A 72,089-nucleotide genomic window follows, 5' to 3' on the forward strand; every position below is an offset into this window, starting at 1 on the left:
AGGGGATATTTTCACAAAAAAGTGAAATTTTCAAAAATCGAAAATATTGGCTCATAGCGACTAAATATCAAGGACTCATTGGGCGAATCGCTCTGGAACTGAAATCGGAATGCTCACTGACATTTGCCCTATCTGAAAGTCTGATAAACGCCGGAAAAATGACTAAGTCCAAAAAAAAATTTTTTTTCCACTTTTTTCAATTTTACCCCCGTGGGATATATATTCTACCCACACACATTTGGAACTCTCCTGGGGTACCCTCACTCATATTATTCCCTCATTTAGTGGATATTTTCACAAAAAAGTGAAATTTTCAAAAATCCAAAATATTGTCTGAAAACGACTAAATATCAAGGACTCATTGGGCGTATCGCTCTGGAACTGAAATCGGAACGCTCACTAACATTTGCCCTATCTGAAAGTCTGATAAACGCCGGAAAAATGACTAAGTCCAAGAAAAAAAATTTGTTCATTTTTTTTCAATTTTACCCCCGTGGGATATATATTCTACCCACACACATTTGGAACTCTCCTGTTGTACCCTCACACATATTATTCCCTCATTTAGTGGATTTTTTCAGAAAAAAAGTGAAATTTTCAAAAAACCAGAAAATTGGCTGAAAACGACTAAATATCAAGGACTCATTGGGGGAATCGCTCTGGAACTGAAATCGGAACGCTCACTAACATTTGCCCTATCTGAAAGTCTGATAAACGCCGAAAAAGTGACTAATTCCAAGAAAAAAATTTTTTCAACTTTTTTCAATTTTACCCCCGTGGGATATATATTCTACCCACACAGATTTGGAACTGTCCTGGGGTACCCTCACACATATTATTCCTTCATTTAGTGGATATTTTCACAAAAAATTGACATTTTCAAAAATCCAGAAACTTGGCTGAAAACGAATAAATATCAAGGACTCATTGGGCGAATCGCTCTGGAACTGAAATCGGAATGCTCACTGACATTTGCCCAATCTGAAAGGCTGATAAACGGCAGAAAAATGACTAAGTCCAAAAAAAATTTTTTTCAACTTTTTTCAATTTTACCCCCGTGAGATATATATTCTACCAACACACATTTGGAACTCTCCTGTTGTACCCTCACACATATTATTCCCTCATTTAGTGGATATTTTCACAAAAAAGTGAAATTTTCAAACATCGAAAATATTGGCCGAAAACGACTAAATATCAAGAACTCATTGGGCGAATCGCTCTTGAACTGAAATCGGAACGCTCACTGACATTTCCCGTATCTGAAAGTCTGATAAACGACGGAAAAATGACTAAGTCCAAAAAAAATATTAGTTCAACTTTTTTCAATTTTACCCCCGTGGGATATATATTCTACCCACACACATTTGGAACTCTCCTGGGGTACCCTCACTCATATTATTCCCTCATTTAGTGGATATTTTCACAAAAAAGTGAAATTTTCAAAAATCCAGAAGATTGGCTGAAAACGACAAAATATTAAGGACTCTTTGGGCGAATCGCTCTGGAACTGAAATCGGAACGCTCACTGACATTTGCCCTATCTGAAAGTCTGATAAACGCCGGAAAAATGACTAAGTTCAAAAAAATTATTTTTTCAACTTTTTTCAATTTTACCCCCGTGAGATATATATTCTACCCAAGCACATTTGGAACTCTCCTGGGGTACCCTCACACATATTATTCCCTCATTTAGTGGATATTTTCACAAAAAAGTGAAATTTTCAAAAATCAAGAAAATTGGCTGAAAACGACTAAATATCAAGAACTCATTGGGCGAATCGCTCTGGAACTGAAATCGGAACGCTCACTGACATTTGCCCTATATGAATGTCTGATAAACAACGGAAAAATGACTAATTCCAAAAAAAAAATTATTTCAACTTTTTTCAATTTTACCCCCGTGGTATATATATTCTATCCAAACACATTTGGAACTCTCCTGGGGTACCCTCACACATATTATTCCCTCATTTAGTGGATATTTTCACAAAAAAGTGAAATTTTCAAAAATCCAGAAATTTGGCTGAAAACGCATAAATATCAAGGACTCATTGGGCTAATCGCTCTGGAACTGAAATCGGAACGCTCACTGACATTTGCCCTATCTGAAAGTTTGATAAACGCCGGAAAAATTACTAAGTCCAAAAAAAAAAATTTTCAACTTTTTTCAATTTTACCCCCGTGGGATATATATTCTACCCACACACATTTGGAACTCTACTGGGGTACCCTCACACATATTATTCCCTCATTTAGTGGATATTTTCACAAAAAAGTAAAATTTTCAAAAACCCAGAAAATTGGCTGAAAACGACTAAATATCAAGAACTCATTGGGCGAATCGCTCTGGAACTGAAATCGGAACGCTCACTGATATTTGCCCTATCTGAATGTCTGATAAACGACGGAAAAATGACTAAGTCCAAAAAAAAAATTTGTTCAACTTTTTTTCATTTTTACCCCCGTGGGAGTTATATTCTACCCACACACATTTGGAACTCTACTGTTGTACCCTCACACATTATTCCCTCATTTAGTGGATATTTTCACAAAAAATTGAAATTTTCAAAAATCCAGAAGATTGGCTGAAAACGACTAAATATCAAGGACTCATTGGGAGAATCGCTCTGGAACTGAAATCGGAACTCTAACTGACATTTGCCCAATCTGAAAGACTGAGAAACGATGGAAAAATGACTAAGTTCAAAAAAAGTTTTTTGTAACTTTTTTCAATTTTACCCCCGTGGGACATATATTCTACCCACACACATTTGGAACTCTCCTGGGGTACCCTCACACTTATTATTCCCTCATTTAGTGGATATTTTCACAAAAAAGTAAAATTTTCAAAAATCCAGAAAATTGGCTGAAAACGACTAAATATAAAGGACTCATTGGGAGAATCGCTCTGGAACTGAAATCGGAACGCTCACTGACATTTGCCCAATCTGAAAGACTGAGAAACGACGGAAAAATGACTGAGTCCAAAAAAAGTTTTTTGTAACTTTTTTCAATTTTTCCCCCGTGGGATATATATTCTACTCACACACATTTGGAACTCTCCTGCGGTACCCTCACACATATTATTCCCTCATTTAGTGGATATTTTCACAAAAAAGTGAAATTTTCAAAAATCCAAAATATTGGCTGAAAACGACTAAATATAAAGGACTAATTGGGCGAATCGCTCTGGAAATGAAATCGGAACGCTCACTAACATTTGCCCTATCTGAAAGTCTGATAAACGCCGGAAATATGACTAAGTCCAAGAAAAAAAATGTTTCAACTTTTTTCAATTTTACCCCCGTGGGATATATATTCTACCCACACACATTTGGAACTCTCCTGTTGTACCCTCACACAGATTATTCCCTCATTTAGTGGCTATTTTCACAAAAAAGTGAAATTTTCGAAAAAACAGAAAATTGGCTGAAAACGACTAAATATCAAGGACTCATTGGGCGAATCGCTCTGGAACTGAGAACGGAACGCTCACTGACATTTCCCCTATCTGAAAGTCTGATAAACGCCGGAAAAGTGACTAAGTCCAAGAAAAAAAATTTTTCAACTTTTTTCAATTTTACCCCCATGGGATATATATTCTACCCACACACATTTGGAACTCTCTTGTTGTACCCTCACACATATTATTCCCTCATTTAGTGGATATTTTCACAAAAAAGTGAAATTTTCAAAAATCCAAAATATTGGCTGAAAACGACTAAATATAAAGGACTCATTGGGAGAATCGCTCTGGAACTGAAATCGGAAAGCTCACTAACCTTTTGCCCTATCTGAAAGTCTGATAAACGCCGGAAAAATGACTAAGTCCAAGAAAAAAAATGTTTCAACTTTTTTCAATTTTACCCCCGTGGGATATATATTCTACCCACACACATTTGGAACTCTCCTGCGGTACCCTCACACAGATTATTCCCTCATTTAGTGGATATGTTCACAAAAAAGTGAAATTTTCAAAAATACAAAACATTGGCTGAAAACGACTAAATATCAAGGACTCATTGGGCAAATCGCTCTGGAACTGAAATCGGAATGCTCACTGACATTTCCCGTATCTGAAAGTCTGATAAACGACGGAAAAATGACTAAGTCCAAAAAAAATATTAGTTCAACTTTTTTCAATTTTACCCCCGTGGGATATATATTCTACCCACACACATTTGGAACTCTCCTGGGGTACCCTCACTCATATTATTCCCTCATTTAGTGGATATTTTCACAAAAAAGTGAAATTTTCAGAAATCCAAAATATTGGCTGAAAACGACTAAATATCAAGGACTCATTGGGCGTATCGCTCTGGAACTGAAATCGGAACGCTCACTAACATTTGCCCTATCTGAAAGTCTGATAAACGCCGGAAAAATGACTAAGTCCAAGAAAAAAAATTTGTTCATTTTTTTTCAATTTTACCCCCGTGGGATATATATTCTACCCACACACATTTGGAACTCTCCTGGGGTACCCTCACACATATTATTCCCTCATTTAGTGGATATTTTCACAAAAAAGTGAAATTTTCAAAAATCCAAAATATTGGCTGAAAACAACTAAATATCAAGGACTCATTGGGCGTATCGCTCTGGAACTGAAATCGGAACGCTCACTAACATTTGCCCTATCTGAAAGTCTGATAAACGCAGGAAAAATGACTAAGTCCAAGAAAAAATTTTTTTCAACTTTTTTCAATTTTACCCCCATGGGATATATATTCTTCCCACACACAATTGGAACTCTCCTGGGGTACCCTCACACATATTATTCCCTCTTTAGTGGATATTTTCACAAAAAAGTGAAATTTTCAAAAATCCAAAATATTGGCTGAAAACAACTAAATATCAAGGACTCATTGGGCGTATCGCTCTGGAACTGAAATCGGAACGCTCACTAACATTTGCCCTATCTGAAAGTCTGATAAACGCAGGAAAAATGACTAAGTACAAGAAAAAAAAATTTTCAATTTTTTTCAATTTTACCCCCGTGGTATATATATTCTACCCACACACATTTGGAACTCTCCTGCGGTACCCTCACACAGATTATTCCCTCATTTAGTGGATATGTTCACAAAAAAGAGAAATTTTCAAAAATACAAAACATTGGCTGAAAACGACTAAATATCAAGGACTCATTGGGCAAATCGCTCTGGAACTGAAATCGGAACGCTCACTGACATTTCCCCTATCTGAAAGTCTGATAAACGCCGGAAAAATGACTAAGTCCAAGAAAATTTTTTTTTCAATTTTACCCCCATGGGATATATATTCTACCCACACACATTTGGAACTCTCCTCTTGTACCCTCACACATATTATTCCCTCATTTAGTGGATATTTTCACAAAAAAGTGAAATTTTCAAAAATCCAAAATATTGGCTGAAAACGACTAAATATAGAGGACTCATTGGGCGAATCGCTCTGGAAATGAAATCGGAACGCTCACTAACATTTGCCCTATCTGAAAGTCTGATAAACGCCGGAAATATGACTAAGTCCAAGAAAAAAATGTTTCAACTTTTTTCAATTTTACCCCCGTGGGATATATATTCTACCCACACACATTTGGAACTCTCCTGGGGTACCCTCACACAGATTATTCCCTCATTTAGTGGATATTTTCACAAAAAAGTGAAATTTTCGAAAAACCAGAAAATTGGCTGAAAACGACTAAATATCAAGGACTCATTGGGCGAATCGCTCTGGAACTGAGAACGGAACGCTCACTGACATTTCCCCTATCTGAAAGTCTGATAAACGCCGAAAAAATGACTAAGTCCAAGAAAAAAAATGTTTCAACTTTTTTCACTTTTACCCCCGTGGGATATATATTCTACCCACACACATTTGGAACTCTCCTGGGGTACCCTCACACATATTATTCCCTCATTTAGGGGATATTTTCACAAAAAAGTGAAATTTTCAAAAATCGAAAATATTGGCTGATAACGACTAAATATCAAGGACTCATTGGGCGAATCGCTCTGGAACTGAAATCGGAACGCTCACTGACATTTGCCCTATCTGAAAGTCTGATAAACGCCGGAAAAATGACTAAGTCCAAAAAAAAAATTTTTTTCCACTTTTTTCAATTTTACCCCCGTGGGATATATATTCTACCCACACACATTTGGAACTCTCCTGGGGTACCCTCACTCATATTATTCCCTCATTTAGTGGATATTTTCACAAAAAAGTGAAATTTTCAAAAATCCAAATTATTGTCTGAAAACGACTAAATATCAAGGACTCATTGGGCGTATCGCTCTGGAACTGAAATCGGAACGCTCACTAACATTTGCCCTATCTGAAAGTCTGATAAACGCCGGAAAAATGACTAAGTCCAAGAAAAAAAATTTGTCAACTTTTTTCAATTTTACCCCCGTGGGATATATATTCTACCCACACAGATTTGGAACTGTCCTGGGGTACCCTCACACATATTATTCCTTCATTTAGTGGATATTTTCACAAAAAAGTGAAATTTTCAAAAATCCAGAAACTTGGCTGAAAACGAATAAATATCAAGGACTCATTGGGCGAATCGCTCTGGAACTGAGAACGGAACGCTCACTGACATTTCCCCTATCTGAAAGTCTGATAAACGCCGGAAAAGTGACTAAGTCCAAGAAAAATTTTTTTTCAACTTTTTTCAATTTTACCCCCATGGGATATATGTTCTTCCCACACACATTTGGAACTCTCCTGGGGTACCCTCACACATATTATTCCCTCATTTAGTGGATATTTTCACAAAAAAGTGAAATTTTCAAAAATCCAAAATATTGGCTGAAAACAACTAAATATCAAGGACTCATTGGGCGTATCGCTCTGGAACTGAAATCGGAACGCTCACTAACATTTGCCCTATCTGAAAGTCTGATAAACGCAGGAAAAATGACTAAGTCCAAGAAAAATTTTTTTTCAACTTTTTTCAATTTTACCCCCATGGGATATATATTCTTCCCACACACATTTGGAACTCTCCTGGGGTACCCTCACACATATTATTCCCTCATTTAGTGGATATTTTCACAAAAAAAGTGAAATTTTCAAAAATCCAAAATATTGGCTGAAAACAACTAAATATCAAGGACTCATTGGGCGTATCGCTCTGGAACTGAAATCGGAACGCTCACTAACATTTGCCATATCTGAAAGTCTGATAAACGCAGGAAAAATGACTAAGTCCAAGAAAAAAAATTTTTCAACTTTTTTCAATTTTACCCCCGTGGGATATATATTCTACCCACACACATTTGGAACTCTCCTGCGGTACCCTCACACAGATTATTCCCTCATTTAGTGGATATGTTCACAAAAAAGAGAAATTTTCAAAAATACAAAACATTGGCTGAAAACGACTAAATATCAAGGACTCATTGGGCAAATCGCTCTGGAACTGAAATCGGAACGCTCACTGACATTTCCCCTATCTGAAAGTCTGATAAACGCCGGAAAAATGACTAAGTCCAAGAAAAATTTTTTTTCAATTTTACCCCCATGGGATATATATTCTACCCACACACATTTGGAACTCTCCTCTTGTACCCTCACACATATTATTCCCTCATTTAGTGGATATTTTCACAAAAAAGTGAAATTTTCAAAAATCCAAAATATTGGCTGAAAACGACTAAATATAGAGGACTCATTGGGCGAATCGCTCTGGAAATGAAATCGGAACGCTCGCTAACATTTGCCCTATCTGAAAGTCTGATAAACGCCGGAAATATGACTAAGTCCAAGAAAAAAATGTTTCAACTTTTTTCAATTTTACCCCCGTGGGATATATATTCTACCCACACACATTTGGAACTCTCCTGGGGTACCCTCACACAGATTATTCCCTCATTTAGTGGATATTTTCACAAAAAAGTGAAATTTTCGAAAAACCAGAAAATTGGCTGAAAACGACTAAATATCAAGGACTCATTGGGCGAATCGCTCTGGAACTGAGAACGGAACGCTCACTGACATTTCCCCTATCTGAAAGTCTGATAAACGCCGAAAAAATGACTAAGTCCAAGAAAAAAAATGTTTCAACTTTTTTCAATTTTACCCCCGTGGGATATATATTCTACCCACACACATTTGGAACTCTCCTGGGGTACCCTCACACATATTATTCCCTCATTTAGGGGATATTTTCACAAAAAAGTGAAATTTTCAAAAATCGAAAATATTGGCTGATAACGACTAAATATCAAGGACTCATTGGGCGAATCGCTCTGGAACTGAAATCGGAACGCTCACTGACATTTGCCCTATCTGAAAGTCTGATAAACGCCGGAAAAATGACTAAGTCCAAAAAAAAAATTTTTTTCCACTTTTTTCAATTTTACCCCCGTGGGATATATATTCTACCCACACACATTTGGAACTCTCCTGGGGTACCCTCACTCATATTATTCCCTCATTTAGTGGATATTTTCACAAAAAAGTGAAATTTTCAAAAATCCAAAATATTGTCTGAAAACGACTAAATATCAAGGACTCATTGGGCGTATCGCTCTGGAACTGAAATCGGAACGCTCACTAACATTTGCCCTATCTGAAAGTCTGATAAACGCCGGAAAAATGACTAAGTCCAAGAAAAAAAATTTGTCAACTTTTTTCAATTTTACCCCCGTGGGATATATATTCTACCCACACAGACTTGGAACTGTCCTGGGGTACCCTCACACATATTATTCCTTCATTTAGTGGATATTTTCACAAAAAAGTGAAATTTTCAAAAATCCAGAAACTTGGCTGAAAACGAATAAATATCAAGGACTCATTGGGCGAATCGCTCTGGAACTGAGAACGGAATGCTCACTGACATTTCCCCTATCTGAAAGTCTGATAAACGCCGGAAAAGTGACTAAGTCCAAGAAAAATTTTTTTTCAACTTTTTTCAATTTTACCCCCATGGGATATATATTCTTCCCACACACATTTGGAACTCTCCTGGGGTACCCTCACACATATTATTCCCTCATTTAGTGGATATTTTCACAAAAAAGTGAAATTTTCAAAAATCCAAAATATTGGCTGAAAACAACTAAATATCAAGGACTCATTGGGCGTATCGCTCTGGAACTGAAATCGGAACGCTCACTAACATTTGCCCTATCTGAAAGTCTGATAAACGCAGGAAAAATGACTAAGTCCAAGAAAAATTTTTTTTCAACTTTTTTCAATTTTACCCCCATGGGATATATATTCTTCCCACACACATTTGGAACTCTCCTGGGGTACCCTCACACATATTATTCCCTCATTTAGTGGATATTTTCACAAAAAAGTGAAATTTTCAAAAATCCAAAATATTGGCTGAAAACAACTAAATATCAAGGACTCATTGGGCGTATCGCTCTGGAACTGAAATCGGAACGCTCACTAACATTTGCCATATCTGAAAGTCTGATAAACGCAGGAAAAATGACTAAGTCCAAGAAAAAAAATTTTTCAACTTTTTTCAATTTTACCCCCGTGGGATATATATTCTACCCACACACATTTGGAACTCTCCTGCGGTACCCTCACACAGATTATTCCCTCATTTAGTGGATATGTTCACAAAAAAGAGAAATTTTCAAAAATACAAAACATTGGCTGAAAACGACTAAATATCAAGGACTCATTGGGCAAATCGCTCTGGAACTGAAATCGGAACGCTCACTGACATTTCCCCTATCTGAAAGTCTGATAAACGCCGGAAAAATGACTAAGTCCAAGAAAAAATTTTTTTCAATTTTACCCCCATGGGATATATATTCTACCCACACACATTTGGAACTCTCCTCTTGTACCCTCACACATATTATTCCCTCATTTAGTGGATATTTTCACAAAAAAGTGAAATTTTCAAAAATCCAAAATATTGGCTGAAAACGACTAAATATAGAGGACTCATTGGGCGAATCGCTCTGGAAATGAAATCGGAACGCTCGCTAACATTTGCCCTATCTGAAAGTCTGATAAACGCCGGAAATATGACTAAGTCCAAGAAAAAAATGTTTCAACTTTTTTCAATTTTATCCCCGTGGGATATATATTCTACCCACACACATTTGGAACTCTCCTGGGGTACCCTCACACAGATTATTCCCTCATTTAGTGGATATTTTCACAAAAAAGTGAAATTTTCGAAAAACCAGAAAATTGGCTGAAAACGACTAAATATCAAGGACTCATTGGGCGAATCGCTCTGGAACTGAGAACGGAACGCTCACTGACATTTCCCCTATCTGAAAGTCTGATAAACGCCGAAAAAATGACTAAGTCCAAGAAAAAAAATGTTTCAACTTTTTTCAATTTTACCCCCGTGGGATATATATTCTACCCACACACATTTGGAACTCTCCTGGGGTACCCTCACACATATTATTCCCTCATTTAGGGGATATTTTCACAAAAAAGTGAAATTTTCAAAAATCGAAAATATTGGCTGATAACGACTAAATATCAAGGACTCAATGGGCGAATCGCTCTGGAACTGAAATCGGAACGCTCACTGACATTTGCCCTATCTGAAAGTCTGATAAACGCCGGAAAAATGACTAAGTCCAAAAAAAAAATTTTTTTCCACTTTTTTCAATTTTACCCCCGTGGGATATATATTCTACCCACACACATTTGGAACTCTCCTGGGGTACCCTCACTCATATTATTCCCTCATTTAGTGGATATTTTCACAAAAAAGTGAAATTTTCAAAAATCCAAAATATTGTCTGAAAACGACTAAATATCAAGGACTCATTGGGCGTATCGCTCTGGAACTGAAATCGGAACGCTCACTAACATTTGCCCTATCTGAAAGTCTGATAAACGCCGGAAAAATGACTAAGTCCAAGAAAAAAAATTTGTCAACTTTTTTCAATTTTACCCCCGTGGGATATATATTCTACCCACACAGATTTGGAACTGTCCTGGGGTACCCTCACACATATTATTCCTTCATTTAGTGGATATTTTCACAAAAAAGTGAAATTTTCAAAAATCCAGAAACTTGGCTGAAAACGAATAAATATCAAGGACTCATTGGGCGAATCGCTCTGGAACTGAGAACGGAACGCTCACTGACATTTCCCCTATCTGAAAGTCTGATAAACGCCGGAAAAGTGACTAAGTCCAAGAAAAATTTTTTTTCAACTTTTTTCAATTTTACCCCCATGGGATATATATTCTTCCCACACACATTTGGAACTCTCCTGGGGTACCCTCACACATATTATTCCCTCATTTAGTGGATATTTTCACAAAAAAGTGAAATTTTCAAAAATCCAAAATATTGGCTGAAAACAACTAAATATCAAGGACTCATTGGGCGTATCGCTCTGGAACTGAAATCGGAACGCTCACTAACATTTGCCCTATCTGAAAGTCTGATAAACGCAGGAAAAATGACTAAGTCCAAGAAAAATTTTTTTCAACTTTTTTCAATTTTACCCCCATGGGATATATATTCTTCCCACACACATTTGGAACTCTCCTGGGGTACCCTCACACATATTATTCCCTCATTTAGTGGATATTTTCACAAAAAAGTGAAATTTTCAAAAATCCAAAATATTGGCTGAAAACAACTAAATATCAAGGACTCATTGGGCGTATCGCTCTGGAACTGAAATCGGAATGCTCACTAACATTTGCCATATCTGAAAGTCTGATAAACGCAGGAAAAATGACTAAGTCCAAGAAAAAAAATTTTTCAAATTTTTTCAATTTTACCCCCGTGGGATATATATTCTACCCACACAGGTTTGGAACTGTCCTGGGGTACCCTCACACATATTATTCCTTCATTTAGTGGATATTTTCACAAAAAAGTGAAATTTTCAAAAATCCAAAATATTGGCTGAAAACGACTAAATATAAAGGACTCATTGGGCGAATCGCTCTGGAACTGAAATCGGAAAGCTTACTAACCTTTTGCCCTATCTGAAAGTCTGATAAACGCCGGAAAAATGACTAAGTCCAAGAAAAAAAATGTTTCAACTTTTTTCAATTTTACCCCCGTGGGATATATATTCTACCCACACACATTTGGAACTCTCCTGCGGTACCCTCACACAGATTATTCCCTCATTTAGTGGATATGTTCACAAAAAAGAGAAATTTTCAAAAATACAAAACATTGGCTGAAAACGACTAAATATCAAGGACTCATTGGGCAAATCGCTCTGGAACTGAAATCGGAACGCTCACTGACATTTCCCCTATCTGAAAGTCTGATAAACGCCGGAAAAATGACTAAGTCCAAGAAATTTTTTTTTTCAATTTTACCCTCATGGGATATATATTCTACCCACACACATTTGGAACTCTCCTCTTGTACCCTCACACATATTATTCCCTCATTTAGTGGATATTTTCACAAAAAAGTGAAATTTTCAAAAATCCAAAATATTGGCTGAAAACGACTAAATATAGAGGACTCATTGGGCGAATCGCTCTGGAAATGAAATCGGAACGCTCGCTAACATTTGCCCTATCTGAAAGTATGATAAACGCCGGAAATATGACTAAGTCCAAGAAAAAAATGTTTCAACTTTTTTCAATTTTACCCCCGTGGGATATATATTCTACCCACACACATTTGGAACTCTCCTGGGGTACCCTCACACAGATTATTCCCTCATTTAGTGGATATTTTCACAAAAAAGTGAAATTTTCAAAAATCGAAAATATTGGCTGATAACGACTAAATATCAAGGACTCATTGGGCGAATCGCTCTGGAACTGAAATCGAAACGCTCACTGACATTTGCCCTATCTGAAAGTCTGATAAACGCCGGAAAAATGACTAAGTCCAAAAAAAAAATTTTTTTCCACTTTTTTCAATTTTACCCCCGTGGGATATATATTCTACCCACACACATTTGGAACTCTCCTGGGGTACCCTCACTCATATTATTCCCTCATTTAGTGGATATTTTCACAAAAAAGTGAAATTTTCAAAAATCCAAAATATTGTCTGAAAACGACTAAATATCAAGGACTCATTGGGCGTATCGCTCTGGAACTGAAATCGGAACGCTCACTAACATTTGCCCTATCTGAAAGTCTGATAAACGCCGGAAAAATGACTAAGTCCAAGAAAAAAAAATTGTCATCTTTTTTCAATTTTACCCCCGTGGGATATATATTCTACCCACACAGATTTGGAACTGTCCTGGGGTACCCTCACACATATTATTCCTTCATTTAGTGGATATTTTCACAAAAAAGTGAAATTTTCAAAAATCCAAAATATTGGCTGAAAACGACTAAATATAAAGGACTCATTGGGCGAATCGCTCTGGAACTGAAATCGGAAAGCTTACTAATCTTTTGCCCTATCTGAAAGTCTGATAAACGCCGGAAAAATGACTAAGTCCAAGAAAAAAAATGTTTCAACTTTTTTCAATTTTACCCCCGTGGGATATATATTCTACCCACACACATTTGGAACTCTCCTGCGGTACCCTCACACAGATTATTCCCTCATTTAGTGGATATGTTCACAAAAAAGAGAAATTTTCGAAAATACAAAACATTGGCTGAAAACGACTAAATATCAAGGACTCATTGGGCAAATCGCTCTGGAACTGAAATCGGAACGCTCACTGACATTTCCCCTATCTGAAAGTCTGATAAACGCCGGAAAAATGACTAAGTCCAAGAAAAATTTTTTTTCAATTTTACCCCCATGGGATATATATTCTACCCACACACATTTGGAACTCTCCTCTTGTACCCTCACACATATTATTCCCTCATTTAGTGGATATTTTCACAAAAAAGTGAAATTTTCGAAAAACCAGAAAATTGGCTGAAAACGACTAAATATCAAGGACTCATTGGGCGAATCGCTCTGGAACTGAGAACGGAACGCTCACTGACATTTCCCCTATCTGAAAGTCTGATAAACGCCGAAAAAATGACTAAGTCCAAGAAAAAAAATGTTTCAACTTTTTTCAATTTTACCCCCGTGGGATATATATTCTACCCACACACATTTGGAACTCTCCTGGGGTACCCTCACACATATTATTCCCTCATTTAGGGGATATTTTCACAAAAAAGTGAAATTTTCAAAAATCGAAAATATTGGCTGATAACGACTAAATATCAAGGACTCATTGGGCGAATCGCTCTGGAACTGAAATCGGAACGCTCACTGACATTTGCCCTATCTGAAAGTCTGATAAACGCCGGAAAAATGACTAAGTCCAAAAAAAAAATTTTTTTCCACTTTTTTCAATTTTACCCCCGTGGGATATATATTCTACCCACACACATTTGGAACTCTCCTGGGGTACCCTCACTCATATTATTCCCTCATTTAGTGGATATTTTCACAAAAAAGTGAAATTTTCAAAAATCCAAAATATTGTCTGAAAACGACTAAATATCAAGGACTCATTGGGCGTATCGCTCTGGAACTGAAATCGGAATGCTCACTAACATTTGCCCTATCTGAAAGTCTGATAAACGCCGGAAAAATGACTAAGTCCAAGAAAAAAAATTTGTCAACTTTTTTCAATTTTACCCCCGTGGGATATATATTCTACCCACACAGATTTGGAACTGTCCTGGGGTACCCTCACACATATTATTCCTTCATTTAGTGGATATTTTCACAAAAAAGTGAAATTTTCAAAAATCCAGAAACTTGGCTGAAAACGAATAAATATCAAGGACTCATTGGGCGAATCGCTCTGGAACTGAGAACGGAACGCTCACTGACATTTCCCCTATCTGAAAGTCTGATAAACGCCGGAAAAATGACTAAGTCCCAAAAAAAAATTGTTTCCACTTTTTTCAATTTTTACCCCCGTGGGATATATATTCTACCCACACACATTTGGAACTCTCCTGGGGTACCCTCACACATATTATTCCCTCATTTAGTGGATATTTTCACAAAAAAGTGAAATTTTCAAAAATCCAGAAGATTGGCTGAAAACGACAAAATATCAAGGACTCATTGGGAGAATCGCTCTGGAACTGAAATCGGAACGCTCACTGACATTTGCCCAATCTGAAAGACTGAGAAACGATGGAAAAATGACTAAGTCCAAAAAAAGTTTTTTGTAACTTTTTTCAATTTTACCCCCGTGGGACATATATTCTACCCACACACATTTGGAACTCTCCTGGGGTACCCTCACACATATTATTCCCTCATTTAGTGGACATTTTCACCAAAAAGTAAAATATTCAAAAATCCAGAAAATTGGCTGAAAATGACTAAATATCAAGGACTCATTGGGCGAATCGCTCTGGAACTGAAATCGGAACGCTCACTGACATTTCCCGTATCTGAAAGTCTGATAAACGACGGAAAAATGACTAAGTCCAAAAAAAATATTAGTTCAACTTTTTTCAATTTTACCCCCTTGGGATATATATTCTACCCACACACATTTGGAACTCTCCTGGGGTACCCTCACTCATATTATTCCCTCATTTAGTGGATATTTTCACAAAAAAGGGAAATTTTCAAAAATCCAAAGTATTGTCTGAAAACGACTAAATATCAAGGACTCATTGGGCTTATCGCTCTGGAACTGAAATCGGAACGCTCACTAACATTTGCCCTATCTGAAAGTCTGATAAACGCCGGAAAAATGACTAAGTCCAAGAAAAAAAATTTGTCCATTTTTTTTCAATTTTACCCCCGTGGGATATATATTCTACCCACACACATTTGGAACTCTCCTGTTGTACCCTCACACATATTATTCCCTCATTTAGTGGATTTTTTCAGAAAAAAGTGAAATTTTCAAAAAACCAGAAAATTGGCTGAAAACGACTAAATATCAAGGACTCATTGGGGGAATCGCTCTGGAACTGAAATTGGAACGCTCACTAACATTTGCCCTATCTGAAAGTCTGATAAACGCCGGAAAAGTGACTAAGTCCAAGAAAATTTTTTTTTCAACTTTTTTCAATTTTACACCCATGGGATATATATTCTTCCCACACACATTTGGAACTCTCCTGGGGTACCCTCTCACATATTATTCCCTCATTTAGTGGATATTTTCACAAAAAAGTGAAATTTTCAAAAATCCAAAATATTGGCTGAAAACAACTAAATATCAAGGACTCATTGGGCGTATCGCTCTGGAACTGAAATCGAAACGCTCACTAACATTTGCCCTATCTGAAAGTCTGATAAACGCCGGAAAAATGACTAAGTCCAAGAAAAAAAATTTGTCAACTTTTTTCAATTTTACCCCCGTCGGATATATATTCTACCCACACAGATTTGGAACTGTCCTGGGGTACCCTCACACATATTATTCCTTCATTTAGTGGATATTTTCACAAAAAAGTGAAATTTTCAAAAATCCAGAAACTTGGCTGAAAACGAATAAATATCAAGGACTCATTTTGCGAATCGCTCTGGAACTGAGAACGGAACGCTCACTGACATTTCCCCTATCTGAAAGTCAGATAAACGCCGGAAAAGTGACTAAGTCCAAGAAAAAAATTTTTTCAACTTTTTTCAATTTTACCCCCATGGGATATATATTCTACCCACACACATTTGGAACTCTCCTGGGGTACCCTCACACATATTATTCCCTCATTTAGTGGACATTTTCACCAAAAAGTAAAATATTCAAAAATCCAGAAAATTGGCTGAAAATGACTAAATATCAAGGACTCATTGGGCGAATCGCTCTGGAACTGAAATCGGAACGCTCACTGACATTTGCCCTATCTGAAAGTCTGATAAACGCCGGAAAATTGACTAAGTCCAAGAAAAAAATTTTTTCAACTTTTTTCAATTTTACCCCCGTGGGATATATATTCTACCCACACACATTTGGAACTCTCCTGTTGTACCCTCACACATATTATTCCCTCATTTAGGGGATATTTTCACAAAAAAGTGAAATTTTCAAAAATCGAAAATATTGGCCGAAAGAGACTAAATATCAAGAACTCATTGGGCGAATCGCTCTTGAACTGAAATTGGAACGCTCACTGACATTTCCCGTATCTGAAAGTCTGATAAACGACGGAAAAATGACTAAGTCCAAAAAAAATATTAGTTCAACTGTTTTCAATTTTACCCCCTTGGGATATATATTCTACCCACACACATTTGGAACTCTCCTCTTGTACCCTCACACATATTATTCCCTCATTTAGTGGATATTTTCACAAAAAAGTGAAATTTTCAAAAATCCAAAATATTGGCTGAAAACGACTAAATATAAAGGACTCATTGGGCGAATCGCTCTGGAACTGAAATCGGAATGCTCACTTTCATTTGCCCTATCTGAAAGTCTGATAAACGCCGGAAATATGACTAAGTCCAAGAAAAAAAATGTTTCAACTTTCTTCAATTTTACCCCCGTGGGATATATATTCTACCCACACACATTTGGAACTCTCCTGTTGTACCCTCACACAGATTATTCCCTCATTTAGTGGATATTTTCACAAAAAAGTGAAATTTTCAAAAAACCAGAAAATTGGCTGAAAACGACTAAATATCAAGGACTCATTGGGCGAATCGCTCTGGAACTGAGAACGGAACGCTCACTGACATTTGCCCTATCTGAAAGTCTGATAAACGCCGGAAAAATGACTAAGTCCCAAAAAAATTTTTTTTAAACTTTTTTCAATTTTACCCCCATGGGATATATATTCTACCCACACACATTTGGAACTCTCCTGGGGTACCCTCACACATATTATTCCCTCATTTAGTGGATATTTTCACAAAAAAGTTAAATTTTCAAAAATCCAGAAAATTGGCTGCAAACGACTAAATATCAAGGACTCATTGGGCGAATCGCTCTGGAACTGAAATCGGAACGCTCACTGACATTTCCCCTATCTGAAAGTCTGATAAACGCCGGAAAAATGAATAAGTCCAAAAAAAAAAATTTTCAACTTTTTTCAATTTTACCCCCGTGGGATATATGTTCTACCCACACACATTTGGAACTCTCCTGGGTTACCCTCACACATATTATTGCCTCATTTAGTGGATATTTTCACAAAAAAAGTGAAATTTTCAAAAATCTAGAAAATTGGCTGAAAACGACTAAATATCAAGGACTCATTGGGTGAATAGCTCTGGAACTGAAATAGGAACACTCACTGACATTTCCCCTAACTGAAAGTCTGATAAACGCCGGAAAAATGACTAAGTCCAAAAAAAAAATTTTTCAACTTTTTTCAATTTTACCCTCGTGGGATATATATTCTACCCACACACATTTGGAACTCTCCTGTTGTACCCTCACACATATTATTCCCTCATTTAGTGGATATTTTCACAAAAAAGTGAAATTTTCAAAAATCCAGAAAATTGGCTGAAAACGACTAAATATCAAGGACTCATTGGGCGAATCGCTCTGGAACTGAAATCGGAACGCTCACTAACATTTGCCCTATCTGAAAGTCTGATAAATGCCGGAAAAATGACTAAGTCCAAGAAAAAAAATTTTTCAACTTTTTTCAATTTTACCCCCGTGGGATATATATTCTACCCACACACATTTGGAACTCTCCTGGAGTACCCTCACACATATTATTCCCTCATTTAGTGGATATTTTCACAAAAAAGTGACATTTTCAAAACTCCAGAAAATTGGCTGAAAACGACTAAATATCAAGGACTCATTGGGCGAATCGCTCTGGAACTGAAATCGGAACGCTCACTGACATTTCCCCTATCTGAAAGTCTGATAAACGCCGGAAAAATGACTAAGTCCAAGAAAAAAAAATGTTCAACTTTTTCAAATTTTACCCCCGTGGGATATATATTCTACCCACACACATTTGGAACTCTCCTGGGGTACCCTCACACATATTATTCCTTCATTTAGTGGATATTTTCACAAAAAAGTGAAATTTTCAAAAATCCAGAAATTTGGCTGAAAACGAATAAATATCAAGGACTCATTGGTCGAATCGCTCTGGAACTGAGAACGGAACGCTCACTGATATTTCCCCTATCTGAAAGTCTGATAAACGCCGGAAAAATGACTAAGTCCAAGAAAAAAATTTTTTCAACTTTTTTCAATTTTACCCCCGTGGGATATATATTCTACCCACACACATTTGGAACTCTACTGGGGTACCCTCACACATATTATTCCCTCATTTAGTGGATATTTTCACAAAAAAGTTAAATTTTCAAAACTCCAGAAAATTAGCTGAAAACGACTATATATCAAGGAATCATTGGGCGAATCGCTCTGGAACTGAAATCGGAACGCTCACTGACATTTCCCCTATCTGAAAGTCTGATAAACGCCGGAAAAATGACTAAGTCCAAAAAAAAATTTTTTTCAACTTTTTTAAATTTTACCCCCGTGGGATATATATTCTACCCACACACATTTGGAGCTCTCCTGGGGTACCCTCACACATATTATTCCCTCATTTAGTGGATATTTTCACAAAAAAGTGACATTTTCAAAAATCCAGAAAATTGGCTGCAAACGACTAAATATCAAGGACTCATTGGGCGAATCGCTCTGGAACTGAAATCGGAACGCTCACTGACATTTCCCCTATCTGAAAGTCTGATAAATGCCGGAAAAATGAATAAGTCCAAAAAAAAAAAATTTCAACTTTTTTCAATTTTACCCCCGTGGGATATATGTTCTACCCACACACATTTGGAACTCTCCTGGGGTACCCTCACACATATTATTCCCTCATTTAGTGGATATTTTCACAAAAAAAGTGAAATTTTCAAAAATCTAGAAAATTGGCTGAAAACGACTAAATATCAAGGACTCATTGGGTGAATCGCTCTGGAACTGAAATAGGAACACTCACTGACATTTCCCCTAACTGAAAGTCTGATAAACGCCGGAAAAATGACTAAGTCCAAAAAAAATTTTTTTTAAACTTTTTTCAATTTTACCCCCGTGGGATATATATTCTACCCACACACATTTGGAACTCTCCTGTTGTACCCTCACACATATTATTCCCTCATTTAGTGGATATTTTCACAAAAAAGTGAAATTTTCAAATATCCAGAAAATTGGCTGAAAACGACTAAATATCAAGGACTCATTGGGCGAATCACTCTGGAACAGAAATCGGAACGCTCACTGACATTTCCCCTATCTGAAAGTCTGATAAACGCCGGAAAAATGACTAAGTCCAAGAAAAAATTTTTTTCAACTTTTTTCAATTTTACCCCCGTGGGATATATATTCTACCCACACACATTTGGAACTCTCCTGGAGTACCCTCACACATATTATTCCCTCATTTAGTGGATATTTTCGCAAAAAAGTGACATTTTCAAAACTCCAGAAAATTGGCTGAAAACGACTAAATATCAAGGACTCATTGGGCGAATCGCTCTGGAACTGAAATCGGAACGCTCACTGACATTTCCCCTATCTGAAAGTCTGATAAACGCCGGAAAAATGACTAAGTCCAAGAAAAAAAAATGTTCAACTTTTTTAAATTTTACCCCCGTGGGATATATATTCTACCCACACACATTTGGAACTCTCCTGGGGTACCCTCACACATATTATTCCTTCATTTAGTGGATATTTTCACAAAAAAGTGAAATTTTCAAAAATCCAGAAATTTGGCTGAAAACGAATAAATATCAAGGACTCATTGGTCGAATCGCTCTGGAACTGAGAACGGAACGCTCACTGATATTTCCCCTATCTGAAAGTCTGATAAACGCCGGAAAAATGACTAAGTCCAAGAAAAAATTTTTTTCAACTTTTTTCAATTTTACCCCCGTGGGATATATATTCTACCCACACACATTTGGAACTCTACTGGGGTACCCTCACACATATTATTCCCTCATTTAGTGGATATTTTCACAAAAAAGTTAAATTTTCAAAACTCCAGAAAATTAGCTGAAAACGACTATATATCAAGGAATCATTGGGCGAATCGCTCTGGAACTGAAATCGGAACGCTCACTGACATTTCCCCTATCTGAAAGTCTGATAAACGCCGGAAAAATGACTAAGTCCAAAAAAAAATTTTTTTCAACTTTTTTAAATTTTACCCCCGTGGGATATATGTTCTACCCACACACATTTGGAACTCTCCTGGGTTACCCTCACACATATTATTGCCTCATTTAGTGGATATTTTCACAAAAAAAGTGAAATTTTCAAAAATCTAGAAAATTGGCTGAAAACGACTAAATATCAAGGACTCATTGGGTGAATAGCTCTGGAACTGAAATAGGAACACTCACTGACATTTCCCCTAACTGAAAGTCTGATAAACGCCGGAAAAATGACTAAGTCCAAAAAAAAAATTTTTCAACTTTTTTCAATTTTACCCTCGTGGGATATATATTCTACCCACACACATTTGGAACTCTCCTGTTGTACCCTCACACATATTATTCCCTCATTTAGTGGATATTTTCACAAAAAAGTGAAATTTTCAAAAATCCAGAAAATTGGCTGAAAACGACTAAATATCAAGGACTCATTGGGCGAATCGCTCTGGAACTGAAATCGGAAGGCTCACTAACATTTGCCCTATCTGAAAGTCTGATAAATGCCGGAAAAATGACTAAGTCCAAGAAAAAAAATTTTTCAACTTTTTTCAATTTTACCCCCGTGGGATATATATTCTACCCACACACATTTGGAACTCTCCTGGAGTACCCTCACACATATTATTCCCTCATTTAGTGGATATTTTCGCAAAAAAGTGACATTTTCAAAACTCCAGAAAATTGGCTGAAAACGACTAAATATCAAGGACTCATTGGGCGAATCACTCTGGAACTGAAATCGGAACGCTCACTGACATTTCCCCTATCTGAAAGTCTGATAAACGCCGGAAAAATGACTAAGTCCAAGAAAAAAAAATGTTCAACTTTTTCAAATTTTACCCCCGTGGGATATATATTCTACCCACACACATTTGGAACTCTCCTGGGGTACCCTCACACATATTATTCCTTCATTTAGTGGATATTTTCACAAAAAAGTGAAATTTTCAAAAATCCAGAAATTTGGCTGAAAACGAATAAATATCAAGGACTCATTGGTCGAATCGCTCTGGAACTGAGAACGGAACGCTCACTGATATTTCCCCTATCTGAAAGTCTGATAAACGCCGGAAAAATGACTAAGTCCAAGAAAAAATTTTTTTCAACTTTTTTCAATTTTACCCCCGTGGGATATATATTCTACCCACACACATTTGGAACTCTACTGGGGTACCCTCACACATATTATTCCCTCATTTAGTGGATATTTTCACAAAAAAGTTAAATTTTCAAAACTCCAGAAAATTAGCTGAAAACGACTATATATCAAGGAATCATTGGGCGAATCGCTCTGGAACTGAAATCGGAACGCTCACTGACATTTCCCCTATCTGAAAGTCTGATAAACGCCGGAAAAATGACTAAGTCCAAAAAAAAATTTTTTTCAACTTTTTTAAATTTTACCCCCGTGGGATATATATTCTACCCACACACATTTGGAGCTCTCCTGGGGTACCCTCACACATATTATTCCCTCATTTAGTGGATATTTTCACAAAAAAGTGAAATTTTCAAAAATCCAGAAAATTGGCTGCAAACGACTAAATATCAAGGACTCATTGGGCGAATCGCTCTGGAACTGAAATCGGAACGCTCACTGACATTTCCCCTATCTGAAAGTCTGATAAATGCCGGAAAAATGAATAAGTCCAAAAAAAAAAATTTTCAACTTTTTTCAATTTTACCCCCGTGGGATATATGTTCTACCCACACACATTTGGAACTCTCCTGGGGTACCCTCACACATATTATTCCCTCATTTAGTGGATATTTTCACAAAAAAAGTGAAATTTTCAAAAATCTAGAAAATTGGCTGAAAACGACTAAATATCAAGGACTCATTGGGCGAATCGCTCTGGAACTGAAATCGGAACGCTCACTGACATTTCCCCTAACTGAAAGTCTGATAAACGCCGGAAAAATGACTAAGTCCAAAAAAAATTTTTTTTAAACTTTTTTCAATTTTACCCCCGTGGGATATATATTCTACCCACACACATTTGGAACTCTCCTGTTGTACCCTCACACATATTATTCCCTCATTTAGTGGATATTTTCATAAAAAAGTGAAATTTTCAAATATCCAGAAAATTGGCTGAAAACGACTAAATATCAAGGACTCATTGGGCGAATCACTCTGGAACAGAAATCGGAACGCTCACTGACATTTCCCCTATCTGAAAGTCTGATAAACGCCGGAAAAATGACTAAGTCCAAGAAAAAATTTTTTTCAACTTTTTTCAATTTTACCCCCGTGGGATATATATTCTACCCACACACATTTGGAACTCTCCTGGGGTACCCTCACACATATTATTCCCTCATTTAGTGGATATTTTCACAAAAAAGTTTAAGTTTCAAAACTCCAGAAAATTGGCTGAAAACGACTAAATATCAAGGACTCATTGGGCGAATCACTCTGGAACTGAAATCGGAACGCTCACTGACATTTCCCCTATCTGAAAGTCTGATAAACGCCGGAAAAATGACTAAGTCCAAAAAAAAAATTTTTTCAACTTTTTTCAATTTTACCCTCGTGGGATATATATTCTACCCACACACATTTGGAACTCTCCTGTTGTACCCTCACACATATTATTCCCTCATTTAGTGGATATTTTCACAAAAAAGTGAAATTTTCAAAAATCCAGAAAATTGGCTGAAAACGACTAAATATCAAGGACTCATTGGGCGAATCGCTCTGGAACTGAAATCGGAACGCTCACTAACACTTGCCCTATCTGAAAGTCTGATAAATGCCGGAAAAATGAATAAGTCCAAGAAAAAAAATTTTTCAACTTTTTTCAATTTTACCCCCGTGGGATATATATTCTACCCACACACATTTGGAACTCTCCTGGAGTACCCTCACACATATTATTCCCTCATTTAGTGGATATTTTCGCAAAAAAGTGACATTTTCAAAACTCCAGAAAATTGGCTGAAAACGACTAAATATCAAGGACTCATTGGGCGAATCGCTCTGGAACTGAAATCGGAACGCTCACTGACATTTCCCCTATCTGAAAGTCTGATAAACGCCGGAAAAATGACTAAGTCCAAGAAAAAAAAATGTTCAACTTTTTTCAATTTTACCCCCGTGGGATATATATTCTACCCACACACATTTGGAACTCTCCTGGGGTACCCTCACACATATTATTCCCTCATTTAGTGGATATTTTCACAAAAAAGTGAAATTTTCAAAACTCCAGAAAATTAGCTGAAAACGACTATATATCAAGGAGTCATTGGGCGAATCGCTCTAGAACTGAAATAGGAACGCTCACTGACATTTGCCCTATCTGAAAGTCTGATAAACGCCGGAAAAATGACTAAGTCCAAGAAAAAAAATTTTTCAACTTTTTTCAATTTTAACCCCGCGGGATATATATTCTACCCACACACATTTGGAACTCTCCTGGGGTACCCTCACACATATTATTCCTTCATTTAGTGGATATTTTCACAAAAAAGTTAAATTTTCAAAAATCCAGAAATTTGGCTGAAAACGAATAAATATCAAGGACTCATTGGGCGAATCGCTCTGGAACTGAAATCGGAACGCTCACTGACATTTCCCCTATCTGAAAGTCTGATAAACGCCGGAAAAATGACTAAGTCCAAGAAAAAAAAATTGTTCAACTTTTTTCAATTTTACCCCCGTGGGATATATATTCTACCCACACACATTTGGAACTCTCCTGTTGTACCCTCACACATATTATTCCCTCATTTAGTGGATATTTTCACAAAAAAGTGAAATTTTCAAAAATCCAGAAAATTGGCTGAAAACGACTAAATATCAAGGACTCATTGGGCGAATCACTCTGGAACTGAAATCGGAACGCTCACTGACATTTCCCCTATCTGAAAGTCTGATAAACGCCGGAAAAATGACTAAGTCCAAAAAAAAAATTTTTTCAACTTTTTTCAATTTTACCCTCGTGGGATATATATTCTACCCACACACATTTGGAACTCTCCTGTTGTACCCTCACACATATTATTCCCTCATTTAGTGGATATTTTCACAAAAAAAGTGAAATTTTCAAAAATCCAGAAAATTGGCTGAAAACGACTAAATATAAAGGACTCATTGGGCGAATCGCTCTGGAACTGAAATCGGAACGCTCACTAACATTTGCCCTATCTGAAAGTCTGATAAATGCCGGAAAAATGACTAAGTCCAAGAAAAAAAATTTTTCAACTTTTTTCAATTTTACCCCCGTGGGATATATATTCTACCCACACACATTTGGAACTCTCCTGGAGTACCCTCACACATATTATTCCCTCATTTAGTGGATATTTTCGCAAAAAAGTGACATTTTCAAAACTCCAGAAAATTGGCTGAAAACGACTAAATATCAAGGACTCATTGGGCGAATCGCTCTGGAACTGAAATCGGAACGCTCACTGACATTTCCCCTATCTGAAAGTCTGATAAACGCCGGAAAAATGACTAAGTCCAAGAAAAAAAAATGTTCAACTTTTTTAAATTTTACCCCCGTGGGATATATATTCTACCCACACACATTTGGAACTCTCCTGGGGTACCCTCACACATATTATTCCTTCATTTAGTGGATATTTTCACAAAAAAGTGAAATTTTCAAAAATCCAGAAATTTGGCTGAAAACGAATAAATATCAAGGACTCATTGGTCGAATCGCTCTGGAACTGAGAACGGAACGCTCACTGATATTTCCCCTATCTGAAAGTCTGATAAACGCCGGAAAAATGACTAAGTCCAAGAAAAAATTTTTTTCAACTTTTTTCAATTTTACCCCCGTGGGATATATATTCTACCCACACACATTTGGAACTCTACTGGGGTACCCTCACACATATTATTCCCTCATTTAGTGGATATTTTCACAAAAAAGTTAAATTTTCAAAACTCCAGAAAATTAGCTGAAAACGACTATATATCAAGGAATCATTGGGCGAATCGCTCTGGAACTGAAATCGGAACGCTCACTGACATTTCCCCTATCTGAAAGTCTGATAAACGCCGGAAAAATGACTAAGTCCAAAAAAAAATTTTTTTCAACTTTTTTAAATTTTACCCCCGTGGGATATATGTTCTACCCACACACATTTGGAACTCTCCTGGGTTACCCTCACACATATTATTGCCTCATTTAGTGGATATTTTCACAAAAAAAGTGAAATTTTCAAAAATCTAGAAAATTGGCTGAAAACGACTAAATATCAAGGACTCATTGGGTGAATAGCTCTGGAACTGAAATAGGAACACTCACTGACATTTCCCCTAACTGAAAGTCTGATAAACGCCGGAAAAATGACTAAGTCCAAAAAAAAAATTTTTCAACTTTTTTCAATTTTACCCTCGTGGGATATATATTCTACCCACACACATTTGGAACTCTCCTGTTGTACCCTCACACATATTATTCCCTCATTTAGTGGATATTTTCACAAAAAAGTGAAATTTTCAAAAATCCAGAAAATTGGCTGAAAACGACTAAATATCAAGGACTCATTGGGCGAATCGCTCTGGAACTGAAATCGGAAGGCTCACTAACATTTGCCCTATCTGAAAGTCTGATAAATGCCGGAAAAATGACTAAGTCCAAGAAAAAAAATTTTTCAACTTTTTTCAATTTTACCCCCGTGGGATATATATTCTACCCACACACATTTGGAACTCTCCTGGAGTACCCTCACACATATTATTCCCTCATTTAGTGGATATTTTCGCAAAAAAGTGACATTTTCAAAACTCCAGAAAATTGGCTGAAAACGACTAAATATCAAGGACTCATTGGGCGAATCGCTCTGGAACTGAAATCGGAACGCTCACTGACATTTCCCCTATCTGAAAGTCTGATAAACGCCGGAAAAATGACTAAGTCCAAGAAAAAAAAATGTTCAACTTTTTCAAATTTTACCCCCGTGGGATATATATTCTACCCACACACATTTGGAACTCTCCTGGGGTACCCTCACACATATTATTCCTTCATTTAGTGGATATTTTCACAAAAAAGTGAAATTTTCAAAAATCCAGAAATTTGGCTGAAAACGAATAAATATCAAGGACTCATTGGTCGAATCGCTCTGGAACTGAGAACGGAACGCTCACTGATATTTCCCCTATCTGAAAGTCTGATAAACGCCGGAAAAATGACTAAGTCCAAGAAAAAATTTTTTTCAACTTTTTTCAATTTTACCCCCGTGGGATATATATTCTACCCACACACATTTGGAACTCTACTGGGGTACCCTCACACATATTATTCCCTCATTTAGTGGATATTTTCACAAAAAAGTTAAATTTTCAAAACTCCAGAAAATTAGCTGAAAACGACTATATATCAAGGAATCATTGGGCGAATCGCTCTGGAACTGAAATCGGAACGCTCACTGACATTTCCCCTATCTGAAAGTCTGATAAACGCCGGAAAAATGACTAAGTCCAAAAAAAAATTTTTTTCAACTTTTTTAAATTTTACCCCCGTGGGATATATATTCTACCCACACACATTTGGAGCTCTCCTGGGGTACCCTCACACATATTATTCCCTCATTTAGTGGATATTTTCACAAAAAAGTGAAATTTTCAAAAATCCAGAAAATTGGCTGCAAACGACTAAATATCAAGGACTCATTGGGCGAATCGCTCTGGAACTGAAATCGGAACGCTCACTGACATTTCCCCTATCTGAAAGTCTGATAAATGCCGGAAAAATGAATAAGTCCAAAAAAAAAAATTTTCAACTTTTTTCAATTTTACCCCCGTGGGATATATGTTCTACCCACACACATTTGGAACTCTCCTGGGGTACCCTCACACATATTATTCCCTCATTTAGTGGATATTTTCACAAAAAAAGTGAAATTTTCAAAAATCTAGAAAATTGGCTGAAAACGACTAAATATCAAGGACTCATTGGGCGAATCGCTCTGGAACTGAAATCGGAACGCTCACTGACATTTCCCCTAACTGAAAGTCTGATAAACGCCGGAAAAATGACTAAGTCCAAAAAAAATTTTTTTTAAACTTTTTTCAATTTTACCCCCGTGGGATATATATTCTACCCACACACATTTGGAACTCTCCTGTTGTACCCTCACACATATTATTCCCTCATTTAGTGGATATTTTCATAAAAAAGTGAAATTTTCAAATATCCAGAAAATTGGCTGAAAACGACTAAATATCAAGGACTCATTGGGCGAATCACTCTGGAACAGAAATCGGAACGCTCACTGACATTTCCCCTATCTGAAAGTCTGATAAACGCCGGAAAAATGACTAAGTCCAAGAAAAAATTTTTTTCAACTTTTTTCAATTTTACCCCCGTGGGATATATATTCTACCCACACACATTTGGAACTCTCCTGGGGTACCCTCACTCATATTATTCCCTCATTTAGTGGATATTTTCACAAAAAAGTTTAAGTTTCAAAAATCCAGAAATTTGGCTGAAAACGAATAAATATCAAGGACTCATTGGGCGAATCGCTCTGGAACTGAAATCGGAACGCTCACTGACATTTCCCCTATCTGAAAGTCTGATAAACGCCGGAAAAATGACTAAGTCCAAGAAAAAAAAATTGTTCAACTTTTTTCAATTTTACCCCCGTGGGATATATATTCTACCCACACACATTTGGAACTCTCCTGTTGTACCCTCACACATATTATTCCCTCATTTAGTGGATATTTTCACAAAAAAGTGAAATTTTCAAAAATCCAGAAAATTGGCTGAAAACGACTAAATATCAAGGACTCATTGGGCGAATCACTCTGGAACTGAAATCGGAACGCTCACTGACATTTCCCCTATCTGAAAGTCTGATAAACGCCGGAAAAATGACTAAGTCCAAAAAAAAAATTTTTTCAACTTTTTTCAATTTTACCCTCGTGGGATATATATTCTACCCACACACATTTGGAACTCTCCTGTTGTACCCTCACACATATTATTCCCTCATTTAGTGGATATTTTCACAAAAAAAGTGAAATTTTCAAAAATCCAGAAAATTGGCTGAAAACGACTAAATATAAAGGACTCATTGGGCGAATCGCTCTGGAACTGAAATCGGAACGCTCACTAACATTTGCCCTATCTGAAAGTCTGATAAATGCCGGAAAAATGACTAAGTCCAAGAAAAAAAATTTTTCAACTTTTTTCAATTTTACCCCCGTGGGATATATATTCTACCCACACACATTTGGAACTCTCCTGGAGTACCCTCACACATATTATTCCCTCATTTAGTGGATATTTTCGCAAAAAAGTGACATTTTCAAAACTCCAGAAAATTGGCTGAAAACGACTAAATATCAAGGACTCATTGGGCGAATCGCTCTGGAACTGAAATCGGAACGCTCACTGACATTTCCCCTATCTGAAAGTCTGATAAACGCCGGAAAAATGACTAAGTCCAAGAAAAAAAAATGTTCAACTTTTTTCAATTTTACCCCCGTGGGATATATATTCTACCCACACACATTTGGAACTCTCCTGGGGTACCCTCACACATATTATTCCTTCATTTAGTGGATATTTTCACAAAAAAGTGAAATTTTCAAAAATCCAGAAATTTGGCTGAAAACGAATAAATATCAAGGACTCATTGGTCGAATCGCTCTGGAACTGAGAACAGAACGCTCACTGATATTTCCCCTATCTGAAAGTCTGATAAACGCCGGAAAAATGACTAAGTCCAAGAAAATTTTTTTTTCAACTTTTTTCAATTTTACCCCCGTGGGATATATATTCTACCCACACACATTTGGAACTCTACTGGGGTACCCTCACACATATTATTCCCTCATTTAGTGGAAATTTTCACAAAAAAGTTAAATTTTCAAAACTCCAGAAAATTAGCTGAAAACGACTATATATCAAGGAATCATTGGGCGAATCGCTCTGGAACTGAAATGGGAACGCTCACTGACATTTCCCCTATCTGAAAGTCTGATAAACGCCGGAAAAATGACTAAGTCCAAAAAAAAATTTTTTTCAACTTTTTTAAATTTTACCCCCGTTGGATATATATTCTACCCACACACATTTGGAGCTCTCCTGGGGTACCCTCACACATATTATTCCCTCATTTAGTGGATATTTTCACAAAAAAGTGACATTTTCAAAAATCCAGAAAATTGGCTGAAAACGACTAAATATCAAGAACTCATTGGGCGAATCGCTCTGGAACTGAAATCGGAACACTCACTGACATTTCCCCTATCTGAAAGTCTGATAAACGCCGGAAAAATGACTAAGTCCAAGAAAAAAAAATTGTTCAACTTTTTTCAATTTTACCCCCGTGGGATATAAATTCTACCCACACACATTTGGAACTCTCCTGTTGTACCCTCACACATATTATTCCCTCATTTAGTGGATATTTTCACAAAAAAGTGAAATTTTCAAAAATCCAGAAATTTGGCTGAAAACGACTAAATATCAAGGACTCATTGGGCGAATCACTCTGGAACTGAAATCGGAACGCTCACTGACATTTCCCCTATCTGAAAGTCTGATAAACGCCGGAAAAATGACTAAGTCCAAGAAAAATTTTTTTTCAACTTTTTTCAATTTTACCCCCGTGGGATATATATTCTACCCACACACATTTGGAACTCTCCTGGGGTACCCTCACACATATTATTCCCTCATTTAGTGGATATTTTCACAAAAAAGTGAAATTTTCAAAACTCCAGAAAATTAGCTGAAAACGACTAAATATCAAGGAATCATTGGGCGAATCGCTCTGGAACTGAAATCGGAACGCTCACTGACATTTCCCCTATCTGAAAGTCTGATAAACGCCGGAAAAATGACTAAGTCCAAGAAAAAAAAATTGTTCAACTTTTTTCAATTTTACCCCCGTGGGATATAAATTCTACCCACACACATTTGGAACTCTCCTGTTGTACCCTCACACATATTATTCCCTCATTTAGTGGATATTTTCACAAAAAAGTGAAATTTTCAAAAATCCAGAAATTTGGCTGAAAACGACTAAATATCAAGGACTCATTGGGCGAATCACTCTGGAACTGAAATCGGAACGCTCACTGACATTTCCCCTATCTGAAAGTCTGATAAACGCCGGAAAAATGACTAAGTCCAAGAAAAATTTTTTTTCAACTTTTTTCAATTTTACCCCCGTGGGATATATATTCTACCCACACACATTTGGAACTCTCCTGGGGTACCCTCACACATATTATTCCCTCATTTAGTGGATATTTTCACAAAAAAGTTAAATTTTCAAAACTCCAGAAAATTAGCTGAAAACGACTAAATATCAAGGAATCATTGGGCGAATCGCTCTGGAACTGAAATCGGAACGCTCACTGACATTTCCCCTATCTGAAAGTCTGATAAACGCTGGAAAAATGACTAAGTCCAAAAAAAAATTTTTTTCAACTTTTTTCAATTTTACCCCCGTGGGATATATATTCTACCCACACACATTTGGAACTCTCCTGGGGTACCCTCACACATATTATTCCCTCATTTAGTGGATATTTTCACAAAAAAGTGAAATTTTCAAAAATCCAGAATATTGGCTGAAAACGACTAAATATCTAGGATTCATTGGGCAAATCGCTCTGGAGCTGAAATCGGAATGCTCACTAACATTTGACCTATCTGAAAGTCTGATAAACGCCGGAAAAATGACTAAGTCCAAGAAAAAAATTTTTTCAACTTTTTTCAATTTTACCCCCGTGGGATATATATTCTACCCACACACATTTGGAACTCTTCTGGGGTACCCTCACACATATTATTCCCTCATTTAATGGATATTTTCGCAAAAAAGTGACATTTTCAAAACTCCAGAAAATTGGCTGAAAACGACTAAATATCAAGGACTCATTGGGCGAATCGCTCTGGAACTGAAATCGGAACGCTCACTGACATTTCCCCTATCAGAAAGTCTGATAAACACCGGAAAAATGACTAAGTCCAAGAAAAAAATTTTTCAACTTTTTCAATTTTACCCCCGTGGGATATATATTCTACCCACACACATTTGGAACTCTCCTGGGGTACCCTCACACATATTATTCCCTCATTTAGTGGATATTTTCACAAAAAAGTGAAATTTTCAAAAAACTAGAAAATTGGCTGAAAACGACTAAATATCAAGGACTCATTGAGCGAATAGCTCTGGAACTGAAATAGGAACGCTCACTGACACTTCCCCTATCTGAAAGTCTGATAAACGCCGGAAAAATGACTAAGTCCAAGAAAATTTTTTTTTCAACTTTTTTCAATTTTACCCCCGTGGGATATATATTCTACCCACACACATTTGGAACTCTCCTGGGGTACCCTCACACATATTATTCCCTCATTTAGTGGATATTTTCACAAAAAAGTGAAATTTTCAAAACTCCAGAAAATTAGCTGAAAACGACTAAATATCAAGGAATCATTGGGCGAATCGCTCTGGAACTGAAATCGGAACGCTCACTGACATTTCCCCTATCTGAAAGTCTGATAAACGCCGGAAAAATGACTAAGTCCAAGAAAAAAAAATTGTTCAACTTTTTTCAATTTTACCCCCGTGGGATATAAATTCTACCCACACACATTTGGAACTCTCCTGTTGTACCCTCACACATATTATTCCCTCATTTAGTGGATATTTTCACAAAAAAGTGAAATTTTCAAAAATCCAGAAATTTGGCTGAAAACGACTAAATATCAAGGACTCATTGGGCGAATCACTCTGGAACTGAAATCGGAACGCTCACTGACATTTCCCCTATCTGAAAGTCTGATAAACGCCGGAAAAATGACTAAGTCCAAGAAAAAAATTTTTTCAACTTTTTTCAATTTTACCCCCGTGGGATATATATTCTACCCACACACATTTGGAACTCTCCTGGGGTACCCTCACACATATTATTCCCTCATTTAGTGGATATTTTCACAAAAAAGTTAAATTTTCAAAACTCCAGAAAATTAGCTGAAAACGACTAAATATCAAGGAATCATTGGGCGAATCGCTCTGGAACTGAAATCGGAACGCTCACTGACATTTCCCCTATCTGAAAGTCTGATAAACGCTGGAAAAATGACTAAGTCCAAAAAAAAATTTTTTTCAACTTTTTTCAATTTTACCCCCGTGGGATATATATTCTACCCACACACATTTGGAACTCTCCTGGGGTACCCTCACACATATTATTCCCTCATTTAGTGGATATTTTCACAAAAAAGTGAAATTTTCAAAAATCCAGAATATTGGCTGAAAACGACTAAATATCTAGGATTCATTGGGCAAATCGCTCTGGAGCTGAAATCGGAACGCTCACTAACATTTGACCTATCTGAAAGTCTGATAAACGCCGGAAAAATGACTAAGTCCAAGAAAAAAATTTTTTCAACTTTTTTCAATTTTACCCCCGTGGGATATATATTCTACCCACACACATTTGGAACTCTTCTGGGGTACCCTCACACATATTATTCCCTCATTTAATGGATATTTTCGCAAAAAAGTGACATTTTCAAAACTCCAGAAAATTGGCTGAAAACGACTAAATATCAAGGACTCATTGGGCGAATCGCTCTGGAACTGAAATCGGAACGCTCACTGACATTTCCCCTATCAGAAAGTCTGATAAACGCCGGAAAAATTACTAAGTCCAAGAAAAAATTTTTTCAACTTTTTCAATTTTACCCCCGTGGGATATATATTCTACCCACACACATTTGGAACTCTCCTGGGGTACCCTCACACATATTATTCCCTCAATTAGTGGATATTTTCACAAAAAAGTGAAATTTTCAAAAAACTAGAAAATTGGCTGAAAACGACTAAATATCAAGGACTCATTGAGCGAATAGCTCTGGAACTGAAATAGGAATGCTCACTGACACTTCCCCTATCTGAAAGTCTGATAAACGCCGGAAAAATGACTAAGTCCAAGAAAATTTTTTTTTCAACTTTTTTCAATTTTACCCCCGTGGGATATATATTCTACCCACACACATTTGGAACTCTCCTGGGGTACCCTCACACATATTATTCCCTCATTTAGTGGATATTTTCACAAAAAAGTGAAATTTTCAAAACTCCAGAAAATTAGCTGAAAACGACTAAATATCAAGGAATCATTGGGCGAATCGCTCTGGAACTGAAATCGGAACGCTCACTGACATTTCCCCTATCTGAAAGTCTGATAAACGCCGGAAAAATGACTAAGTCCAAGAAAAAAAAATTGTTCAACTTTTTTCAATTTTACCCCCGTGGGATATAAATTCTACCCACACACATTTGGAACTCTCCTGTTGTACCCTCACACATATTATTCCCTCATTTAGTGGATATTTTCACAAAAAAGTGAAATTTTCAAAAATCCAGAAATTTGGCTGAAAACGACTAAATATCAAGGACTCATTGGGCGAATCACTCTGGAACTGAAATCGGAACGCTCACTGACATTTCCCCTATCTGAAAGTCTGATAAACGCCGGAAAAATGACTAAGTCCAAGAAAAAATTTTTTTCAACTTTTTTCAATTTTACCCCCGTGGGATATATATTCTACCCACACACATTTGGAACTCTCCTGGGGTACCCTCACACATATTATTCCCTCATTTAGTGGATATTTTCACAAAAAAGTTAAATTTTCAAAACTCCAGAAAATTAGCTGAAAACGACTAAATATCAAGGAATCATTGGGCGAATCGCTCTGGAACTGAAATCGGAACGCTCACTGACATTTCCCCTATCTGAAAGTCTGATAAACGCTGGAAAAATGACTAAGTCCAAAAAAAAATTTTTTTCAACTTTTTTCAATTTTACCCCCGTGGGATATATATTCTACCCACACACATTTGGAACTCTCCTGGGGTACCCTCACACATATTATTCCCTCATTTAGTGGATATTTTCACAAAAAAGTGAAATTTTCAAAAATCCAGAATATTGGCTGAAAACGACTAAATATCTAGGATTCATTGGGCAAATCGCTCTGGAGCTGAAATCGGAACGCTCACTAACATTTGACCTATCTGAAAGTCTGATAAATGCCGGAAAAATGACTAAGTCCAAGAAAAAAATTTTTTCAACTTTTTTCAATTTTACCCCCGTGGGATATATATTCTACCCACACACATTTGGAACTCTTCTGGGGTACCCTCACACATATTATTCCCTCATTTAATGGATATTTTCGCAAAAAAGTGACATTTTCAAAACTCCAGAAAATTGGCTGAAAACGACTAAATATCAAGGACTCATTGGGCGAATCGCTCTGGAACTGAAATCGGAACGCTCACTGACATTTCCCCTATCAGAAAGTCTGATAAACGCCGGAAAAATGACTAAGTCCAAGAAAAAAATTTTTCAACTTTTTCAATTTTACCCCCGTGGGATATATATTCTACCCACACACATTTGGAACTCTCCTGGGGTACCCTCACACATATTATTCCCTCATTTAGTGGATATTTTCACAAAAAAGTGAAATTTTCAAAAATCCAGAAATTTGGCTGAAAACGAATAAATATCAAGGACTCATTGGGCGAATCGCTCTGGAACTGAGAACGGAACGCTCACTGACATTTCCCCTACCTGAAACTCTGATAAACGCCGGAAAAATGACTAAGTCCAAAAAAAAAATTTTCAACTTTTTTAAATTTTACCCCCGTGGGATATATATTCTACCCACACACATGTGGAACTCTCCTGGGGTACCCTAACACATATTATTCCCTGATTTAGTGGATATTTTCACAAAAAAGTGAAATTTTCAAAAATCCAGAAATTTGGCTGAAAACAAATAAATATCAAGGACTCATTGGGCGAATCGCTCTGGAACTGAGAACGGAACGCTCACTGATATTTGCCCTATCTGAAAGTCTGATAAACGCCGGAAAAATGACTAAGTCCAAAAAAAAAAAATTGTTCAACTTTTTTCAATTTTACCCCCGTGGGATATATATTCTACGCAAACACATTTGGAACTCTCCTGTTGTACCCTCACACATATAATTCCCTCATTTAGTGGATATTTTCACAAAAAAGTGACATTTTCAAAACTCCAGAAAATTGGCTGAAAACGACTAAATATCAAGGACTCATTGGGCGAATCGCTCTGGAACTGTAATCGGAACGCTCACTGACATTTCACCTATCTGAAAGTCTGATAAACGCCGGAAAAATGACTAACTCTAAGAAAAATTTTTTTCAACTTTTTCAATTTTACCCCCGTGGGATATATATTCTACCCACACACATTTGGAACTCTCCTGGGGTACCCTCACACATATTATTCCCTCATTTAGTAGATATTTTCACAAAAAAGTGACATTTTCAAAACTCCAGAAAATTGGCTGAAAACGACTAAATATCAAGGACTCATTGGGCGAATCGCTCTGGAACTGAAATCGGAACGCTCACTGACATTTGCCCTATCTGAAAGTCTGATAAACGCCGGAAAAATGACTAAGTCCAAGAAGAAAAATTTTTCAACTTTTTTCAATTTTAACCCCGCGGGATATATATTCTACCCACACACATTTGGAACTCTCCTGGGGTACCCTCACACATATTATTCCTTCATTTAGTGGATATTTTCACAAAAAAGTTAAATTTTCAAAAATCCAGAAATTTGGCTGAAAATGAATAAATATCAAGGACTCATTGGGCGAATCGCTCTGGAACTGAAATCGGAACGCTCACTGACATTTCCCCTATCTGAAAGTCTGATAAACGGCGGAAAAATGACTAAGTCCAAAAAAAAATTTTTTTCAACCTTTTTCAATTTTACCCCCGTGGGATATATATTCTACCCACACACATTTGGAACTTGCCTGTTGTACCCTCACACATATTATTCCCTCATTTAGTGGATATTTTCACAAAAAAGTGAAATTTTCAAAAATCCAGAAATTTGGCTGAAAACGAATAAATATCAAGGACTCATTGGGCGAATCGCTCTGGAACTGAGAACGGAACGCTCACTGACATTTCCCCTATCTGAAAGTCTGATAAACGCTGGAAAAATGACTAAGTCCAAGAAAAAAAAATTGTTCAACTTTTTTCAATTTTACCCCCGTGGGATATATATTCTACCCACACACATTTGGAACTCTCCTGTTGTACCCTCACACATATTATTCCCTCATTTAGTGGATATTTTCACAAAAAAGTGAAATTTTCAAAAATCCAGAAAATTGGCTGAAAACGACTAAATATCAAGGACTCATTGGGCGAATCACTATGGAACTGAAATCGGAACGCTCACTGACATTTTCCCTATCTGAAAGTCTGATAAACGCCGGAAAAATGACTAAGTCCAAGAAAAAAATTTTTTCAACTTTTTTCAATTTTACCCCCGTGCGATATATATTCTACCCTCACACATTTCGAACTCTCCTGGGGTACCCTCCCACATATTATGCGCTCATTTAGTGGATATTTTCACAAAAAAGTGAAATTTTCAAAAATCTAGAAAATTGGCTGAAAACGACTAAATATCAAGGACTCATTGGGCAAATTGCTCTGGAGCTGAAATCGGAACGCTCACTAACATTTGCCCTATCTGAAAGTCTGATAAACGCCGGAAAAATGACTAAGTCCAAGAAAAAAATTTTTTCAACTTTTTTCAATTTTACCCCCGTGGGATATATATTCTACCCACACACTTTTGGAACTCTCCTGGGGTACCCTCACACATATTATTCCCTCATTTAGTGGATATTTTCACAAAAAAGTTAAATTTTCAAAACTCCAGAAAATTACCTGAAAACAACTAAATATCAAGGACTCATTGGGCGAATCGCTCTGGAACTGAAATCGGAACACTCACTGACATTTGACATATCTGAAAGTCTGATAAACGCCGGAAAAATGACTTAATCCAAAAAAAAAAATTTTCAATTTTTTTCAATTTTACCCCCGTGGGATATATATTCTACCCACACACATTTGGAACTCTCCTGTTGTACCCTCACACATATTATTCCCTCATTTAGTGGATATTTTCACATAAAAGTGAAATTTTCAAAATTCCAGAAATTTGGCTGAAAACGAATAAATATCACGGACTCATTGGGCGAATCGCTCTGGAACTGAGAACGGAACGCTCACTGACATTTCCCTTATCTGAAAGTCTGATAAACGCCGGAAAAAGGACTAAGTCCAAGAAAAAAATATTGTTCAACTTTTTTCAATTTTACTCCCGTGGGATATATATTCTACCCACACACATTTGGAACTCTCCTGTTGTACACTCACACATATTATTCCCTCATTTAGTGGATATTTTCGCAAAAAAAGTGAAATTTTCAAAAATCCAGAAAATTGGCTGAAAATGACTAAATATCAAGGACTCATTGGGCGAATCACTCTGGAACTGAAATCGGAACGCTCACTGACATTTTCCCCTATCTGAAAGTCTGATAAACGCCGGAAAAATGACTAAGTCCAAGAAAAAATTTTTTTCAACTTTTTTCAATTTTAACCCCGTGAGATATATATTCTACCCACACATATTTGGAACTCTCCTGTTGTACCCTCACACATATTATTCCTTCATTTAGTGGATATTTCCACAAAAAAGTGAAATTTTCAAAAATCCAGAAATTTGGCTGAAAACGAATAAATATCAAGGACTCATTGGGCGAATCGCTCTGGAACTGAGAACGGAACGCTCACTGACATTTCCCCTATCTGAAAGTCTGATAAACGCCGGAAAAATGACTAAGTCCAAGAAAAAAAAACTGTTCAACTTTTTTCAATTTTACCCCTGTAGGATATATATTCTACCCACACACATTTGGAACTCTCCTGTTGTACCCTCACACATATTATTCCCTCATTTAGTGGATATTTTCACAAAAAAGTGACATTTTAAAAAATCCAGAAAATTTGCTGAAAACGACTAAATATCAAGGACTCATTGGGCGAATCGCTCTGGAACTGAAATCGGAACGCTCACTGACATTTCTCCTATCTGAAAGTCTGATAAACGCCGGAAAAATGACTAAGTCCAAAAAAAAAATTTTTTAAACTTTTTTCAATTTTACCCCCGTGGGATATATATTCTACCCACACACATTTGGAACTCTCCTGGGGTACCCTCACACATATTTTTCCCTCATTTAGTGGATATTTTCACAAAAAAGTTAAATTTTCAAAAATCCAGAAAATTGGCTGAAAACGACTAAATATCAAGGGCTCATTGGGCGAATCGCTATGGAACTGAAATCGGAACGCTCACTGACATTTCCCCTATCTGAAAGTCTGATAAACGCCGGAAAAATGACTAAGTCCAAGAAAACATTTTTTTCAACTTTTTTCAATTTTACCCCCGTAGGATATATATTCTACTCACACACATTTGGAACTCTCCTGGGGTACCCTCACACATATTATTCCCTCATTTAGTGGATATTTTCACAAAAAAGTTAAATTTTCAAAAATCCAGAAAATTGGCTGAAAACGACTAAATATCAAGGACTCATTGGGCGAATCGCTCTGGAACTGAAATCGGAACGCTCACTGACATTTCCCCATCTGAAAGTCTGATAAACGGCAGAAAAATGACTAAGTAAAAAAGATAATTTGCTCAACTTTTTTCAATTTTACCCCCGTGGGATATATATTCTACCCACACACATTTGGAACTCTCCTGTTGTACCCTCACACATATTATTCCCTCATTTAGTGGATATTTTCACAAAAAAGTGAAATTTTCAAAACTCCACAAAATTAGCTGAAAACGACTAAATATCAAGGACTCATTGGGCAAATCGCTCTGGAACTGAAATAGGAACGCTCACTGACAATTGCCCTATCTGAAAGTCTGATAAACGCCGAAAAAATGCCTAAGTCCAAAAAAAAAAATTTTCAACTTTTTTCAATTTTACCCCCGTGGGATATATATTCTACCCACACACATTTGGAACTCTCCTGGGGTACTCTCACACATATTATTCCCTCATTTAGTGGATATTTTCACAAAAAAGTAAAATTTTCAAAAATGCAGAAAATTGGCTGAAAACGACTAAATATGAAGGACTCATTGGGAGAATCGCTCTGGAACTGAGAACGGAACGCTCACTGACATTTTCCCTATCTGAAAGTCTGATAAACGCCGCAAAAATGACTAAGTCCAAGAAAAAAAATTTGTTCAACTTTTTTCAATTTTACCCCCGTGGGATATATATTCTACCCACACACATTTGGAACTCTCCTGGGGTACCCTCACACATATTATTCGCTCATTTACTGGATATTTTCACAAAAAAGTGAAATTTTCAAAAATCTAGAAAATTGGCTGAAAACGACTAAATATCAAGGACTCATTGGGCGAATAGCTCTGGAACTGAAATCGGAAAGCTCACTGACATTCCCCCTATCTGAAAGTCTGATAAACGCCAGAAAAATGACTAAGTCCAAAAAAAATTTTTTTCAACTTTTTTCAATTTTACCCCCGTGGGATATATATTCTACCCACACACATTTGGAACTCTCCTGTTGTACCCTCACACATATTATTCCCTCATTTAGTGGATATTTTCACAAAAAAGTGAAATTTTCAAAAATCCAAAATATTGGCTGAAAATGACTAAATATCAAGGAATCATTGAGCGAATCGCTCTGGAACTGAAATCGGAAAGCTCACTGACATTCCCCCTATCTGAAAGTCTGATAAACGCCAGAAAAATGACTAAGTCCAAGAAAAAATTTTTTTCAACTTTTTTCAATTTTACCCCCGTGGGATATAAATTCTACCCACACACATTTGGAACTCTCCTGGGGTACCCTCACACTTATTATTCCCTCATTTAGTGGATATTTTCACAAAAAAGTGAAATTTTCAAAAATCCCGAAAATTGGCTGAAAACGACTAAATATCAAGGACTCATTGGTCGAATCGCTCTGGAACTGAAATCAGAACGCTCACTAACATTTGCCCTATCTGAAGGTCTGATAAACGCCGGAAAAATGACTAAGTCCAAGAAAAAAATTTTTTCAACTTTTTTCAATTTTACCCCCGTGGGATATATGTTCTACCCAAAAACATTTGGAACTCTCCTGGGGTACCCTCACACATATTATTCCCTCATTTAGTGGATATTTTCACAAAAAGGTAAAATTTTCAAAAATCCAGAAAATTGGCTGAAAACGATTAAATATCAAGGAATCATTGAGCGAATCGCTCTGGAACTGAAGTCGGAACGCTCACTGACATTTCCCCTATCTGAAAGTCTGATAAACGCCGGAAAAATGACTAAGTCCAAGAAAATTTTTTTTTCAATTTTACCCCCATGGGATATATATTCTACCCACACACATTTGGAACTCTCCTGTTGTACCCTCACACATATTATTCCCTCATTTAGTGGATATTTTCACAAAAAAGTTAAATTTTCAAAACTCCAGAAAATTAGCTGAAAACGACTAAATATCAAGAACTCATTGTGCGAATCGCTCTGGAACTGAAATCGGAACGCTCACTGACATTTGCCCTATCTGAAAGTCTGATAAACGCCGGAAAAATGACTAAGTCCAAAAAAAAAATTTTTCAACTTTTTTCAATTTTACCCCCGTGGGATATATATTCTACCCACACACATTTGGAACTCTCCTGTTGTACCCTCACACATATTATTCCCTCATTTAGTGGATATTTTCACAAAAAAGTGAAATTTTCAAAAATCCAAAATATTGGCTGAAAATGACTAAATATCAAGGAATCATTGAGCGAATCGCTCTGCAACTGAAATCGGAACGCTCACTGACATTCCCCCTATCTGAAGGTCTGATAAACGCCGGAAAAATGACTAAGTCCAAGAAAAATTTTTTTTCAACTTTTTTCAATTTTACCCCAGTGGGATATATATTCTACCCACACACATTTGGAACTCTCCGGGGGTAACCTCACACATATTATTCCCTCATTTAGTGGATATTTTCACAAAAAAGTAAAATTTTCAAAAGTCCAGAAAATTGGCTGAAAACGACTAAATATCAAGGACTCATTGGGCGAATCGCTCTGGAACTGAAATCGGAACGCTCACTGACATTTCCCCTATCTGAAAGAATGATAAACGCCGGAAAAATGACTAAGTCCAAGAAAAAAATGTTTTCAACTTTTTTCAATTTTACCCCCATGGGATATATATTCTACCCACACACATTTGGAACTCTCCTGTTGTACCCTCACACATATTATTCCCTCATTTAGTGGATATTTTCACAAAAAAGTTAAATTTTCAAAACTCCAGAAAATTAGCTGAAAACGACTAAATATCAAGAACTCATTGGGCGAATCGCTCTGGAACTGAAATCGGAACGCTCACTGACATTTGCCCTATCTGAAAGTCTGATAAACGCTGGAAAAATGACTACGTCCAAAAAAAAATTTTTTTCAACTTTTTTCAATTTTACCCCCGTGGGATATATATTCTACCCACACACATTTGGAACTTGCCTGTTGTACCCTCACACATATTATTCCCTCATTTAGTGGATATTTTCACAAAAAAGTGAAATTTTCAAAAATCCAGAAATTTGGCTGAAAACGAATAAATATCAAGGACTCATTGGGCGAATCGCTCTGGAACTGAGAACGGAACGCTCACTGACATTTCCCCTATCTGAAAGTCTGATAAACGCTGGAAAAATGACTAAGTCCAAGAAAAAAAAATTGTTCAACTTTTTTCAATTTTACCCCCGTGGGATATATATTCTACCCACACACATTTGGAACTCTCCTGTTGTACCCTCACACATATTATTCCCTCATTTAGTGGATATTTTCACAAAAAAGTGAAATTTTCAAAAATCCAGAAAATTGGCTGAAAACGACTAAATATCAAGGACTCATTGGGCGAATCACTATGGAACTGAAATCGGAACGCTCACTGACATTTTCCCTATCTGAAAGTCTGATAAACGCCGGAAAAATGACTAAGTCCAAGAAAAAAAAATTGTTCAACTTTTTTCAATATTACCCCCGTGGGATATATATTCTACCCACACACATTTGGAACTCTCCTGTTGTACCGTCACACATATTATTCCCTCATTTAGTGGATATTTTCACAAAAAAGTGAAATTTTCAAAAATCCAGAAAATTGGCTGAAAACGAATAAATATCAAGGACTCATTGGGTGAATCGCTCTGGAACTGAAATCGGAACGCTCACTGACATCTCCCCTATTTGAAAGTCTGATAAACGCCGGAAAAATGACTAAGTCCAAGAAAAAAAATTTTTCAACTTTTTTCAATTTTACCCCCGTGGGATATATATTCTACCCACACACTTTTGGAACTCTCCTGGGGTACCCTCACACATATTATTCCCTCATTTAGTGGATATTTTCACAAAAAAGTTAAATTTTCAAAACTCCAGAAAATTACCTGAAAACAACTAAATATCAAGGACTCATTGGGCGAATCGCTCTGGAACTGAAATCGGAACACTCACTGACATTTGCCATATCTGAAAGTCTGATAAACGCCGGAAAAATGACTTAATCCAAAAAAAAAAATTTTCAATTTTTTTCAATTTTACCCCCGTGGGATATATATTCTACCCACACACATTTGGAACTCTCCTGTTGTACCCTCACACATATTATTCCCTCATTTAGTGGATATTTTCACATAAAAGTGAAATTTTCAAAATTCCAGAAATTTGGCTGAAAACGAATAAATATCACGGACTCATTGGGCGAATCGCTCTGGAACTGAGAACGGAACGCTCACTGACATTTCCCTTATCTGAAAGTCTGATAAACGCCGGAAAAAGGACTAAGTCCAAGAAAAAAATATTGTTCAACTTTTTTCAATTTTACTCCCGTGGGATATATATTCTACCCACACACATTTGGAACTCTCCTGTTGTACACTCACACATATTATTCCCTCATTTAGTGGATATTTTCGCAAAAAAAGTGAAATTTTCAAAAATCCAGAAAATTGGCTGAAAATGACTAAATATCAAGGACTCATTGGGCGAATTACTCTGGAACTGAAATCGGAACGCTCACTGACATTTCCCCTATCTGAAAGTCTGATAAACGCCGGAAAAATGACTAAGTCCAAGAAAAAATTTTTTTCAACTTTTTTCAATTTTAACCCCGTGAGATATATATTCTACCCACACACATTTGGAACTCTCCTGTTGTACCCTCACACATATTATTCCTTCATTTAGTGGATATTTCCACAAAAAAGTGAAATTTTCAAAAATCCAGAAATTTGGCTGAAAACGAATAAATATCAAGGACTCATTGGGCGAATCGCTCTGGAACTGAGAACGGAACGCTCACTGACATTTCCCCTATCTGAAAGTCTGATAAACGCCGGAAAAATGACTAAGTCCAAGAAAAAAAAACTGTTCAACTTTTTTCAATTTTACCCCTGTAGGATATATATTCTACCCACACACATTTGGAACTCTCCTGTTGTACCCTCACACATATTATTCCCTCATTTAGTGGATATTTTCACAAAAAAGTGACATTTTAAAAAATCCAGAAAATTTGCTGAAAACGACTAAATATCAAGGACTCATTGGGCGAATCGCTATGGAACTGAAATCGGAACGCTCACTGACATTTCCCCTATCTGAAAGTCTGATAAACGCCGGAAAAATGACTAAGTCCAAGAAAACATTTTTTTCAACTTTTTTCAATTTTACCCCCGTAGGATATATATTCTACCCACACACATTTGGAACTCTCCTGGGGTACCCTCACACATATTATTCCCTCATTTAGTGGATATTTTCACAAAAAAGTTAAATTTTCAAAAATCCAGAAAATTGGCTGAAAACGACTAAATATCAAGGACTCATTGGGCGAATCGCTCTGGAACTGAAATCGGAACGCTCACTGACATTTCCCCATCTGAAAGTCTGATAAACGGCAGAAAAATGACTAAGTAAAAAAGATAATTTGCTCAACTTTTTTCAATTTTACCCCCGTGGGATATATATTCTACCCACACACATTTGGAACTCTCCTGTTGTACCCTCACACATATTATTCCCTCATTTAGTGGATATTTTCACAAAAAAGTGAAATTTTCAAAACTCCACAAAATTAGCTGAAAACGACTAAATATCAAGGACTCATTGGGCAAATCGCTCTGGAACTGAAATAGGAACGCTCACTGACAATTGCCCTATCTGAAAGTCTGATAAACGCCGAAAAAATGCCTAAGTCCAAAAAAAAAAATTTTCAACTTTTTTCAATTTTACCCCCGTGGGATATATATTCTACCCACACACATTTGGAACTCTCCTGGGGTACTCTCACACATATTATTCCCTCATTTAGTGGATATTTTCACAAAAAAGTGAAATTTTCAAAAATCCAAAATATTGGCTGAAAATGACTAAATATCAAGGAATCATTGAGCGAATCGCTCTGGAACTGAAATCGGAAAGCTCACTGACATTCCCCCTATCTGAAAGTCTGATAAACGCCAGAAAAATGACTAAGTCCAAGAAAAAAATTTTTTCAACTTTTTTCAATTTTACCCCCGTGGGATATAAATTCTACCCACACACATTTGGAACTCTCCTGGGGTACCCTCACACTTATTATTCCCTCATTTAGTGGATATTTTCACAAAAAAGTGAAATTTTCAAAAATCCCGAAAATTGGCTGAAAACGACTAACTATCAAGGACTCATTGGGCGAATCGCTCTGGAACTGAAATCAGAACGCTCACTAACATTTGCCCTATCTGAAGGTCTGATAAACGCCGGAAAAATGACTAAGTCCAAGAAAAAAATTTTTTCAACTTTTTTCAATTTTACCCCCGTGGGATATATGTTCTACCCAAACACATTTGGAACTCTCCTGGGGTACCCTCACACATATTATTCCCTCATTTAGTGGATATTTTCACAAAAAGGTAAAATTTTCAAAAATCCAGAAAATTGGCTGAAAACGATTAAATATCAAGGAATCATTGAGCGAATCGCTCTGGAACTGAAGTCGGAACGCTCACTGACATTTCCCCTATCTGAAAGTCTGATAAACGCCGGAAAAATGACTAAGTCCAAGAAATTTTTTTTTTCAATTTTACCCCCATGGGATATATATTCTACCCACACACATTTGGAACTCTCCTGTTGTACCCTCACACATATTATTCCCTCATTTAGTGGATATTTTCACAAAAAAGTTAAATTTTCAAAACTCCAGAAAATTAGCTGAAAACGACTAAATATCAAGAACTCATTGGGCGAATCGCTCTGGAACTGAAATCGGAACGCTCACTGACATTTGCCCTATCTGAAAGTCTGATAAATGCCGGAAAAATGACTAAGTCCAAAAAAAAAAATTTTTCAACTTTTTTCAATTTTACCGCCGTGGGATATATATTCTACCCACACACATTTGGAACTCTCCTGTTGTACCCTCACACATATTATTCCCTCATTTAGTGGATATTTTCACAAAAAAGTGAAATTTTCAAAAATTCAGAAAATTGGCTGAAAACGACTAAATATCAAGGACTCATTGGGCAAATCGCTCTGGAACTGAAATCGGAACGCTCACTGACATTTGCCCTATCTGAAAGTCTGATAAACGCCGGAAAAATGACTAAGTCCAAGAAAAAATTTTTTTCAACTTTTTTCAATTTTACCACCATGGGATATATATTCTACCCACACACATTTGGAACTCTCCTGTTGTACCCTCACACATATTATTCCCTCATTTAGTGGATATTTTCACAAAAAAGTAAAATTTTCAAAAATCCAGAAAATTGGCTGAAAACGACTAAATATCAAGGAATCATTGAGCGAATCGCTCTGGAACTGAAATCGGAACGCTCACTGACATTTCCTCTATCTGAAAGTCTGATAAACGCCGGAAAAATGACTAAGTCCAAGAAAAAAAAAATGTTTCAACTTTTTTCAATTTTACCCCCGTGGGATATATATTCTACCCACACACATTTGGAACTCTCCTGGGGTACCCTCACACATATTATTCCCTCATTTAGTGGATATTTTCACAAAAAAGTGAAAGTTTAAAAAATCCAGAAAATTGGCTGAAAACGACTAAATATCAAGGACTCATTGGGCGAATCGCTCTGGAACTGAAACAGGAACGCTCACTGACATTTCCCCTATCTGAAAGTCTGATAAACGCTGGAAAAATGACTACGTCCAAAAAAAAATTTTTTTCAACTTTTTTCAATTTTACCCCCGTGGGATATATATTCTACCCACACACATTTGGAACTCTCCTGTTGTACCCTCACACATATTATTCCCTCATTTAGTGGATATTTTCACAAAAAAGTGAAATTTTCAAAAATCCGGAAAATTGGCTGAAAACGAATAAATATCAAGGACTCATTGGGCGAATCGCTCCGGAACTGAGAACGGAACGCTCACTAACATTTGCCCTATCTGAAAGTCTGATAAACGCCGGAAAAATGACTAAGTCCAAGGAGAAATTTTTTTAACTTTTTTCAATTTTACCCCCGTGGGATATATATTCTACCCACACACATTTGGAACTCTCCTGGGGTTCCCTCACACATATTATTCCCTCATTTAGTGGATATTTTCACAAAAAAGTGAAATTTACAAAAATCCAGAAAATTGGCTGAAAACGACTAAATATCAAGGACTCATTGGGCGAATCGCTCTGGAACTGAAATCGGAACGCTCACTGACATTTCCCCTATCTGAAAGTCTGATAAACGCCGGAAAAATGACTAAGTCCAAGAAAAAATTTTTTTCAACTTTTTTCAATTTTACCCCCGTGGGATATATATTCTACCCACACACATTTGGAACTCTCCTGGGGTACCCTCACACATATTATTCCCTCATTTATGGATATTTTCACAAAAAAGTGAAATTTTCAAAACTCCAGAAAATTAGCTGAAAACGACTAAATATCAAGGACTCATTGGGCGAATCGCTCTGGAACTGAAATCGGAACGCTCACTGACATTTGCCCTATCTGAAAGTCTGATAAACGCCGGAAAAATGACTAAGTCGAAAAAAAAAATTTTTCAACTTTTTTCAATTTTACCCCGTGGGATATATATTCTACCCTCACACATTTGGAACTCTCCTGTTGTACCCTCACACATATTATTCCCTCATTTAGTGGATATTTTCACAAAAAAAGTGAAATTTTCAAAAATCCAGAAAATTGGCTGAAAACGAATAAATATCAAGGAATCATTGAGCGAATCGCTCTGGAACTGAAATCGGAACGCTCACTGACATTTCCTCTATCTGAAAGTCTGATAAACGCCGGAAAAATGACTAAGTCCAAGAAAAAAAAATGTTTCAACTTTTTTCAATTTTACCCCCGTGGGATATATATTCTACCCACACACATTTGGAACTCTCCTGGGGTACCCTCACACATATTATTCCCTCATTTAGTGGATATTTTCACAAAAAAGTGAAAGTTTAAAAAATCCAGAAAATTGGCTGAAAACGACTAAATATCAAGGACTCATTGGGCGAATCGCTCTGGAACTGAAACAGGAACGCTCACTGACATTTCCCCTATCTGAAAGTCTGATAAACGCTGGGAAAATGACTAAGTCCAAGAAAAAAAATTTTTCAACTTTTTTCAATTTTACCCCCGTGGGATATATATTCTACCCACACACATTTGGAACTCTCCTGGGGTACCCTCACACATATTATTCCCTCATTTAGTGGATATTTTCACAAAAAAGTGAAATTTTCAAAAATCCAGAAAATTGGCTGAAAACGACTAAATATCAAGGACTCATTGGGCGAATCGCTCTGGAACTGAAATAGGAATGCTCACTGACATTTCCCCTATCTGAAAGTCTGATAAACGCCGGAAAAATGACTACGTCCAAAAAAAAATTTTTTTCAACTTTTTTCAATTTTACCCCCGTGGGATATATATTCTACCCACACACATTTGGAACTCTCCTGTTGTACCCTCACACATATTATTCCCTCATTTAGTGGATATTTTCACAAAAAAGTGAAATTTTCAAAAATCCAGAAAATTGGCTGAAAACGAATAAATATCAAGGACTCATTGGGCGAATCGCTCCGGAACTGAGAACGGAACGCTCACTAACATTTGCCCTATCTGAAAGTCTGATAAACGCCGGAAAAATGACTAAGTCCAAGGAGGAAAATTTTTAACTTTTTTCACTTTTACCCCCGTGGGATATATATTCTACTCACACACATTTGGAACTCTCCTGGGGTACCCTCACACATATTATTCCCTCATTTAGTGGATATTTTCACAAAAAAGTGAAATTTTCAAAAATCTAGAAAATTGGCTGAAAACGACTAAATATCAAGGACTCATTGGGCGAATCGCTCTGGAACTGAAATCGGAACGCTCACTGACATTTCCCCTATCTGAAAGTCTGATAAACGCTGGAAAAATGACTAAGTCCAAGAAAAATTTTTTTTCAACTTTTTTCAATTTTACCCCGTGGGATATATATTCTACCCACATACATTTGGAACTCTCCTGTTGTTCCCTCACACATATTATTCCCTCATTTAGTGGATATTTTCACAAAAAAGTGAAATTTTCAAAAATCCAGAAAATTGGCTGAAAATGAATAAATATGAAGGGTTCATTCGGCGAATCGCTCCGGAAATGAGAACGGAACGCTCACTAACATTTGCCCTATCTGAAAGTCTGATAAACGCCGGAAAAATGACTAAGTCCAAGGAAAAAAATTTTTCAACTTTTTTCAATTTTACCCCCGTGGGATATATATTCTACCCACACACATTTGGAACTCTCCTGGGGTACCCTCACACATATTATTCCCTCATTTAGTGGATATTTTCACAAAGAAGTGAAATTTTCAAAAATCTAGAAAATTGGCTGAAAACGTCTAAATATCAAGGACTCATTGGGCGAATCGCTCTGGAACTGAAATCGGAACGCTCACTGACATTTGCCCAATCTGAAAGTCTGATAAACGCCGGAAAAATGACTAAGTCGAAAAAAAAAAATTTTCAACTTTTTTCAATTTTACCCCCGTGGGATATATATTCTACCCACACACATTTGGAACTCTCCTGGGGTACCCTCACACATATTATTCCCTCATTTAGTGGATATTTTCACAAAAAAGTGAAATTTACAAAAATCCAGAAAATTGGCTGAAAACGACTAAATATCAAGGACTGATTGGGCGAATCGCTCTGCAACTGAAATCGGAACGCTCACTGACATTTGCCCTATCTGAAAGTCTGATAAACGCCGGAAAAATGACTAAGTCCAAAAAAAAAAATTTTAAACTTTTTTCACTTTTACCCCCGTGGGATATATATTCTACCCACACACATTTGGAACTCTCCTGGGGTACCCTCACACATATTATTCCCTCATTTAGTGGATATTTTCACAAAAAAGTAAAATTTTCAAAAATCTAGAAAATTGGCTGAAAACGACTAAATATCAAGGACTCATTGGGCGAATCGCTCTGGAACTGAAATCGGAACGCTCACTGACATTTCCCCTATCTGAAAGTCTGATAAACGCTGGAAAAATGACTAAGTCCAAGAAAAAAATTTTTTCAACTTTTTTCAATTTTACCGCCGTGGGATATATATTCTACCCACATACATTTGGAACTCTCCTGTTGTTCCCTCACACATATTATTCCCTCATTTAGTGGATATTTTCACAAAAAAGTGAAATTTTCAAAAATCCAGAAAATTGGCTGAAAATGAATAAATATGAAGGGTTCATTCGGCGAATCGCTCCGGAAATGAGAACGGAACGCTCACTAACATTTGCCCTATCTGAAAGTCTGATAAACGCCGGAAAAATGACTAAGTCCAAGGAAAAAAATTTTTTAATCTTTTTTCAATTTTACCCCCGTGGGATATATATTCTACCCACACACATTTGGAACTCTCCTGTTGTACCCTCACACATATTATTCCCTCATTTAGTGGATATTTTCACAAAAAAGTGAAATTTTCAACAATCCAAAATATTGGCTGAAAACGACTAAATATCAAGGACTCATTGGGCGAATCGCTCTGGAACTGAAATCGGAACGCTCACTGACATTTCCCCTATCTGAAAGTCTGATAAACGCTGGAAAAATGACTAAGTCCAAGAAAAAAATTTTTTCAACTTTTTTCAATTTTACCCCGGTGGGATATATATTCTACCCACACACATTTGGAACTCTCCTGGGGTACCCTCACACATATTATTCCCTCATTTAGTGGATATTTTCACAAAAAAGTTAAATTTTCAAAAATCTAGAAAATTGGCTGAAAACGACTAAATATCAAGGACTCATTGGGCGAATCGCTCTGGAACTGAGAACGGAACGCTCACTGACATTTCCCCTATCTGAAAGTCTGATAAACTCCGGAAAAATTACTAAGTCAAAGGAAAAAAATTTGTTCAACTTTTTTCAATTTTACCCCCGTGGGATATATATTCTACCCACACACATTTGGAACTCTCCTGGGGTACCCTCACACATATTATTCCATCATTTAGTGGATATTTTCACAAAAAAGTGAAATTTTCAAAAATCCAGAAAATTGGCTGAAATCGACTAAATATCAAGGACTCATTGGGCGAATCGCTCTGGAACTGAAATTGGAACGCTCACTGACATTTCACCTATATGAAAGTCTGATAAACGCCGGAAAAATGACTAAGTCCAAGGAAAAAAATGTGTTCAAAAATTTTCAATTTTACCCCCGTGGGATATATATTCTACCCACACACATTTGGAACTCTCCTGGGGTACCCTCACACATATTATTCCCTCATTTAGTGGATATTTTCACAAAAAAGTGAAATTTTCAAAACTCCAGAAAATTGGCTGAAAACGACTAAATATCAAGGACTCATTGGGCGAATCGCTCTGGAACTGAAATCGGAACGCTCACTGAGATTTCCCCTATCTGAAAGTCTGATAAACGCCGGAAAAATGACTAAGTCCAAGGAAAAAAATGTGTTCAACTTTTTTCAATTTTACCCCCGTGGGATATATATTCTACCCACACACATTTGGAACTCTCCTAAGGTACCCTCACACATATTATTCCCTCATTTAGTGGATATTTTCACAAAAAAGTGAAATTTTTAAAACTCCAGAAAATTAGCTGAAAACGACTAAATATCAAGGACTCATTGGGCAAATCGCTCTGGAACTGAAATCGGAACACTCACTAACATTTTCCCTATCTGAAAGTCTGATAAACGCCGGAAAAATGACTTAATCCAAGAAAAAATTTTTTTCAACTTTTTTCAATTTTACCCCGGTGGGATATATATTCTACCCACACACATTTGGAACTCTCCTGGGGTACCCTTACACATATTATTCCCTCATTTAGTGGATATTTTCACAAAAAAGTTAAATCTTCAAAAATCTAGAAAATTGGCTGAAAACGACTAAATATCAAGGACTCATTGGGCGAATCGCTCTGGAACTGAGAACGGAACGCTCACTGACATTTCCCCTATCTGAAAGTCTGATAAACGCCGGAAAAATGACTAAGTCCAAGGAAAAAAATGTGTTCAACTTTTTTCAATTTTACCCCCGTGGGATATATATTCTACCCACACACATTTGGAACTCTCCTGGGGTACCCTCACACATATTATTCCCTCATTTAGTGGATATTTTCACAAAAAAGTGAAATTTTCAAAAATCCAAAATATTGACTGAAAACGACTAAATATCAAGGACTCATTGGGCGAATCGCTCTGGAACTGAAATCGGAACGCTCACTGACATTTCCCCTGTCTGAAAGTCTGATAAACGCTGGAAAAATGACTAAGTTCAAGAAAAATTTTTTTTCAACTTTTTTCAATTTTAACCCCGTGGGATATATATTCTACCCACACACATTTGGAACTCTCCTGGGGTACCCTCACACATATTATTCCCTCATTTAGTGGATATTTTCACAAAAAAGTTAAATTTTCAAAAATCCAGAAAATTGGCTGAAAACGACTAAATATCAAGGACTCATTATGCGAATCGCTCTAGAACTGAGAACGGAACGCTCACTGACATTTCCCCTATCTGAAAGTCTGAGAAACGCCGGAAAAATGACTAAGTCCAAGGAAAAAAATTTGTTCAACTTTTTTCAATTTTACCCCCGTGGGATATATATTCTACCCACACACATTTGGAACTTTCCTGTTGTACCCTCACACATATTATTCCCTCATTTAGTGGATATTTTCACAAAAAAGTGAAATTTTCAACAATCCAAAATATTGGCTGAAAACGACTAAATATCAAGGACTCATTGGGCGAATCGCTCTGGAACTGAAATCGGAACGCTCACTGACATTTCCCCTATCTGAAAGTCTGATAAACGCTGGAAAAATGACTAAGTCCAAGAAAATTTTTTTTTCAACTTTTTTCAATTTTACCCCGGTGGGATATATATTCTACCCACACACATTTGGAACTCTCCTGGGGTACCCTCACACATATTATTCCCTCATTTAGTGGATATTTTCACAAAAAAGTTAAATTTTCAAAAATCTAGAAAATTGGCTGAAAACGACTAAATATCAAGGACTCATTGGGCGAATCACTCTGGAACTGAGAACGGAACGCTCACTGACATTTCCCCTATCTGAAAGTCTGATAAACTCCGGAAAAATTACTAAGTCGAAGGAAAAAAATTTGTTCAACTTTTTTCAATTTTACCCCCGTAGGATATATATTCTACCCACACACATTTGGAACTCTCCTGGGGTACCCTCACACATATTATTCCCTCATTTAGTGGATATTTTCAGAAAAAAGTGAAATTTTCAAAAATCCAGAAAATTGGCTGAAAACGACTAAATATCAAGGACTCATTGGACGAATCGCTCTGGAACTGAAATAGGAACGCTCACTGAGATTTCCCCTATCTGAAAGTCTGATAAACGCCGGAAAAATGACTAAGTCCAAGGAAAAAAATGTGTTCAACTTTTTTCAATTTTACCCCCGTGGGATATATATTCTACCCACACACATTTGGAACTCTCCTGGGGTACCCTCACACATATTATTCCCTCATTTAGTGGATATTTTCACAAAAAAGTGAAATTTTCAAAACTCCCGAAAATTAGCTGAAAACGACTAAATATCAAAGACTCATTGAGCGAATCGCTCTGGAACTGAAATCGGAACGCTCACTGACATTTCCCCTATCTGAAAGTCTGATAAACGCCGTAAAAATGACTAAGTCCAAGGAAAAAAATGTGTTCACCTTTTTTCAATTTTACCCCCGTGGGATATATATTCTACCCACACACATTTGGAACTCTCCTGGGGTACCCTCACACATATTATTCCCTCATTTAGTGGATATTTTCACAAAAAAGTGAAATTTTTAAAACTCCAGAAAATTAGCTGAAAACGACTAAATATCAAGGACTCATTGGGCAAATCGCTCTGGAACTGAAATCGGAACACTCACTAACATTTGCCCTATCTGAAAGTCTGATAAACGCCGGAAAAATGACTAAGTCCAAGAAAAAAAATTTTTCAACTTTTTTCAATTTTACCCCCGTGGGATATATATTCTACCCACACACATTTGAAACTCTCCTGGGGACCGTCACAAATATTATTCCCTCATTTAGTGGATATTTTCACAAAAAAGTGAAATTTTCAAAACTCCAGAAAATTGGCTGAAGACGACTAAATATCAAGGACTCATTGGGCGAATCGCTCTGGAACTGAAGTTGGAATGCTCTCTAACATTTGCCCTATCTGAAAGTCTGATAAACGCCGGAAAAATGACTAAGTCCAAGAAAAAAAAATTTTCAACTTTTTTCAATTTTACCCCCGTGGGATATATATTCTACCCACACACATTTGGAACTCTCCTGGGGTACCCTCACACATATTATTCCCTCATTTAGTGGATATTTTCACAAAAAAGTGAAATTTTCAAAAATCCAGAAAATTGGCTGAAAACGACTAAATATCAAGGACTCATAGGACGAATCGCTCTGGAACTGAAATAGGAACGCTCACTGAGATTTCCCCTATCTGAAAGTCTGATAAATGCCAGAAAAATGACAAAGTCCAAAAAATTTTTTTTTTTCAATTTTACCCCCGTGGGATATATATTCTACCCACACACATTTGGAACTCTCCTGTTGTACCCTCACACATATTATTCCCTCATTTAGTGGATATTTTCACAAAAAAGTGAAATTTTCAAAAATCCAAAATATTGGCTGAAAACGACTAAATATCAAGGACTCATTGGGCGAATCGCTCTGGAACTGAAATCGGAATGCTCACTGACATTTCCCCTGTCTGAAAGTCTGATAAACGCCGGAAAAATGACTAAGTCCAAGAAAAAAAAATATTCAACTTTTTTCAATTTTACCCCTGTAGGATATATATTCTACCCACACACATTTGGAACTCTCCTGGGGTACCCTCACACATATTATTCCCTCATTTAGTGGATATTTTCACAAAAAAGTAAAATTTTCAAAAATCCAGAAAATTGGCTGAAAACGACTAAATATCAAGGACTCATTGGGCGAATCGCTCTGGAACTGAGAACGGAACGCTCACTGACATTTCCCCTATCTGAAAGTCTGATAAACGCCGGAAAAATGACTAAGTCCAAGGAAAAAAATGTGTTCAACTTTTTTCAATTTTACCCCCGTGGGATATATATTCTACCCACACACATTTGGAACTCTCCTGGGGTACCCTCACACATATTATTCCCTCATTTAGTGGATATTTTCACAAAAAAATTGAAATTTTCAAAAATCCAGAAAATTGGCTGAAATCGACTGAGTATCAAGGAATCATTGGGCGAATCGCTCTGGAACTGAAATTGGAACGCTCACTGACATTTCCCCTATCTGAAAGTCTGATAAACGCCGGAAAAATGACTAAGTCCAAGAAAAAAATTTTTTCAACTGTTTTCAATTTTACCCCCGTGGGATATATATTCTACTCAACACATTTGGAACTCTCCTGGGGTACCCTCACACATATTATTCCCTCATTTAGTGGATATTTTCACAAAAAAGTGAAATTTTCAAAACTCCAAAAAATTAGCTGAAAACGACTAAATATCAAGGATTCATTGGGCGCATCGCTCTGGAACTGAAATCGGAACACTCACTAACATTTGCCCTATCTGAAAGTCTGATAAACGCCGGAAAAATGACTAAGTCCAAGAAAAAAATTTTTTCAACTTTTTTCAATTTTACCCCCATGGGATATATATTCTACCCACACACATTTGGAACTCTACTGGGGTACCCTCACACATATTATTCCCTCATTTAATGGATATTTTCAGAAAAAAGTTACATTTTCAAAACTCTAGAAAATTAGCTGAAAATGACTAAATATCAAGGACTTATTGGGCGAATCGCTCTGGAACTGAAATCGGAACTCTCACTGACAATTGCCCTATCTGAAAGTCTGATAAACGCCGGAAAAATGACTAAGTCCAAAAAAAACAATTTTCAACTTTTTTCAATTTTACCCCCGTGGGATATATATTCTACCCACACACATTTGGAACTCTCCTGGGGTACCCTCCCACATATTATTCCCTCATTTAGTGGATATTTTCACAAAAAAGTGAAATTTTCAAAAATCCAAAATATTTGCTGAAAACGACTAAATATCAAGGACTCATTGGGCGAATCGCTCTGGAACTGAAATTGAAACACTCACTAACATTTGCCGTATCTGAAAGTCTGATAAATGCCGGAAAAATGACGAAGTCCAAGAAAAAAATTTTTTCAACTTTTTTCAATTTTTTACCCGTGGGATATATATTCTACCCACACACATTTGGAACTCTCCTGGGGTACCCTCACACATATTATTCCCTCATTTAGTGGATATTTTCACAAAAAAGTGAAATTTTCAAAAATCCAGAAAATTGGCTGAAAACTAGTAAATATCAAGGACTCATTGGGCGAATCACTCTGGAACTGAGAACGGAACGCTCACTGACATTTCCCCTATCTGAAAGTCTGATAAACGCCGGAAAAATGACTAAGTCAAAGGAAAAAAATTTGTTCAACTTTTTTCAATTTTACCCCCGTAGGATATATATTCTACCCACACACATTTGGAACTCTCCTGGGGTACCCTCACACATATTATTCCCTCATTTAGTGGATATTTTCACAAAAAAGAGAGAAATTTTCAAAAATCCAAAATATAGGCTGAAAACGACTAAATATCAAGGACTCATTGGGCGAATCGCTCTGGAACTGAAACCTGAACTCTCACTAACATTTGCCCTATCTGAAAGATTGATGAACGCCGGAAAAATTACTAAGTCCAATAAAAAAAAATTTTCAACTTTTTTCAATTTTACCCCCGTGGGATATATATTCTACCCACACACATTTGGAAGTCTCCTGGGGTACCCTCACACATATTATTCCCTCATATAGTGGATATTTTCACAAAAAAGTGAAATTTTCAAAAATCCAGAAAATTAGCTGAAAACGACTAAATATCAAGGACTCATTGGGCGAATCGCTCTGGAACTGAAATCGGAACACTCACTAACATTTGCCCTATCTGAAAGTCTGATAAACGCCGGAAAAATGAATAAGGCCAAGAAAAAAAATGTTTCAACTTTTTTCAATTTTACCCCCGTGGGATATTTATTCTACCCACACACATTTGGAACTCTCCTGGGGTACCCTCAACACATATTATTCCCTCATTTAGTGGATATTTTCACAAAAAAGTGAAATTTTCAAAAATCAAGAAAATTGGCTGAAAACGAGTAAATATCAATGACTCATTGGGCGAATCGCTCTGGAACTGAGAACGGAACGCTCACTGACATTTCCCCTATCTGAAAGTCTGATAAACGCCGGAAAAATGACTAAGTCCAAGAAAATTTTTTTTTCAATTTTACCCCCGTGGGATATATATTTTACCCACACACATTTGGAACTCTCCTGTTGTCCCCTCACACATATTATTCCCTCATTTAGTGGATATTTTCACAAAAAAGTGAAATTTTCAAAAATTCAAAATATTGGCTGAAAACGACAAAATATCAAGGACTCATTGGGCGAATCGCTCTGGAACTGAAATCGGAACTCTCACTAACATTTGCCCTATCTGAAAGTCTGATAAACGCCGGAAAAATGACTAAGTCCAAGAAAAAATTTTTTTCAACTTTTTTCAATTTTACCCCCGTGGGATATATATTCTACCCACACACATTTGGAACTCTCCTGGGGTACCCTCACACATATTATTCCCTCATTTAGTGGATATTTTCACAAAAAAGTGAAATTTTCAAAAATCCAGAAAATTGGCTGAAAACGAGAAAATATCAAGGACACATTGGGCGAATCGCTCTGGAACTGAGAACGGAACGCTCACTGACATTTCCCCTATCTGAAAGTCTGACAAACGCCGGAAAAATGACTAAGTCAAAGGAAAAAAATTTTTTCAACTTTTTTCAATTTTACCCCCATGGGATATATATTCTACCCACACACATTTTTTTTTGAAAATTTTTTTTTCAATTTTACCCCCGTGGGATATATATTTTACCCACACACATTTGGAACTCTCCTGTTGTCCCCTCACACATATTATTCCCTCATTTAGTGGATATTTTCACAAAAAAGTGAAATTTTCAAAAATCCAGAAAATTGGCTGAAAACGACTAAATATCAAGGACTCATTGGGCGAATCGCTCTGGAACTGAAATCGGAACGCTCACTGACATTTCCCCTATCTGAAAGTCTGATAAACGGCTGAAAAATGACTAAGTCCAAGAAAAATTTTTTTTCAACTTTTTTCAATTTTACCCCCGTGGGATATATATTCTACCCACACACATTTGGAACCCTCCTGGGGTACCCTCACACATATTATTCCCTCATTCAGTGGATATTTTCACAAAAAAGTGAAATTTTCAAAAATACAGAAAATTGGCTGAAAACGAGTAAATATCAAGGACTCATTGGGCGAATCGCTCTGGAACTGAGAACGGAACGCTCACTGACATTTCCCCTATCTGAAAGTCTGACAAACGCCGGAAAAATGACTAAGTCAAAGGAAAAAAATTTTTTCAACTTTTTTCAATTTTACCCCCATGGGATATATATTCTACCCACACACATTTGGAATTCTCCTGGGGTACCCTCACACATATTATTCCCTCATTTAGTGGATATTTTCACAAAAAAGTGAAATTTTCAAAAATCCAAAAAATTGGCTGAAAACTACTAAATATCAAGGACTCATTGGGCGAATCGCTCTGGAACTGAAATCGGAACGCTCACTGACATTTCCCCTATCTGAAAGTCTGATAAACGGCGGAAAAATGACTAAGTCCAAGAAAAAAATTTTCTCAACTTTTTTCAATTTTACCCCCGTGGGATATATATTCTACCCACACACATTTGGAACTCTCCTGGGGTACCCTCACACATATTATTCCCTCATTTAGTGGATATTTTCACAAAAAAATTAAATTTTCAAAAATCCAGAAAATTGGCTGAAAACGACTAAATATCAAGGACTCATTGGGCGAATCGCTCTTGAACTGAAATCGGAACGCTCACTGACATTTCCCCTATCTGAAAGTCTGATAAACGCCGGAAACATGACTAAGTCCAAGAAAAAATTTTTTTCAATTTTACCCCCGTGGGATATATATTCTACCCACACACATTTGGAACTCTCCTGTTGTCCCCTCACACATATTATTCCCTCATTTAGTGGATATTTTCACAAAAAAGTGAAATTTTCAAAAATTCAAAATATTGGCTGAAAACGACTAAATATCAAGGACTCATTGGGCGAATCGCTCTGGAACTGAAATCGGAACTCTCACTAACATTTGCCCTATCTGAAAGTCTGATAAACGCCTGAAAAATTACTAAGTCCAAGAAAAAAAAATTTTCAACTTTTTTCAATTTTACCCCCGTGGAATATATATTCTACCCACACACATTTGGAACTCTCCTGGGGTACCCTCAAACATATTATTCCCTCATTTAGTGGATATTTTCACAAAAAAATGAAATTTTCAAAAATCCAGAAAATTGGCTGAAAACGAGTAAATATCAAGGACTCATTGGACGAATCGCTCTGGAACTGAGAAAGGAACGCTCACTGACATTTCCCCTATCTGAAAGTCTGATAAACGCCGGAAAAATGACTAAGTCCAAAAAAACATTTGTTCAAATTTTTTCAATTTTACCCCAGTGGGATATAAATTCTACCCACACACATTTGGAACTCTCCTGTTGTCCCCTCACACATATTATTCCCTCATTTAGTGGATATTTTCACAAAAAAGTGAAATTTTCAAAAATTCAAAATATTGGCTGAAAACGACAAAATATCAAGGACTCATTTGGCGAATCGCTCTGGAACTGAAATCGGAACTCTCACTAACATTTGCCCTATCTGAAAGTCTGATAAACGCCGGAAAAATGACTAAGTCCAAGAAAAATTTTTTTTCAACTTTTTTCAATTTTACCCCCGTGGGATATATATTCTACCCACACACATTTGGAACCCTCCTGGGGTACCCTCACACATATTATTCCCTCATTTAGTGGATATTTTCACAAAAAAGTGAAATTTTCAAAAATCCAGAAAATTGGCTGAAAACAAGTAAATATCAAGGACTCATTGGGCGAATCGCTCTGGAACTGAGAACGGAACGCTCACTGACATTTCCCCTATCTGAAAGTCTGACAAACGCCGGAAAAATGACTAAGTCAAAGGAAAAAAATTTTTTCAACTTTTTTCAATTTTACCCCCATGGGATATATATTCTACCCACACACATTTGGAATTCTCCTGGGGTACCCTCACACATATTATTCCCTCATTTAGTGGATATTTTCACAAAAAAGTGAAATTTTCAAAAATCCAAAAAATTGGCTGAAAACGACTAAATATCAAGGACTCATTGGGCGAATCGCTCTGGAACTGAAATCGGAACGCTCACTGACATTTCCCCTATCTGAAAGTCTGATAAACGGCGGAAAAATGACTAAGTCCAAGAAAAAATTTTTCTCAACTTTTTTCAATTTTACCCCTGTGGGATATATATTCTACCCACACACATTTGGAACTCTCCTGGGGTACCCTCACACATATTATTCCCTCATTTAGTGGATATTTTCACAAAAAAATTAAATTTTCAAAAATCCAGAAAATTGGCTGAAAACAAGTAAATATCAAGGACTCATTGGGCGAATCGCTCTGGAACTGAGAACGGAACGCTCACTGACATTTCCCCTATCTGAAAGTCTGACAAACGCCGGAAAAATGACTAAGTCAAAGGAAAAAACATTTTTCAACTTTTTTCAATTTTACCCCCATGGGATATATATTCTACCCACACACATTTGGAATTCTCCTGGGGTACCCTCACACATATTATTCCCTCATTTAGTGGATATTTTCACAAAAAAGTGAAATTTTCAAAAATCCAGAAAATTGGCTGAAAACGACTAAATATCAAGGACTCATTGTGCGAATCGCTCTGGAACTGAAATCGGAACGCTCACTGACATTTCCCCTCTCTGAAAGTCTGATAAACGGCGGAAAAATGACTAAGTCCAAGAAAAATTTTTTTTCAACTTTTTTCAATTTTACCCCCGTGGGATATATATTCTACCCACACACATTTGGAACCCTCCTGGGGTACCCTCACACATATTATTCCCTCATTTAGTGGATATTTTCACAAAAAAGTGAAATTTTCAAAAATCCAGAAAATTGGCTGAAAACGAGTAAATATCAAGGACTCATTGGGCGAATCGCTCTGGAACTGAAATCGGAACGCTCACTGACATTTCCCCTATCTGAAAGTCTGATAAACGGCGGAAAAATGACTAAGTCCAAGAAAAAATTTTCTCAACTTTTTTCAATTTTACCCCCGTGGGATATATATTCTACCCACACACATTTGGAACTCTCCTGAGGTACCCTCACACATATTATTCCCTCATTTAGTGGATATTTTCACAAAAAAGAGAAATTTTCAAAACTCCAGAAAATTGGCAGAAAACGACTAAATATCGAGGACTCATTGGGCGAATCACTCTGGAACTGAAATCGGAACACTCACTAAAATTTGCCCTATCTGAAAGTCTGATAAACGCCGGAAAAATGACTAAGTCCAAGAAAAAAATTTTCTCAACTTTTTTCAATTTTACCCCCATGGGATATATATTTTACCCACACACATTTGGAACTCTACTGGGGTACCCTCACACATATTATTCCCTCATTTAGTGGATATTTTCACAAAAAAGTGAAATTTTCAAAAATCCAGAAAATTGGCTGAAAACGACTAAATATCAAGGACTCATTGGGCGAATCGCTCTGGAACTGAAATCGGAACGCTCACTGACATTTCCCCTATCTGAAAGTCTGATAAACGGCGGAAAAATGACTAAGTCCAAGGAAAAAAATTTTTTCAACTTTTTTCAATTTTACCCCCGTGGGATATATATTCTACCCACACACATTTGGAACTCTCCTGGGGTACCCTCACACATATTATTCCCTCATTTAGTGGATATTTTCAGAAAAAAGTTACATTTTCAAAACTCCAGAAAATTAGCTGAAAATGACTAAATATCAAGGACTTATTGGGCGAATCGCTCTGGAACTGAAATCGGAACTCTCACTGACAATTGCCCTATCTGAAAGTCTGATAAACGCCGGAAAAATGGCTAAGTCCAAAAAAAACAATTTTCAACTTTTTTCAATTTTACCCCCGTGGGATTTATATTCTACCCACACACATTTGGAACTCTCCTGGGGTACCCTCACACATATTATTCCCTCATTTAGTGGATATTTTCACAAAAAGTGAAATTTTCAAAAATCCAGAAAATTGGCTGAAAACGAGTAAATATCAAGGACTCATTGGGCGAATCGCTCTGGAACTGAGAACGGAAAGCTCACTGACATTTCCCCTATCTGAAAAGTCTGATAAACGCCAGAAAAATGACTAAGTCAAAGGAAAAAAATTTGTTCAACTTTTTTCAATTTTACCCCCGTGGGATATATATTCTACCCACACACATTTGGAACTCTCCTGGGGTACCCTCACACATATTATTCCCTCATTTAGTGGATATTTTCACAAAAAAATTAAATTTTCAAAAATCCAGAAAATTGGCTGAAAACGACTAAATATCAAGGACTCATTGGGCAAATCGCTCTTGAACTGAAATCGGAACGCTCACTAACATTTCCCCTAACTGAAAGTCTGATAAACGCCGGCAAAATGACTAAGTCCAAGAAAATTTTTTTTCAACTTTTTTCAGTTTTACCCCCGTGGGATATATATTCTACCCACACACATTTGGACCTCTCCTGGGGTACCCTCACACATATTATTCCCTCATTTAGTGGATATTTTCACAAAAAAGTGAAATTTTCAAAATTCCAGAAAATTGGCTGAAAAGGACTAAATATCAAGGACTCATTGGGCGAATCGCTCTGGAACTGAAATTGGAACGCTCACTGACATTTCCCCTATCTGAAAGTCTGATAAACACCGGAAAAATGACTAAGTCCAAAAAAAAAAATTTTCAACTTTTTTCAATTTTACCCCCGAGGGATATATATTCTACCCACACACATTTGGAACTCTCCTGGGGTACCCTCACACATATTATTCCCTCATTTAGACGATATTTTCACAAAATGTGACATTTTCAAAAATCCAGAAAATTGGCTGAAATCGAGTAAATATCAAGGACTCATTGGGCGAATCGCTCTGGAACTGAAATCGGAACGCTCACTGACATTTCCCCTATCTGAAAGTCTGATAAATGCCGGAAAAATGACTAAGTCCAAGAAAAAAAATTTTTCAACTTTTTTCAATTTTACCCCCGTGGGATATATATTCTACCCACACACATTTGGAACTCTCCTGGGGTACCCTCACACATATTATTCCCTCATTTAGTGGATATTTTCACAAAAAAGTTACATTTTCAAAAATCCAGACAATTGGCTGAAAACGACTAAATATCAAGGACGCATTGGGCGAATCACTCTGGAACTGAAATCGGAACGCTCACTGACATTTGCCCTATCTGAAAGTCTGATAAACGCCGGAAAAATGACTAAGTCCAAAAAAAAAAAAGTTCAACTTTTTTCAATTTTACCCCCGAGGGATATATATTCTACCCACACACATTTGGAACTCTCCCTGGGTACCCTCATACATATTATTCCCTCATTTAGTGGATATTTTCACAAAAAAGTGAAATTTTCTAAAATCCAGAAAATTGGCTGAAAACATGTAAATATCTAGGACTCATTGGGCGAATCACTCTGGAACTGAAATCGGAACGCTCACTGACATTTCCTCTATGTGAAAGTCTGATAAACGCCGGAAAAATGACTAAGTCCAAAAAAAAATTTTCAACTTTTTTCAATTTTACCCCCGAGGGATATATATTCTACCCACACACATTTGGAACTCTCCTGGGGTACCCTCACACATATTATTCCCTCATTTAGTGGATATTTTCACAAAAAAAGTGAAATTTCCAAAAATCCAGAAAATTGGCTGAAAACGAGTAAATATCAAGGACACATTGGGCGAATCGCTCTGGAACTGAAATCGGAATGCTCACTGACATTTCCCCTATCTGAAAGTCTGATAAACGCCGGAAAAATGACTAAGTCCAAGAAAAAAAATTTAAACTTTTTTCAATTTTACCCCCATGGGATATATATTCTACCCACACACATTTGGAACTCTCCTGGGGTACCCTCACACATATTATTCCCTCATTTAGTGGATATTTTCACAAAAAAGTGAAATTTTCAAAAATCCAGAAAATTGGCTGAAATCGAGTAAATATCAAGGACTCATTGGGCGAATCGCTCTGGAACTGAAATCGGAACGCTCACTGACATTTCCCCTATCTGAAAGTCTGATAAACGCCGGAAAAATGACTAAGTCCAAGAAAAAAATTTTTTCAACTTTTTTCAATTTTACCCCCGTGGGATATATATTCTACCCACACACATTTGGAACTCTCCTGGGGTACCCTCACACATATTATTCCCTCATTTAGTGGATATTTTCACAAAAAAGTGAAATTTTCAAAAATCCAGAAAATTAGCTGAAAACGACTAAATATCAAGGACTCATTGGGCGAATCGCTCTGGAACTGAAATCAGAACGCTCACTGACATTTCCCCTATCTGAAAGTCTGATAAACACCGGAAAAATGACTAAGTCCAAAAAAAAATTTGTTTAACTTTTTTCAATTTTACTGTTATGTTCTGCTAGCAGAGCTAAGGAAAGAGAGGAGATCTGTCCCTACGATAGAACTCAGCTTAATCCCTACGATGTAACAGGGAACCTGATCCTGCGATCAGACCTGCTAAAGTCCTAAGCTAGTCTGTACGGAGACCTATAGATATGGGGAAGGAATCCCTACAAGTACTAAGGACTGGGAGGAAAATGGGACACCTCCTAACAGAAATAGTAGCAGACAGACGAACAAACAAAATATATAGAACAAAGAGGTCCATAGACCAAGCAAACTAACAGAGTTAGATACAGAGCACAGGCTAGCTAGAAAGTAGTTATACAATGAAGTCCAGCAAAGCCAGAAGGGCGGAGCAGGATTAAATAGGCCAACAAGGTCATGTGACCAGCAAAGGAAAAAACCTAAGAGCAAGGTTCTAACAGTACCCCCCCTTCTAAGAGGATCCTCCGGATCACCTAGGACCAGGCTTATCAGGAAATCTCCTGTGAAACGCTCTGATAAGTCTGGACGCGGAAACATCATCCGACCTCACCCAAGAGTTATCCTCGGGTCCGAAACCTTTCCAGGCCACAAGATACTGCAAACTACCTCTATACCGTCTAGAGTTAAGGATGCGAGAAATTTCATATTCCCCGTCCTCCACCACCGGAGGAACAGAGGCAGAGGCGTCACAATCCGATACAACAGCTTTTTTCAACAGAGACATGAAATACCGGATTAATTCTCCAGGAGGTAGGAACCTCCAACCTAACAGCAGATTGGTTGACAACCTGAAGCACCTTAAAGGGCCCTACAAACTTTGGACCCAATTTCTTAGAAGGAATCCTCAACTGCAGATTCCTAGAGGACAACCAAACCATGTCACCAACAGCGAACAAAACCTCCTGTCGTTTCCTATCAAAGTAGTCTTTAGATTTTCTGTTGGCCTCCTGAAGATTACCACGCACATCCGTCCAAACTCTCTCCAAATCACCGGAAAAATTCTCCTCCTCAGGCACGGCAGATCCCAACTTGGAGAACGACCCAAACGACGGATGTCTCCCAGAACAACAAAAAAAAGGCGAACAACCAGCAGAAGAAGATGTATGATTGTTCAGAGCAAATTCAGCAAGTGGCAGAAACTCAGACCACCCCTCTTGATTGTCTGCCACAAAACAATGCAAGAACTGCTCAACATCCTGGTTTTTCCTTTCTGTCTGGCCATTAGATTCAGGATGATATCCGGACGAGAACGACAAATGAACTCCCAACCTGTCACAAAAGGCACGCCAAAAACGAGCCACGAACTGAGGACCCCTATCAGAAACAATGTCAGTAGGAACGCCATGAAGTCTGACAATTTCCTTGACAAAGGCCTTAGCGAGAGTTTTAGCGCAGGGCAGTTTGATGAAGGGAACCAAGTGACACATCTTGCTAAAACGGTCCACGACCACCCAGATGACAGTAAAACCCTCAGAGGGGGGAAGGTCAGTTCTAAAGTCCATAGCCAAATGTGTCCAAGGAGCACTGGGAACCTCCAAAAGACAAAGCAACCCCGCAGAAGGAGTATGTGAGGACTTAGATCTAGCACATATAGTACATTGACGCACCCATTTAATGACTTCCTTCTGCCATCCAGGCCACCAAAAACTGCGACCCACCAGTCTCTTGGTCTCAGAGATTCCGGGATGACCTGCCAACCGAGATTCGTGACACTCAACAAACAAATCTCTCCTAAAGGTCCCAGGCACAAACAACCTCCCATGAGGAGTGTTAGATGGGGCATTCTCCTGTGCTTTAAGAATCTCATCTTCCAAAACGGAGTCCAAAGCAGCTATCACAACACCTTCTTGTAAAATGTTCTCCTCTTTCTCAGCACCGACTATGGGAGAAAAACTGCGAGACAAGGCATCCGCCTTAACATTCTTAGTACCAGGGATGTAAGTAACGGAGAAATTAAACCGCGAGAAAAACAGTGCCCACCTAGCCTGACGGGCATTCAGGCGCTTGGCAGCATCAAGATATATCAGATTTTTATGATCCGTAAGAACCTGAACGGGAAATTCCGCACCTTCCAAGAAGTGGCGCCAGTGTTCAAATGCGAGTTTAATAGCCAATAATTCCCGATTACCAATATCGTAATTTAGTTCAGTCTCCGAAAATTTTTTTGAAAAAAAGGCACAGGGATGTAATCCATCCCCGTTATCCTGAGACAATACTGCGCCAACCCCCACAGAGGAAGCATCAACCTCAACCAAAAACGGCTTAGTCACATCAGGCTGCATAAGGATGGGAGCAGAGGTGAACCTCTCCTTGAGATACACAAAAGCTTCAATGGCCTCAGAAGACCACTGAACCGCATCAGCACCTTTCCTGGTGAGATCGGTCAGAGGTTTGACAATACTAGAAATTTTTTTTATGAATTTTCTGTAATAATTGGCGAAACCTAAAAACCTCTGTATCGATTTCAAACCAATAGGCCTAGGCCATTCCTGTACAGCTTGAACTTTAACCGGGTCCATCTCAAAACCTTCGCTGGAGATAATGTAACCCAAAAAACTAATTCTCTGTACAGCGAACTCACATTTCTCCAGCTTAGCAAAAAGCGAATTGTCCATTAATTTCTGTAATACCTCACGTACGCTCCGCCAATGAGACTCCAGATCCGGCGAATAAATCAAAATGTCATCCAAATACACAACCACATTTTTGCCGATCAAAGGTCTAAGGATGTCATTAATAAGATTCTGAAAAAATACAGGAGCATTAGTAAGACCAAAAGGCATAACCAGATTCTCAAAATGACCCACAGGAGTGTTAAAAGCAGTCTTCCATTCGTCACCCTCCTTCATGCGCAACAGATTGTATGCCCCCTTAAGGTCAATTTTAGAGAACCACTTGGCCCCCATTAACTGGTTAAACAGATCAGGAATCAATGGCAGTGGGTAAGGATTGCGTACAGTAATTTTGTTAATCTCACGAAAATCTAGACAAGGACGTAAACCGCCGTCCTTTTTTTTTACAAAAAAAAATCCAACCGCCACAGGAGACTTAGAGGGCCTAATGTGACCGGCGGCCAAACTTGTCTGTATGTATTCCTCCAAAGCCTTCCTCTCAGGAATAGTAAGGTTAAATAAACGACTTTTAGGAAGAGTCGCTCCAGGGACAAATTCAATAGAACAATCATAGTCTCTATGGGGAGGCAAAACCTGCGATTCCTTCTCAGAAAAAACTCTCCAAAAATCCTGAATAGGAACAGGCAATTCTCCCCTATCCAAAGCTGCAATACGCCTGTTACAACACTTGTCATAACATTTATGGCTCCAGGATTTAATTTCACTGGTAGACCAATCCAGTACAGGATTGTGACATTTTAACCAGGGCAATCCCAATATTACTGGAGAAGGCAAGTTATTCAAAACTACCAAATCCAATTTCTCATGGTGAACACCATTAATAGTGAGAGGAAATTCACAGACCTTGAGAGTAATATTCTTCAAAGGGGAACCATCCACAGAAACCACAGCAATGGGGGATGATAAAGGTTCGGGTTTTAAATTGAGTCTTTCCAAGAATCCCCCATCAATTACATTCAGAGTAGACCCACAATCAACAAACACCCGAAATTCCATTAATTTTTCCTGAGCAATCGTGGAAGCAGCTAAAAATACACCCTTGGAATTTAAACAGGCAATACGGGCATGACTGACCATTTTTTTTTCTTTCTTCATACGAAGCTCACAGCCTTTAATCAAATGACCAGATTTTCCGCAATAGAAACACAAGCCTTCAGAAAATCTACGGTCTTTTTCTTGAGAGCGAGGTGCCACCGATCCAATCTCCATCGGTTCACCACTGTTAGTACACACATTCTCATAACCAGAAACTGACATAGCAGAGGATTTGCTCTCATTAACCCTTGCACGCAGTCTCCTATCCACCCGTATAGCTAATTGCATAGCCTGTTCCAAATCTTCAGGTGTAGGATAAGCAATTAGCAGGTCTTTAACCCTTTCATTGAGCCCAGCAAGAAATAGACTTTTCAGAGCAGAATCGTTCCACCCTGTTTGAGTAGACCAACGACGGAAATGAGTACAATATTTTTCCACATTACCTGATCCCTGTCTCAAACGTCTTAACTCAGTCTCAGCTGATGAGACACGGTCAGGATCATCATATAATAGTCCCAAAGCAGAAAAAAAACTATCCACTGATCTGAAGCATGTATCACTAGGTTGCAAAGAAAAGGCCCACTCCTGAGGCTCTTTGCGCAAAAGTGACATTATGAACCCTATGTGCTGGGATTCATCCCCAGAGGACTTGGGTCTCAAACGAAAATACAATAAGCAAGCATTTTTAAATGAAAAAAATTCTCGGTGTTCACCAAAAAATAAATCCGGCAAACATACCTTAGGCTCCAAGAAATGTGCTCCAGGACAGTTACTCACGTGCTGACGGAGCTCGGCCACCTCCAGAGAGAGTCCCTGCAGGCGTTTAGCCAAATCCAGAACCGACACCATGATGGAACAGAAAAATCTTTCCTTAGAGAATTTGCAGGCTGGACTTACTGTTATGTTCTGCTACCAGAGCTAAGGAAAGAGAGGAGATCTGTCCCTACGATAGAACTCAGCTTAATCCCTACGATGTAACAGGGAACCTGATCCTGCGATCAGACCTGCTAAAGTCCTAAGCTAGTCTGTACGGAGACCTATAGATATGGGGAAGGAATCCCTACAAGTACTAAGGACTGGGAGGAAAATGGGACACCTCCTAACAGAAAGAGTAGCAGACAGACGAACAAACAAAATATATAGAACAAAGAGGTCCGTAGACCAAGCAAATTAACAGAGTTAGATACAGAGCACAGGCTAGCTAGAAATTAGTTATACAATGAAGTCAAGCAAAGCCAGAAGGGCTGAGCAGGATTAAATAGGCCAACAAGGTCATGTGACCAGCAAAGGAAAAACTAAGAGCAAGGTTTAACATTTACCCCCGTGGGATATATATTCTACGCACACACATTTGGAACTCTCCTGGGGTACCCTCACACATATTATTCCCTCATTTAGTGAATATTTTCACAAAAAAGTAAAATTTTCAAAAATCCAGAAAATTTTCTGAAATCGACTAAATATCAAGGAATCATTGGGCGAATCGCTCTGGAACTGAAATCGGAACGCTCACTGACATTTCCCCTATCTGAAAGTCTGATAAACGCCGGAGAAATGACTAAGTCCAAGAAAAAAAATGTTTTAACTTTTTTCAATTTTACCCCCGTGGGATATATATTCTACCCACACACATTTGGAACTCTCCTGGGGTACCCTCACACATATTATTCCCTCATGTAGTGGATATTTTCACAAAAAAGTGAAATTTTCAAAAATCCAGAAAATTGGCTGAAAACGACTAAATATGAAGGACTCATTTGGCGAATCGCTCTGGAACTGAAATCAGAACGCTCACTGACATTTCCCCTATCTGAAAGTCTGATAAACACCGGAAAAATGACTAAGTCCAAAAAAAAATTTGTTTAACTTTTTTCAATTTTACCCCCGTGGGATATATATTCTACCCACACACATTTGGAACTCTCCTGGGGTACCCTCACACATACAGTTATATGAAAAAGTTTGGGCACCCCTATTAATCTTAAGCTTAATGTTTTATAAAAATTTATGTTTTTGCAACAGCTATTTCAGTTTGATATATGTAATAACTGTTGGACACAGTAATGTTTCTGCCTTGAAATGAGGTTTATTGTACTAACAGAAAATGTGCAATCTGCATTCAAACAAAATTTGACAGGTGCATAAGTATGGGCACCTCACCAGAAATGTGACATTAATATTTAGTAGATCCTCCTTTTGCAAAAATAACCGCCTCTAGTCGCTTCCTGTAGCTTTTAATGAGTTCCTAGATCCTGGATGAAGGTATTTTTGACCATTCCTCTTTACAAAACAATTCCAGTTCAGTTAAGTTTGATGGTCGCCGAGCATGGACAGCCCTCTTCAAATGATCCCACAGATGTTCAATGATATTCAGGTCTGGGGATTGGGATGGCCATTCCAGAACATTGTAATTGTTCCTCTGCAAGAATGCCTGAGTAGATTTGGAGCGGTGTTTTGGATCATTGTCTTGCTGAAAGATCCATCGCCTGCGTAACTTCAACTTTATCACTGATTCTTGAACATTATTGTCAAGAATCTGCTGATACTGAGTGGAATCCATGCGTCCCTCAACTTTAACAAGATTCCCGGTGCCGGCATTGGCCACACAGCCCCAAAGCATGGTGGAACCTCCACTAAATTTTACTGTGGGTAGCAAGTGTTTTTCTTGGAATGCTGTGTTTTTTTGCCGCCATGCGTAACGCCTTTTTGTATGACCAAACAACTCAATCTTGGTTTCATCAGTCCACAGGACCTTCTTCCAAAAAGAAATTGGCTTCTCCAAATGTGCTTTTGCATACCTCAGCCGACTCTGTTTGTGGCGTGCTTGGAGAAACGGCTTCTTTCGCATCACTCTCCCATACAACTTCTCCTTGTGCAAAGTGCGTTGTATAGTTGACCGATGCACAGTGACACCATCTGCAGCAAGTTGATGCTGCAGCTCTCTGGAGGTGGTCTGAGGATTGTCCTTGACTGATCTCACCATTCTTCTTCTCTGCCTTTCTGATGTTTTTCTTGGCCTGCCACTTCTGGCCTTAACAAGAACTGTCCCTGTGTTCTTCCATTTCCTTACTATGTTCCTCACAGTGGAAACTGACAGGTTAAATCTCTGAGACAGCTTTTTGTAT

Source organism: Phyllobates terribilis, unplaced genomic scaffold, assembly GCF_046119375.1.
Source record: "Phyllobates terribilis strain yellow unplaced genomic scaffold, ASM4611937v1 Scaffold_2__4_contigs__length_985480577, whole genome shotgun sequence".
Taxonomy (NCBI): Eukaryota; Metazoa; Chordata; class Amphibia; order Anura; family Dendrobatidae; genus Phyllobates; species Phyllobates terribilis.